General features: G+C 31.8%; 3 protein-coding genes, 3 long non-coding RNA genes and 1 pseudogene across 9 annotated transcripts; 3 read left to right on the forward strand and 4 right to left on the reverse strand.

Annotated features, from left to right (window-relative positions):
- Nucleotides 1-9,725: 9,725 nt before the first annotated feature.
- On the reverse strand, nt 9,726-12,261 carry LOC146923910 (putative F-box/LRR-repeat protein At1g56400). Its single transcript, XM_085710915.1, has 3 exons — nt 11,341-12,261; nt 10,895-10,972; nt 9,726-10,137 (listed from the first exon to the last, which is right to left on the reverse strand). Exons 1-3 carry the CDS (start codon nt 12,259-12,261, stop codon nt 9,832-9,834), a joined length of 1,305 nt encoding a protein of 434 aa, XP_085567041.1. The 3' UTR covers nt 9,726-9,831.
- Nucleotides 12,262-17,572: 5,311 nt separating this feature from the next.
- On the reverse strand, nt 17,573-20,333 carry LOC146923911 (F-box protein At3g62230-like). The gene is made up of 3 exons (XM_085710916.1): nt 19,410-20,333; nt 18,682-18,759; nt 17,573-17,943 (listed from the first exon to the last, which is right to left on the reverse strand). The coding sequence occupies exons 1-3, from the start codon at nt 20,331-20,333 to the stop codon at nt 17,638-17,640; spliced, it is 1,308 nt and encodes a 435-aa protein (XP_085567042.1). The 3' UTR covers nt 17,573-17,637.
- A 6,645-nt stretch (nt 20,334-26,978) lies between these two features.
- LOC146923912 (uncharacterized) lies at nt 26,979-29,452 on the forward strand. The gene is made up of 2 exons (XR_015010938.1): nt 26,979-27,525; nt 27,615-29,452. It is a non-coding gene; the product is annotated as an uncharacterized LOC146923912 (long non-coding RNA).
- A 2,886-nt stretch (nt 29,453-32,338) lies between these two features.
- Nucleotides 32,339-36,769, forward strand: LOC146923913 (uncharacterized). 4 transcript variants are annotated; one of them, XR_015009926.1, is made up of 7 exons: nt 32,353-32,857; nt 33,079-33,569; nt 33,651-33,713; nt 34,225-34,353; nt 34,461-34,502; nt 34,970-35,137; nt 35,999-36,769. It is a non-coding gene; the product is annotated as an uncharacterized LOC146923913 (long non-coding RNA). The 4 variants fall into 4 exon arrangements; XR_015009927.1 differs by having other exon boundaries at nt 32,339-32,857; nt 33,386-33,569; nt 34,970-36,063; XR_015009928.1 differs by having other exon boundaries at nt 32,339-32,857; nt 33,389-33,569; nt 34,970-36,063.
- Nucleotides 36,770-36,980: 211 nt separating this feature from the next.
- LOC146923914 (putative F-box protein At3g29830) lies at nt 36,981-39,774 on the reverse strand (annotated as a pseudogene).
- Nucleotides 39,775-44,847: 5,073 nt separating this feature from the next.
- On the forward strand, nt 44,848-46,110 carry LOC146923915 (uncharacterized). Its single transcript, XR_015010939.1, has 2 exons — nt 44,848-45,399; nt 45,783-46,110. It is a non-coding gene; the product is annotated as an uncharacterized LOC146923915 (long non-coding RNA).
- A 4,464-nt stretch (nt 46,111-50,574) lies between these two features.
- Nucleotides 50,575-53,207, reverse strand: LOC146923916 (putative F-box protein At3g29830). Its single transcript, XM_085711794.1, has 3 exons — nt 52,284-53,207; nt 51,401-51,484; nt 50,575-50,646 (listed from the first exon to the last, which is right to left on the reverse strand). The coding sequence occupies exons 1-3, from the start codon at nt 53,205-53,207 to the stop codon at nt 50,575-50,577; spliced, it is 1,080 nt and encodes a 359-aa protein (XP_085567920.1).
- Between the last annotated feature and the right edge of the window lie 18,882 nt (nt 53,208-72,089).

The raw sequence follows: 72,089 nt of genomic DNA on the forward strand, positions 1-72,089 counted from the left end.
AAATCATTTAAAAAAAAAATTGTAATACTTACATTCATATATTTTTCCTCGACAATTTCAATTGTGAGATACAAGTTAGGGCAACTCTTTAGCATGAATGTGATTCCCTCAAACTCAAACTGGTGCAAAAGGGTCTTCATTATCAAATGTTTCACCTTCATATTACGACACGTACGTTTTGATCCTCGAGTATAAATATTCTTTTCATATCATACACAAACCTTTAATAACGATAATAAAAAAATTATCATCTATCCTAAAAAAATATAAGTTGAGCACTATGTATCTACCAAAAGAGTGGTGGTCGAATAAGTGGTAGATACATAGTTCTCACAAAAGAGTTCTTTAATTACAAAATTACGATATAAACTAAGCACTATGTATCTACCACTTATAAACATTTTGTTAAACTATATTTCACTTATTCTTTTTGATACAATATCTCACTATTGTTAGACTCTTTACAATTAAACTAGTTTTATAAATAATAAACATATCAATTAAGTTAGGTTTCTAGAATAGATATCAACAAAAAACACTTATCATCATCTCCAATTCATTGCAATGTTAAATTTCCACATGCATACTTATAACAATTAGCAACACGCTATACGTAACTAAAAATTAAATGCTATTACTTGTTAATTTTGACTAAAGTTTACTTATGATAAATAAATCCAAAATATTTGAAAATGGAGCACATTATTAATGGTGAATTCATTTATTCTAATATTCAACCAATGTTAATATTAACAAGTAATTAAGAAAGAATATATTCAACCCTGAGCCATTCCCTCTCTATTAAAATTTCATGAGAAGTTGAAATGAAACTGTGGTAAGTGCCGCTAGAGTGAGCTACAGTCTCTGATCTTGGCAATCTTGAACTAATATGAATGTATTGATTAGTTTGTGCAACAATAGTAAATCCCGATCCAGGAGAAGATGGAGAAGGGTTTAGCTGGTAATTACTTGACGAAGGGTTCGAAGTCGTTATTGGTTGTCGTGGTGGTACAAAACTACAAGGCCACACAGGAACAGTAGTTGGAGAAGGAATTCGATTCACACGTCCTTCTGTCAATAACCTAACATGCATGTTGTTGAACATTTATTGTGCTTTCAACATAAGTACCATCAATTCCTTGTTGAATAGAGGTATCAAAGAAGTCCAGGTTGTTGTTATTATCACCATTTTGGCTAAAACCTGTGCCTTGATAAGAAGAACTTGATGCTCTTGTTGCTGTAGAGGGATATATAAATGATGCAGAGGTAAGAGAAGGATCATGTCTTCCTCTAAGTAAGTTTGTCCAAGGATCTTCTTGACGACGTAATCTACTAAGACTTTCGAGCGACCTAGTGGGAGAGTTTTCAGAGATCATGATTCATCTCATTATCACTTTCCCAATAGGTCGCTCGATAGTCTTAGTAGATTACGTCGTCAAGAAGATCCTTGTACGAACTTACTTAGAGGAAGACATGATCCTTCTCCTACCTTTGCATCATTTCTATATTCCTCTGCAGCAACAAGAGGAGCAACAAGTTCTTCTTCTCAAGGCACAGGTTTAAGCCAGAATGGTGATAATAACAACAACATGGACTTCTTTAATACCTCTATTCAACATGGAATGGAAGATGCTTATGGTGAAAGCACAACAAATGTTCAACAACATGTTAGGTCATTGACAAAAGGCCGTGTGAATCAAATTCCTTCTCCGACTATATTTCGTGTGTGGCCTATTAGTTTTGTACCACCACGACAACCAATAACGACTTCAGACCCTCCATCGAGTAATTATTAGCTAAACCCTTCTCCATCTCTTCCTGGATTGGGATTTACTATTGATGTACAAACTATTCAGTACATTCAGACTGGTTCAGGATCACCAAGATCAGAGACTATAGTTCGCTCTAGCGGTAGTTACCACAATTTCATTTCAACTTCTCATGAACTTTCGATAGAGAGGGAAATGCTAAGGGTTGAGGTATATATACTTTCTTAATTACTTGTTAATATTAACTTTGGTGGAAGATTAGAATAAATGAATTCACCGTTAATAATGTGTTTCATTTTCAAATATTTTGGATTTATTTACCATCAAGTAAACTTTAGTCAAAATTAATAAGTGATAGTATTTAATTTGTGGTTATATATTATGTGTTACTATAAGTATGCATGTGGAAATTTAATATTTTAATGATATGGAAATGATGATAAGTGTGTTTTGTTGATATAATGTTGTTGGAAATCTATTCTAGAAACCTAACTTAATTGACATGTTTATCATTTATAAAAATAATTTAATTGTTAAGAGTAGTCAGATATTGTGTCAAAAAGAATAAGCGAAATATAGTTTAACAAAATAATTATAAATCGTAGATACATAGTGCTAAGCTTATATCCTAATTTTGTAAAGAACTCTTTTGTGACCACTATGTATCTGCCACTTATTCGACCACCACTATTGTACTGCCCATGTCACATCCAGGGGTTGGAGTTTGAACAACAAACATCCTACTTATTCACCTTAAAAATATAAATTTCTAATCATTATACTATTTGACAAAAAAATTCAATAATCTTTTTAAAGGTAAAAACAAATGTCTTAGAGAAAGTGCACGAGATAATCATTCTCTCTTCATTATCATTTATCAGTTTTGGAATACCCTCTCTTAGATGCATAGTGCAAGTACATCATAAGTAATATTGTTAAATATCTTAAGAGAGAGTTTTGTGATCCATTACAGTACTATCATCTTGAAGGGTTTAATTTCAGCATTTTCCTGCAGATGATGTCATTTCAAACAAGACTAGATAGTTAAATTTTGAGAAAGATTTTTTTTTATTCTTTGAATTTAACCGTCCTTACAACCACTATATCCAAACACATCAATTTATTGGTTTTTTTTAAAGGTAGATGCATCGTACTACGACGCTAAAATTGCAAAATCTAAATAAAAGTACACCTTTTACTCCCTGACCAAGAAGATACACTCTAAAATAAAGTAGAACAAAGATTTAGACATTCCAACTTTCCTATCACTTTATAATATTTATCACTTCATTCTCTCTTATCCCTATCTTTCTCAATATGTATACACACCTATGAGGTGTCTAACAAATATTTTCTAAAATACGTACCCAACCATTAAACGCCACGATGAATACAATTATAACAACAAGACATAGATTCCCTAAAAAAAGGGCATAGATCTTGCTATAAATCATTTCAACGACTATACTTTATTATGCTATAAAATTAATATAGCATGCAATCATAATAATAATAATTAAATTTAAGAAAAAAGATAAAAGGTAAAGATAATTAAAGTACCTGGAGCAAGTAAGTGCAAACAGACATAACTCTTGGTCTTGCAGAAGCGACCTCCTTCAATAATTTGTAAATTTGATAAAGGGAGAGAGGAGACAATGATTGATAGCAATGAATCATGCAACAAACTAAACCTGTCAATGCTCACTTCCATGACAAGATTGTTGAAAATCGTGTGTGTATGTGTTTTTCTCGTGATTTTTTTTTCTCGTATATGATATTGTACTAGCTAGGAATGAAGGTATTTATAATGCCAATGGCTGAAATCCAATTAATGCTATATAAAATTTTTTGTTTTATTTTATTTTGTATCGATGATATATAATCTTATTATAATGTTTTTCCTTATTGTGTTTTTCTATTTAAAAAAAATAGTGTGTATAGTATTTTTTGGTCAAAAATAATGTATTTTTATTACAGTCAATTACTTTTTAAGTTAACTAGTAATGATTTTTCTTAAACATTTTTTTAATGGAATTTTTCTTAAACAATTATTACCTAATGTATAATTATAATAGTTAATATTTAGTCAAAAAAATTATAATAGTTAATATGTTTGACTAATATCCTTCAAAAAAAAATGTTTGACTAATAATAATAATAATAATAATAATAATAATAATAATAACTATAATTATAATAATTAATATGTTTGACTAACAGTTTTTCCTCTCAATAAATTTTTCAAAAAATTATAATTATAATAATTAATATGTTTGCTTATATTATATTGTCGCATAAGGAGTAATTATATTGTATAAGAACTAATTATTATCTTGTAAAAAAAACTAATTATTATTTTTTATATGAAAATAACTAATTATTAGTATACTCCCTCCGGTCTCATAAAAAAAACGCACATCCTTTAAAAAGTAGCCTAAGGTTTTGTTTGGATTGATGGATGAGAGCGGAACGAAATAGAACGGAGTAGAATGAAACTAAAATTTCATTCCATTGTTTGAATATCTTACGTTGTGACAAACTAATGTTTCTATTCTGTAACAAAAAAAAAGACTATTGTTTATATTTCATTGTTTAAAAAATGAACGAAATGGAACAACTAAAAAAAATTAATTTCATTTTTACCCTTATTTTATAAACAATATTATTATGTAACTTGTATTATTACCAAAATATAGCAGTGTGTGAGTGTTAAGAATAATCACCAAGACTTCATTATACTGATAATATTAATCACCAAGACTCAAAAATAAATCTACGTTGTTTGATGGATCATTGAAACATTTTGAATTGAAAATCACGATGGTGGAATGAATAACAAATACGCACAGCCATTATACATGCACATAAATATAGCGGAATAAGAAATACATGCACTGATTAGAAGAAATAATGTATATGAGAGGAAAGGAAGATGAAAATGTAGTGATTAAATAAATATAGGGATAAAAGGATAATATTAAAATTATTAGAAGAAATAACGTATATGAGAGGAAAGGAAGATGAAAATGTAGTGATTAAATAAATATAGGGATAAATTAAAGGGTAATATTAAAATTATGAATCTTCATTCTATTGCATACATTCTAAATTGGGGTGAAAGCAAAATTGAAAGATTTGATAGTATGGATGTGATGGAACGGGTTCCATTGTAATTTACTAGACTCCATTCACCTTTTACAAATCTAAACAATAGAATCTAATAAGTTACCACTTCATTTCATACTATTCTATCACAGACCATCAATTCAAACATTGTTGTGTATTAAGTCATTATATAAAAGCACACACTTTACGATATAAAAAGCCACACATTTTATCAACGAGACACTGCATGATAAAATGTAATTGCAAATAACATATCAACAATATAAAAAATATGAGTCATGCTTTCATATCATGAATGATAAACGATGACTATATATAGACACATATGTGCTCTATCATTCAAACATATACATATGTGAATATATAAAACAATTTTGTACATTTGGTCATGGTCATAAATAAATTAGCTTACGCGTGGTCATCTCTTTCATAGTTACATTACAACCATTAATTAAGCATAAATAATAAATCATAAATCAAATCTAAACATTATTAGAACATGTTTTAGGGGTTCACTGCAATAACTTGGCCAATATGATTATGATGAAAACCATGATGAAGAGTGCACAACAATTTCAAAGCGTGTGTGGGACACACTAACCTTTATGTTTGATTCGTTCCAACCAGTTACGTAAACCATATGCAAAAGGGTATCTAGCAAATCTCCTTTAGGAAACTATGAAATCCTTGATGTGACTTGCATATTCACACCAAATGTATTGATCAATCATAATTTAGAGAATAAAGTTCTGTCAATTTCTCTTGTGCACTAGAGAAAATAAAGAATATGATTCAGTATTATTTTTGGCTGAATTTTGTCTCACAAAAAATGTGATGTTCTGTCTTTTTATCAATTATTTTCTGCCTCCAAAGTGTCTTTATTTAAATTGAGAAACTTATGTCCTTTGCTGAATTGAAACATCTATTTGAAAGAGTTTGTTCATGAATGGTTGCATTGCTTCAATGATAAAGTATTACACTTTTTCCCTAAAATGTCTCTATTTTTTTATTACATAGAAGACCAAAACCCGAAAAAAAAAAAAGGACTGACTACAAAGGAACTAAACACATGACAATATATCTTCTAACACTAGCATCAACCAAAAGAGATAATTGAGCTAGATAAGTCTAGTAATAAACAAGCATTCAGGCATCCAAAGTTTGCCAAGACATCAACACACTGATTGGCTTCACGGTAAGAGTGATGCACCACTACCTATCACTCCAACTCAAGCAATTGACGAATCATCACAACCAAAGGTCTACCAATCGGGCTTCCATTCTCATTATTAGAAAGGACATTAGAAACCACTAGAGAATCCGCATTCAATTCAACTGATATGAATCCTAAACTTCTTGCATACTTCAAACCTTCGAACGCTCTCCAAAGCTCTTCCATAATGAATGGTTACATTGCTTCAATGATCAAGTGTTACACTTTTTTGCTTGTCTATATTTAACCGTTGCAACTTTTTAAATATATTTTAGAAATTTCTCTCACATTTTGTAAGTGTGGGAGTAACATAATTGTTAGGCAACAATTACTAGCTGTGGGTATTATATATTACAATGCAAAATCGTGGTTTTTTTTAATGGGTGTTGCTATTTATAGCGAAGAAAGTTATCTCAAATGTTTCACGAACTGTTTTTTACCGTTAGATTATCACTTAATTTGAATGCATGGGTGGCCAACAAAGAAAGAAATAATTGTTTTGTTATTCATTCCAACATCGTGATATTATTGTGATCAGTTTTTTCGAGATACATATATATCATTTTTCTTTTTTAATTGAATGTATTCAGCCTAGACCCCTTTTGTTATAGATGAATAGATTATCACTTAATTTCTTTTTCGAGATACATATATATCATTTTTCTATATAGGCAACATGTAAAGAGTGTAGCCTAGACCCCTTTTGTTAATTTGAATCTCATTAAGTATTCAGACGACCGAGTTGTCAAAGAAGAATGGATAACCGAGAAAATAAATAGGAATAGGAAAAAAAGAAATCTATTCATCTATAACAAAAAACTAAGAGAAGGGATTTGTTGGGCATGGTCTCATGGAAGAAGGTTGTTAGGTGAAGGTTGCAGGTATGTAGAAGAAGAGGTGTGCGTGGTTAATTAGAAACGTTGAGGCACATGCTTTTTTTGATTGAGCATTTTAATCCCATGCATATATTATTTATAATCAAAGGCTGAAAATTCATTTTCATATGATACATCCTCTCTCTCTCTCTCTCTCTCTCTCTCTCTCTCTCTCTCTATATATATATATATATATATATATATATATATATATATATATATATATATATATATCCTTACAAAAGATGAAAATTGAGAATCAAAATGTATACATGTGCATCAAAATTGAGCAAAGAAAATAATGTTAAAAAATTGACTGACACTTGTATGAGTTTTCCGAAACATATCAAGCAAGTGTCATACGAGTGTTAGTCAATATGTATGATATAGACTTTATAAGTACTGATACATCATAGATTGAGTATCCTTATTAGTCAATATGTATGATATAAACTTTATAAGTAGTGAACAAAACAACTTGAAATAAAAAGAAAACAACTATGTCCAACAAGGTAATTCAACAACATACTATTGATATTTGATAATGTAAATTTAAAACTTGGAACACTCATCATAAATTGACCATTCATACCTCCAAGTAAATTTACTTCCTCTTTTCATTTGACCCGTTTTAGGGTTTGGTTTTAAACAACTATTTTAGATCTGATATTAAATATAACAATTTTCACATGATGAGGAGCAAACAATTATGCATGCTCATTTAATCTTTAGTTGATAAGTATATAGATTTCATTCCTAATTTGACATTACAATTATTGTTTTCCATGGTTAAATAAGCTTCTGATTCATTGAAATGACATAAAACTGCTTTTATACAATGCAATGAGCTAACTGACTTCTATTTGTCTAACTACATTTTAACTGGATATAAATGTTGTAGTGGTTAGAAAAGTGCTTCTAACCACGATTTGTGTTGTCGCTTAAAATGAAAAAAATGTTGTAGTGGTGGGACTTGACCCACCTCTCATTTGTCACAACAATCCCCCCAAGTGGGAACCATCAATTCATCCCTCCTCAAGCGAAAGCTTTATCATTCACTTACACTTGTACCATTGTTGCATGCTCTCAGAGGGACACGTCGTGTGATATCAATTCCAAGAAAAATCTCTACACAATCGAGAAACGGAGAACGTTTGCAGAACACATTTCTGTCATGCAAACCACTCTTTCTTCTTCCCTTGAAGTCCCCTCAAGCGAAATCTTTTTCATTCACTTACACTTGCATGCTCTCAACGAGATCGTCACATCCAGGAAAAATCTCTACACAATCGAGAAACGGAAAATGTTTGCAGAACGCATTTCTGTCATGTTCCAAACTACTCTTGACTTGAAACCATGAAATGTGTGTCCTCTCAAGGTCTCAAGTTCGATTCTCCCCTGATGTCAATTTTGATGGGCTGGTTTGGTTTTTTCTTCCTGAAAAATGTACAAAAATATTTCGAAACTTCGTCAAGTATAAAAAAAAAATTTCTAAAATTAAAACATTTCAATAGCCAAAGTCTCATGTCAAATTTTTTTTTTAAAAAAATGGTGCAACCAAGTCTAGCATACCGATTGTACCTTCAAAGGTAAAATATTAAAACTTTCATAACAAAAGCACTTACAAATGTGTTGTCATTTCTCGGTCTCTTTTTTTTGTCACTTTGAGAACGAAAAAAGAACTCTAGCTAAGCATGTTTATATTATAGTTTGCCTTGAATCAATATTTGCAGGTATATAATAGGCTTAATATTAATGACAAATGGAACATGTGTGACCGGATTGGACACGCAGGTGGTCGAGTAAGAACCTTGAAATTTAGTGTTCAAACTGAACATGATCGAGTTTGAACAGTTTGTTTCTGTTTTGTTTTGTTTTTGATATAGAAAGTTGTCCAATCCAAAACTTCGGATTGGTTTAGATAGCAATTTGGTTTGGTTTTACCCAAACATATGAACACGCCCAGAATGGACAAACACATCACGCATAAACACACACAATTCTTATTTTGTTTTTTTATAATTATTTTCTTTTTTTTTCTTCCTTTTATTTTTGTACACTTGAGAAGGGATCCACCCAACATATCTTCATGGGAGTACTCGTTCTCATTGTCAATAAGAAATAAGCAACAAAGAGACTATGTTTAAACTATCGTCGGTTGAATAAAGTGAACATCAATAATTATTATTATTATTATTATTATTAGTTGAAAAGAGCATGTTTGTCATAAAAAAATGATTTGAATTTAGAATATCATAAAATGTTATAGTAAGTGATATTGAAAATACCTCTTTCAGAATTCTATGTGGTCCCTATGTGTATCAAGTGACCTTAAGCTGGATAATTTGTTGCGGAAGACGACAACGAGTGTTATAGATATAAAAAAAAAAAAAAAAAACTTATGTTTGTAGGGTTATCAACATTGAAGGACTCTCGAAGACCATGTTAGCTTTAAATTGTTTGATCTTAGTAACCATGTTGTTGGTGTGAAGCGGCCACCTTTAGCAGGGCCTACTCTCCAAATCACATTTTTTCCATCCGCAAAGTTCAAACTTAAGACTTTTCTTAAGAGATTCAAGCTTGTTACACTCAAACCAATGCAATGCTGGCACTTTAATATAATTTTTTTCTTATATAAAAATATAAATACCAATGCATAAATAAATCTTAGTAAAAATCAAATTAAAGGGTCATTAGTATTATTGATAAACACTAAAATCAATTCCAAATAAATGTCTTACAGAAGTAAACTTCAACTAAAAAACCAAAGTTTTAGCAATTAAGCAAATGTAATGGTAATATAAAATAAAACCTTATTTCAAACAAACACAACACTTTCAAAGGTTCACTAACATATCAATAACTCCAAATTAGTTGAAGCTTTTGGAATTGTCAACAAAGATCTAGCTATTTCACGACGGGCAGTGACATTCGGACCAACCTCTTCTTTCACGTCATCTTTAAGTAAATTGATGCTCATCTTTCTTAAGGCCTCCCCACGAAGGAGGAAGTAAGTAAGGACACTAAGCTCATTTCTAGTTCCCTTGAAGCCCTTAATCTCAACCTTCTTTAGATGTGATTTCACACATTTGTAAGCTTCTATAGTATCAATCCAATATTTCTCTGGGATAATAGGGAACACTGGTTCAAAAAACTGCAATATAAACAACAATACAATTCAATGTCTTAATTTTTTTCAAAAGGCAGATGAAATATAGAATTTAATTGATATTCAATGAGTAAACAAAATTAGATTGTCAGTCAATCATAACCTTCGAATTATAAAAAAATGTTTGATTTTTATTTTATCTACTTTGAAATTTAGATATAAGCATTGTTGTGATGAATAATGCTAAGAAGACACCCTCTACCACACGTCCACACACATTTCAACACACTCTCTTTACTGCTTGAAATTCCTTTAAGTCCCACCAAGTTACGTATGTTCCATATAAATTTAGTGGAACTCATATGAATTTTAACAAAAAAAAAGAGTGTGTTTTAAACAGAGTGATGCTAGAATTCCTTATGTTGTCATTTTTTACAATATTTTTTTTTTACATTGACTTGTCAGAATGAAAATCAAAATCAAATTATACACCTAAGTTAATTTATATATTTTGACTATGTAAATAAAAAAAAAAGTTGACCAAAATTAAACAATGTAACTTTTTAATGCACATATAATCAATTAATTAAATTATACTATGATATCACTTTATCATGTGAATTTCTCACGTCTACAACATCTATATGTTGAAATATAATCAGATACATGTATAAAAATAGCTTATGCCGACATTAATGAATTCAAATTAAATTCTTCTAACATATACCCTCTAAAAAAAATTAAATCTATATAACATATACGGCAAATCAGTTAAAGAAAATTAAATTTTTGTAATACTTACATTCATATATTTTTCCTCAACAATTTCAATTGTGAGATGCTCTAGGTTAGGGCAGCTGTTTAGCATGAATGTAATTCCCTCAAACTCAAACTGGTGCAAAGAGCTCTTCATTATCAAATGTTTCACCTTCATGTTACGACGTGTACGTTTTGATCCTCGAGTATAAATTTTCTTTTCATATCATACACAAACCGTTATTAAAGATAATAAAAAAAATTATCATTTATCCGAAAAAAATAATTTATCATTTACAAAGTTAAACTAACTATTGAAATATTAACATAAGCTTTTTTTGTGTTCTATATTCAAATATACTTAAAGTCGAAGCTGGTCATATTAAAGGGTCAGTCTTACATGACTAGACTTAAAGACAATTCTTAAGTTAAGGAAAACAAAAATACATAACAATTAATTGGACTAATTTGTAAAAGAAAAAAGAAAAGTACCTGAAGCCAATAACTACAAACGGTCATTACTCTAGGTGAAGGGAGATCTTTCAATAATTTGTGAAGATAGTAAGAACCATGTCTTTGACATCCATGCTCAAGGAAAAATTCAAGATTAACCTCATCCAAGGCAGGTGATTGAATATCGATTTCAAAAAGTGACCCGTTATAATCGAAAACCTTTAAATTTGGGGTATTAATTCTGAAAGTACTCGACTTAAAATGACACCTATTGATAACCAATTTTTTCAACCCCAAATATTCTCCTTTAAGGATAAAACCATTCAAACTCCAGCACTTATAAAAATTTAAACTCTCCAACATTTCACAATTGGTTAAAAGTGCCTCAATAGCACTTATATTTACTCTCATAAAACCCAAAGAAATTTCTTTGAGTGAATGAAAATTAACCATTTCACTAGCAGAAAAACCGCATGAATACAATTTCAAAGATTCAAGTCCACTATACTCATAAACATAACTATCCAAATCATCGGAAGCCACAAAATCATAGAAAGAAAACTTATCTTTGATCCATGATGGAGAAGTGAAATCTAACTCCAAATCTTTCACTCCATTTCTTATAGCGAATGTAATACATCGATCAATGTCCTCACAAAATACTTTAGGAGCTGACATTGTTAAAGAGAATTTGTCAATTGCATTTTCTCCATGATTTTCTATCCATTTTTTCATGAAATCCAAAAATGTCATTCTTTGAGCATGAACAATTTCATGAGGTTGATCAAATTTAACAAAGAAGAGTTCATTGAACTCTATGTTTCTTGTTAATTTGCATACCTTCTCCCAATCTTTAGAAAGGATTGAAGTTCTCACAGCTTCCTTAAAAGGGAGATAGGAGACAATGATTGATAGCAATAAATCATGCAACAAACTAAACCAGTCAATGTTAACTCCCATGACAAGATTGTTGAAAATCGTGTGTGTATCTGTTTTTCTCGTGTATGTTTTTTTCTTTCTCGTGTATGTTACTTGATAGAAAATGAAGATATTAATAATGCTAATGGCTGAAATCCAATCAATGTTATATTGTCGTTTGGTTTTTAAGGAATGCCTCTAAATAAAATGACAAATAAATAAAAATAATTTCTTTTCCAAAAGTAACGAATGGAAATATATTTTTTGACAGGACGAATGGAGATATCTGTTCACAATTCTTTTTAATGCAGTCAATATCTTTTTATGTTAACTTATTTTTTTCTTAAACAGTCGTTACCTATTGTCGGATAATTACAATGATTCTTATTTAGTTTGTTTGGTCAATATAATGATTGGTATTATTATGATCAAATAATGTATATATAGTGGCATAAGGAATAATTCATATGTATACAATTTTTTTTACTAGTTTTTTATACGTACAATTAATAAGTACATTTTTTAAATAGTTATATTTATTTCATTACGTGTTTATTTTTCATTTCTTTTGATAAGATTTCATGGCTCTTTTATTGGAAGTAAATACATTCTAGTATTTATACATAGTTCGTTAGAAAAACAAATAGTTAGATATTTTTTTTGACAGATATTAGATATATTGTAAATAAATAATTGAGAAAGATGCTAAAAAAAAAATTAAAATTTAATCATTACTATATATAAATTGAATACATAGTATTTGAGTGACTTTTTAACTTACAATTATATCCTTAAATAAATTTGTCTATAAGAATTCTAAAGTATTGGTATCATTAAAAAAGATAAGGATTAATATTTTCTATTTTGTCGGTGTCATTGAAAAAGATAAATATTGTTTGTTACAATATGAAAGTGCAAAATATCTATTCCTATAATTTTAATTAAAACTAAAATTTTATAAAAGTATTGTTCGGAATTTATAATTTTTTTTTTTGGAATGTTCGTGATTTATACTTATTATCATAATAAAAAGAAATAGAACGGGCAGACGAGCACAAGGTGCCCCGTCTGAATGCTAGTATAATGTATAACGAACATATCTGTTCTCAAAAGTTAATTTGAATTTAGGATATCATAAGATAAGAGCAAGCGATATTGCAAAAAGACCTCTTTTAGAATTCAATATATTGGGAGTATCATGTGATATTATTTGGAGTAATAAATGTATCTGCAATATTAATGAACAATATGATTATATGAACATGATAATTTGTTGTTTTCTATATTCATTGATTATCGAAGTGTGAACTTTTGTTCGAAGATGTGAGTTTTCTTGGACATATGATTTCAAAAAGAGGAATCATAGTCGATAGGTTGAAGGAAAAACTTTTTTATCAATGGAATACACCAAAGATTTGTTACAAAAATGAAAAGTTTCTTAGGTTTGAAGGGTTATTGTTAGAGATTCAAGTTTCTTAGGTTTGATGGGTTATTGTTGGAAAGATCAAGTTCCAGGTTTAAAGTGTGATGAGGAAAGATCAATTAGTTCTAGTGTGGAATACAAAATGTGAAGTTTGTTTTCAAATGCTGAAGGAGAAGTTAACCATAAGGCAATGGTTGATCTTTCCAGATCCAACTAATCCTTTTTTGATTTATTGTGGCGCTTCTAAATAAGCTTTGAGAGATGTTTTGATGTAAGATGGTAAGTTAGTTGATTATGCAATGAGCTAGTGGAAGATACATGAGAAAAATTACCTCATCCATGATTTGGAGCTAGTAGATGTAGTATTTAAACTCAATTTATGGAGACATCCCTATGGAGTAAGAATTTAATTGTTCATGCTAGCTTTTTCAACAAATATACTAAATCGTTAGATCATTAAATTGTATAAAAGGTTCTTGTATGAATTTTGCAAGATCCATGAATTTGATCCTAAATATTACTTAATAGCATTGACTTTAGAATACCACAAAAAAAAGCATCGACTTTAGGAAAAGTGCCCAAATTTATTTTATTATGGTTTACTACGTGGTAAATGATTTTATGATGAAAAATAATTTTGTGTGATAACATTTTTAACTTTCATTTCATAATTTACTAATGAATTAAAAATAATGAGTTTCTATTACATAAAAAGCATACAATTGAATTGTGATCAGGAACGCTTTCTCCTTACTCCCTCTACGAGACCTCTCTCCACAAATCAACAGCCGCCGCCCCCTCCCTCCCTCATTAATCCAGAGCTATTCTGTAACGATGTAGTGGTAGTGTGTTCGTGCAGTGGTGCGACGAGGCTCTCCGAATCACCCCTCCGCCAAATCTTTCGGTGGTGGCATCTCCGGTAGGTTTGGTTGCGTTTCTACTCGGTTAACTCTTACCCTACGATGGTCCACGCTTCAACTCACCTCCCAACCTTCTCCGGTTGTCCTTGTGTCGTCGCCAATCTAGGGTCCGTAAAGGGACGTGTTGTGTACTGTATCCAGGTTTCTGGATGGGTTGGTGGTGTTTCTCTCCAGATTTGCCCCTCCACGTCGGAGGTTTGGAGGTGTCGATATCCATCTCAGTTAGAAAAACGAACAATCAATAATAGTTGTCTTCTTTCTTAACCCAGGGTTGGAGGCCTTTTATAAATTATGCGTGACGATTATTCCATTACTTGGATCCTAGCGTAAGTCACGTAGCGCCGATGGTTATGATTGATATAAGGATTAATCTTGTGTATCGTTGAACATGAAGTAGCTTACACAGCTTGATCATGGATCTTTCGTGGATTAGGTCTTGACAATCCAAAACACCAATTATGATAGAACATGCACATACAAAATTGAGAGAAAACTTAGAATGATCTCTACACACTCACACTTTAGAGATGAAACTACAAATAAATGATAAAAACTCTTTATTATTGAATATGAAAGATATCATTACACTTTACATAACTCCTATTTATAGGACATTGGGACTATATACTAGTTAGTTAATAACTAACCGACCACTAACCATGCATACCCATGGTTGGGTCAACACCTTAACTAACTAAACTAACTCATACTAACTAACATTAGAATATGAATTATACTTCAACAAATTACACATTTTAGGACTATCGATAGATTAACTATGATCATTGATCAACTAAGAAATTATTGGACACAATATTTCTCTACCTAATCTCACGGCATTTAGTAAGCGGTCACGTCTTGTTTATTCTTGGTTTAACTTATTCTGGATGGGGAGTTCGGAGAGTGCTGGGAGCGGCAATGAGTTAAACATCCAGAACCACCAAGAGGCTTAAACGTCACATCTCCACCCAAAACCTTAAGGCATTAGGTATATGAGTCGCCTCTCTTATATATCTAACATTTTCTCCGTTTCTAGTCGATGTGCAACTAATCATTCAATTGATACGCAGAACTAATTAAGATGGCATGATACAATGAGGAAAATTAACTATCTTTAAATTCATCATTTAACTTTGAATTGACTCCCAATTTTTTTTTCTGTTACATAATTCATCAACATATTTGAGTAAAAAATAAAATAATCTGATGATAAATGTCTCTGTATATTGTCAACGTATATTTAGGCACTGCCGTACTAAAACAAGATGGCTTGTTCTTAATTTGTCTCGGCCTGGACGAGGTTTGTTTCTCCTTTGTTTTCTACAGTCTCCTTAAATAAAAGTATTGTCACCGAAACAATTGAGCATGGGTTGCCAACTCCAATAATATTGCTACTTATATTTTTAAATAAAAAAAATACTAGGTGATAATCTATGTCTTCAAATCTAGGTCATTGCCAATACTATTTGTCATTTGAGGTTGTTCGAGCTTTTTTATTTTATTTTTGAATGGGAGGTACTTCGAGCTTAATTTGTTTCTTCTAGCATTGGTGATGTTATTTTGTTAAGAAAAGGGTTTGTGCTATGATGAAATCCATTTAAAAAAAGAGTTAGGACTATCATCAAATCCATTATAAATCAAGGTGATTGTTCTGTGCGCCCCTTAGATTGATCAACTTCAAAAATAAGTCGATCGAAAGCTGCAACCCTATGAAAAAAAATAAATCGAAAGTTACGATTAGATAAATCAGTGGTTTTTGAGTAAAGCCTAGAGTCTCGTAAAGCAATTACCATAACATAATCAAAGGAGTTTGTTTCTATCAATTAAACCTCCACCCGAACAAACCCATTGCTAAGAGAACATCTAATGGTGTGTAAACCATCATGAGTAGTTTAAGTGGGCTCCATAATTCTACATAAATTTGAAACAATTTATTCACTTTTTAATTTTAATACAATAGTACAACTCTTAAAAATTCACGATGGTCTCCACAAGATATCCCGTATAGTTTTATTTTATTTTAAAATATTGTACTATCCAATTCCAAAGAAATAAAAAAAAACATTGCATCATAAAATAACTGTCAGCTTATGAGTTTGTCACCTAGATTGTGTCAAATGATGAAACTATTCAAGGACACATTTTTTGGTATCACAAGCTTGGAAGAAACAATCATTAGAGATACTCTACAAGCATCCAAAAGCCAAGATTTGATCATGCAGTTATAGATATTCTTCAGATTCTTTTTCTTCAGGAGCAGCCTTTTTTCTAGAGATGAAGCCCCATTTTTTTCTGACTCTGATTTTGTTCTTTATATTTAGGGACCATTCGACGTAGTTGTTACCATCAAGACGTTCAAGGGCAAGTAACGATGAAAACTCCTGCATATCAATGATAGACGACAAGTTCTCCTTTACTGGTACATCATCATTGTTTTTGGTTGTGGACATCAGGAAGGATCACTCTCTAATTCCTAGAGTAAAGAAGAGGTAATCAGAGATAGCTCTCATACCATGTAAAAGTAGCAGGTTTTATATGAATATATTGATATATCTTTTATTGGATAATATAGGGTCTATTTATACATATATGGACCCTGTAATTAAGCTACAATATCTCCCTATCTCTTGAGATTCTGTAAGTCAAAAGAATAATTACATGAGGGATTTGAAGGAGAATTAATATGCTAAAAGACCCCTTAGTTACAGACCTTAATTATAACACTAACTTAATTCAACACCTACTCTCCAAACCATATTTTCACCATCCGCAAGATTCGAAACTTAAGACTTTTCATAAGAAATTCAAGTTTGTTACACTCAAACCAATGCAATGTTGGCACTTTAATATAATTTTTTCTTATATAAAAATATAAATACCAATGCATTAAATCTTAGCAAAAATCAAATTGAGGGGTCATTAGTATTATTGATAAAACACTAAAATCAATTCCAAATAAAAGTCTTTCAGAAGTAAACTTCAACTAAAAATCCAAAGTCTTAGCAATTAAGAAAATGAAATGGAAAAATAAAATAAAACCTTGTTTCAAACAAACACAACATTTTCAAAGGTTCATTAACATATCAATAACTCCAAATTAGTTGAAGCTTTTGGAATTGTCAGCAAAGATCTAGCTGCTTCACGACGGGCAGTGACATTCGGGCCAGCCTCTTCTTTCACGTCATCTTTAAGTAAATTGATGCTCATCTTTCTTAAGGCCTCTCCACGAAGGAGGAAGTAAGTAATCACACTAATCTCATTTCTAGTTCCCTTGAAGCCCTTAATCTCAACCTTCTTTAGATGTGATTTCATACATTTGTAAACTTCTATAGTATCAATCCAATATTTCTCTGGGATAATAGGGAACACTGGTTCAAAAAACTGCAATATAAACAACAATAAAGTTCAATGTCGTAATTTTTTTCAAAAGCCAGATGAAATATAGAATTTAATTGATATCCAATGAGTAAAAAAATTAGATTGCCAGTCAATCATAACCTTCGAATTATTAAAAATGTTTGATTTTTATTTTATCTACTTTGAAATTAGATATAAGCATTGTTGTGATGAATAATGCTAAGAAGACACCCTCTACCATATACATTCCAACTCACTCTCTTTATTGCTTGAAATTCAAATAAGTCCCACCAACGTGGTATAAATTAGTGGAACTCGTATGAATTTAAAAAAAAAAAGAGTGTGTTTAAAGAAAGTAATGCTAGAACTCCTTGTGTTGTCATTTTTTACGATATCAATTTTTTTTACATTGTCTTGTCAAAATGAAAATCAAATTATAAACCCAAGTTAATTTCTATATTTTAACTATGTAAAAAAAAAAAAAAAAAGGTCCCAAAAGTTATACAATGTAACTTTATTATGCACATATATTCAATTAATTAAATTAAACTATGATATCACTTTATCATGTTAATTTCTCATATCTACAACATCTATATGTAATATGTTAGAACTATAATCAGATACATGTATAAAAATAGTTTATGCCAACATTAATGCATACAAATTAAATTCTTATAATATATACCCTCTAAAAAAGTTAAATCTATATAACATATACAGCAAATCGTTTAAAAAAAAAAAAAAATTTGTAATACTTACATTCATATATCTTTTCTCAACAATTTCAATTGTGAGATGCTCTAGATTAGGACAACTGTTTAGCATGAATGTGATTCCCTCAAACTCAAATTGGTGCAAAGAAGTCTTCATTATCAAATGTTTCACCTTCAAGTTACGACGCGTACGTTTTGATCCTCGATTGTAAATTTTCTTTTCATATCATACACAAACCATTAATAAAGATAATAAAAAAATTTCAATTATCCGAAGAAAATAATTTATCATTTACGAAGTTAAACTAACTATTAAAATATTAACATAAGCTTTTTGTGTATTCTATATTCAAATATAATTCAAGTCGAACCTGGTCATATTAAAGGGTCAATCTTACATGACTAGACTTAAAGACAATTCTTAAGTTAAGGAAAACAAAAATACATAACAATTAATTGGACTAATTTGTAAAAGAAAAAATACATTTTCCACCAACCACGAAAACACACTTTCTCAGCAAAAAAAAAAGAAGAAAAAAAAAACAAAACAAAACGCGGATCTAAAGAATACATTTTCAAAACAATTCAATGAAAAAGGAGGACATAGGTCTCGCCATAAATCATTTTAACAGCTACTTAAACATAGGTCTCGCAATAAAAGTAATATATCATGCAATTCTTCTTAAAAAAATCATGTAATAATAATTTGTACAAAAAAAATAAGAATAATAATAATAAAACTTAAGAATAACGACAAAAGGTAAAGAAAAGTACCTGAAGCCAATAACTACAAACAGTCATTACTCTAGGTGAAGGGAGATCTTTCAATAATTTGTGAAGATAATAAGAACCATGACTTTGACATCCATGCTCAAGGGGAAAGTCAAGATTAACTTCATCCAATACAGGTGATTGAATATCAATGTCAAAAAGTGACCCGTGATAATCGAAAACCTTCAAATTTGGGGCATTAATTCTGAAAGTACTCGATTTAAAATGACATCTATTCATAACCAATTTTTTCAACCCCAAATATTCTCCCTTCAGAATAAAATCTTCATCCAAACTCCAACACTTATAAAAATTTAAACTCTCCAACATTTCACAATTGGTTAAAAGTGCCTCAATAGCACATATACTTATTCTCATAAAACCCAAAGAAATTTCCTTGAGTGAATGAAAATTAACCATTTCACTAGCTGAAAAATCACACGAGTACAATTTCAAAGATTTAAGTCCGCTATACTCATAAACATAACTACTCAAATCAACGCAAGCCACAAAATTATCATAATAAAACTCATCTTTGTTCCATGTTGGAGAAGTGAAATCTAATTCCAAATCTTTCACTCCATTTCTTATAGCGAATGTAATACATCGATCAATGTCCTCGCTAAATAATTTGGGAGCTGACATTGTTAAAGAGAATTTGTCAATGGCATTTTCTCCATGATTTTCTATCCATTTTTTCATGAAATCCAAAAATGCCATTCTTTGAGCATAAACAATTTCATGAGGTTGATCAAATTTAACAAAGAAGAGTTCATTGAACTCTATGTTTGTTGTTAATTTGCATACCTTTTCCCAATCTTTCGAAAGGATTGAAGTTCTCACAGCATCCTTAAAAGGGAGAGAGGAAACAATAATTGATAGCAATGAACCATGCAACAAACTAAACCTGTCAATGTTCGCTCCCATGATCGACAAGATTGTTGAAAATCGTGTGTGTATGTGTTTTTCTCGTGTATGTTTTTTTCTTTCTTGTGTATGTTACTAGCTAGAGAATGAAGGTATTTATAATGCCAATGGCTGATATCCAATTAATGTTATAGTGTCGTTTGGTTTTTAAGGAATGCCTCTAAATCAAATGACAAATAAATAAAAATAATTTCTTTTCCAAAAGCAACGAATGGAAATAATTTTTTTTTAGAGGACGAATGGAGATATCGGTTCACAATTCTTTTTAATGCTGTCAATATCCTTTTATGTTAACTTGTAATTTTTTTTCTTAAACTGTCGTACCTATTGTCAGACAATTATAATGATTTTTATTATTATGATAGACTAATAATATATATTGTGGCATAAGGAATATTTCTTATAGATACAATTTTTTTGACTAGTTTTTATACGCACAATTAATATGTACATTTTTTAATTAGTTCTATTTATTTCATCGCGTGTTTATTTTTTATTTCTTTTGATAAGATTTCATGGCTCTTTTATTGGAAGTAAATACATTCTAGCTTATATACATAGTTTAAGTGACCGTAGTCACATACATGAACTTCCAATTGACCCATCTTGCATTAAATCAGATTCTCTCGAAGATGCTAAAAGACAACGCTAATAAAAAAATGTGATGACAAAATACTAGCAGGTACGTACACTAGTGTTTTAATTAGTAATGTTTACAAAACATGAGAGAGCGAGGATGTCAGATTTCCTTTCCTATCTTGCATCCAAAACAGTTGTATTGATTACTTGATTTTAATACCTTTGAGTAAAATAGATATTGCACCCTAATGTTAAGCCAAGAATCCTTACAGGTTTAAGAATGTCAACGTAAAGTAACAATTATCATTAATTTATGTCTAAGTATAACCAATAATTGAATGGTTCATTTTTTATTGTTCAATTTTTTTTTTTTGAATGGTTCAAACAGGTCAAGCCAACAAAGTTAGGGTTAATAATCTTTGTAACCTAAATCAGTTTATAAACATTCATAAACATATAAAATGCATTAAAAATAATATTAACCGAATAAAATAATAAAGTAACCGATTGAAACTCATAGAATCATTTAAAGTTACATAATAATTAAACAATTACAGGAAAGTTCCTATTTCATGACCTAACCTAGAGAGGATTAGCTACTCATAGCTTCTAAACATATACAATTAGATATAAATATAAAGCCTGAGAAAACGATCACCAGATTATGATTCCTTGGCTCATGAATGACTCTGGTCGCTCTAATCCTTCCAAATTTGCATTACATATACAATTAGATATAAATATAAAGCCTGAGAAAACGATCACCAGATTATGATTCCTTGGCTCATGAATGACTCTGGTCGCTCTAATCCTTCCAAATTTGCATTTCTGTCTTCGCCTGCTCGTCAAAAGGTGTTTTTCCATCAACCTAGGGGTCCAGTATTTATAGGCGCTAGATTCCCTAAATATTAGGGAAAGTTGGCTCACGATGCGAGAGCCACATAATTGATCCCTTTGGTTTGTCGTTCTATTCTCGCGATGCGAGCTCATAGCTTACGATGTGAGATAGAAAGTTGCCAACACCATGACTAAGTACCCCTACATGATTTCTTGTTATCAACATGATCCTTGATTTCAATGATATTGGTTTTAAATTTAGGGTCGCTTCACTTTTCCAACCTTCGGTCTTGCACTTTAAATGATGAATAATTTGTTAGGCAATAACTAGTTGTCAATAATGGATCTTCCTGCAACGAACCTAAATTTCTCAACTGGGATTTTTTTATCCAATTTTTTTTTGTAGTTTGTTAGATAATGTCTTGGATAGTATTTTATACATCTTACTGTAAAGAGCTATTGGCCTAATATTTCATAGTCTTAGGTTGATCAAATTTTGCAATCAAAATAATATTTGTATCACCAATAAGAACATGAGGAAAGTTACCTTCTTCAAGCCACGACCTACATGCCACAATCACTTTCCCACCACAAAGAGACCAAAACCTTTTGTGAAATGCGGGATTCAAGACATTCATACCAAGACTTATTATATAGTGCATTTGAAAAGCAAGTACACCGAACTCTTCATCTTGAAAAGGAGCAATGAGGACCTGATTGTCCTCAAGCTATAATCACGACTGAATTGCTTGTAAAACTGACTCTTGATCATAATTTGCGACTGTAAATAATTTTTCAATGTATTCCACGCCTAGCTCGCAAACACTACAAGAAATTTGGTTTTTATTGGGGGAAATAAACCCTCAGTAATGTAAATATCCCTCAATAACACACATTAGTGGCAGATTTGTATTCCTCAGTAATACTGGCGTCAGTAATATTACTGGCAGGATTTTCCCTTAGTAAATAATGAGATGGTTTTGACAAAGCATTACTAAGGGATTATTCCCTCAGTAATTACTGGAAGAACAATCTGTCAGTAATTACTGAGGAATAATCCCCTTAGTAATGCTTTGTCAAAACCACATCCACACCACATTACCGAGGGAAAAATCCGCCAGTAATGGTTATGCAGATTGCTTTATTGACAGAAATTTCCACAGTAATGTACTTTACCCTTCTTTTTTTTTATCCATTCCCACTTTTTATTTTAATTAAAGAAATAAATTAAATAAACACAAATAAATTAAGGAAATAAAATCTAATAACACATAAATTAATTAAGCGGCATATCATCATAATTTCATATAATTTATAAAGAGTTTTCGTACAAAATCATAAATATTTCAATAATATTCATACAATCCAGAAAACTAACAAAATAAACTATTTTTGCTTAAATCAACAAATTTATTATATACCAAGCCTTCACAAGACTTGCAAAAGCTAGCAGCGAGAACAATACAAAAGCGCCGCCCATACGCATAACGCCCAAGACCAAACAGAAATCTAAGAACACAGCCAGCAGAAGATCCCATAAAAACTCCACACAGCGAACACATTTACCTCTTAAAACAATCCTATGGGAACCAAATATTCATGTAACCATAGTTGATGCACAAAGTAAAATCTTACATTAGTAATTATTGAGGGTATTCCGCCAGTAATTACTGAGGGTATAAATCCGTCAGTAATGCAGTTTTGAATTGGTTAGTAATTAGAGGAATTCTTGTAATGAAACCTTCATGATAATTCACCTTCAAATTCTTATCATTCATCAATTTTGTGACCATATTCCTAATTTGTTTTCAAGATGTAGCAAGAACATGAAAAAACTTCGATCTTTCAAAAAAAAAAAGAAGCATGAAAAAAGTTTTCCAAGAGTTTTCAATTTTATTGTTCTAATTTTTTTAATATAATTTTTTTGTTTGGGTGTTACCTTTTGTTTTCTTCCCTGAAAAAAAAACCTTATATTTTTTTTTACATGTAAATTTGTATGCTTTTTTCATCTTTGTAACTTTATATTTTATTTTAGCTAATTAAGTATTTTATTTAATTATTTCATGTTATATTTTTCAATTTAAAGTTTTATTTTTCTTTATAATTTTTTATCTAAAGAATAATATTGCATTACACTAGTTTCCGTCTAAAAAAAAATATTGCATTGTCCCCGGAAGCATAGCCCAGTTGGCAGGTACATGCATTGTTATATGCAGGGGTCGGGGTTCGAAGCTCGGACACCCCACTTATTCACCTTGAAAAATGTGAATTCTGACCACTAAGCTACTTGACAAAAAAAAATTAAAAAAAATATTGCATTACACTAGTTGTCAATATAAAAAGACAAATAGAGATGTAAGTCAGTATTTTTTAACTAATAATAATCATTTTTTAAAAGAACTAATAATAATAACATTATGCTGGTAGGTTACAACTTATCAAATCAATGTTGTTTGGTGTTCAAACTTATTGGAGTCAGGTTTTTGTATTTCCTCAGAAGGTTCTAAAGCTCATTCAAACAGCTTGTACGGTATTTTTCTAGACTGGAAAATATGGCACCTCTAAAAGAGCTCTTATTGCTTGGGAGCATATATGTCTGCCTAAGACATCTGGTGGTTAGAATGTAATTGATTTGAAAATTTGGAATCAAGCTGCAATTTGTAAACTTCTTTGGAACTTGGCAAACAAGAAGGATGTTATATGAGTGAAATGGGTTCATGAATGTTACACTAAGGGAAGGAATGTGCTTGATATAAGATTTTTACATCTCATAAGACTATTTACACGTGAGTATATATAGGATCGTATCCACAGGGAGTTGCGTATATCTTAAGCATTTTCACAATATTTATCATATTAAGTGTTTGGGTATAAAATGTTTGTTTGTGTAAAACTATTTTCCTATTCGACATAAAAGTAAAACGAGAAGAGATAGGGCTATTTCGCTTGGGGTCAGAGATATCAACCAAGCGTAACAGTTGCAATCTCTCGATCGATTAACGGATTCTAGCTTTTTAAACGATATTATCACAATCACTCGACAATATCATTCATGTCCAAATGATATCGTTATTTCTAAGGGATCGTTTAAACATCGATTTCCCAAACATTTAAACGATCACAAAGTCGATTGGATAGTTTAATCGACGATTTTCCAACCGATTAAATTACCCAAAAGCATTAAGTTCTAGATTAAAAGTGATTATCAAATATTAACATCTATGTCTAGAGTGATAACTTAAGATAGATTGTTATTCTATTTCTAGATTCAAAAGCATGTGTCCATATCATTTTAAATCTCAATAAAACATTAAATGCAAGAATAACAACAATATTGAATAAATAGCTAGAACCATATATTAAATGATTAAAAGATTACATAATAGCTTGTTTGAATACCTCAAAACCTCAAGAGTAGATGTGGCTACATATGTCTATGATAGCCTTGCAAAGGATGAAGAAGAGATGAAGATTCAATGACAAGATCCATGATGTCTCAACAAATCTTGGTTTGAATCTACTCCTAACTACCTTGCTTTGTGTTTCTCTCTAGAAAATGCCCTGACCTCTCTCTAAAAACCAGAAAAGATGAATAAAACAGTAAGAGAATGGCTGGAAAGAGAAGAGAAAGCTATTTATACGGGCTGAATTCGTGCCTGCACGCTTAAGCGTGTAAGGGTCGCTTAAGCGTGCCTCCTGGAAATCTTCCGTTGGCTAATGGGAAGCAGCCACGTGTGCCTTATCACTTGCAACCTGAAGCAGTTCGCTCAAGCGTGCTGGGAGCGTGCTGTTAGCGTGCAAAGCTGAGCTCTCGACATTTTGTACGCTTAAGCGAGCTGAGGTCGCTTAAGCGTGCTAGCTAACTCTTTGACAAACGTACCACAAGCGTGCTGACAGCGTACATGAAGGTTGGCTACTGGAACTTGCACGCTTAAGCGAGCTGAGGTCGCTTAATCGTGCTGCTTGAATCCTAGAAGCGTGCTGGAAGCGTACCAATAGCGTGCAATAAGTTGCTCTCGGCATTTTGGACGCTTAAGCGTGCTGAGGACGCTTAAGCGTGCTGACTTTGGTTTTTGAGCTTCTTTCTTGTTCCTTGCTTGTCATTTCCTGCATAAGAGGGATGGAATTAGGCATATAAAGCATAAATGGTGAAATTACAACAAATGATTGCTTTTCCTTAGATAACTTGCAGAACAAGTCACTAAAATGCCTATTTTAACACATGAATTATAATACTTTTAAGCATTTATCAGTGCTACTCGTGGATGTGCATGCACAAGCTTCATGGGTAATAAAAAAAATCTTTGGTGCAGCAAAGACTATTTCAAGTGTTAATGACAGTGTATTTCAACAAGCTAATTTCTCTATTAAGAGAATGTATAATGCATTAGGAGGTGAGTTTGCAAAGGTTGGGTGGAGGAAAATGATATGTAATAATCCAACCCATCCAAAATGCTTGTTTGTTACTTGGTTAATTATTCATGCTAGATTTCCAGTTGTGATAGGATGCTTAAAGTACGTATGCAATGTGATTAGGTTTGCATTTTGTGTACCAAGGAGAATGAAACTCATTCTCATCTATTTTTTTCTTGTGAATATGTTGATGTTGTGTGGAAAGGTGTTATGAGATTGATGAATATGAGCGTCAATACTAGCAATTGGCAATCTATTTACAATATGTCTAGTCTCATTGTAATAGGAACAATGGTATGCATCAAGCTTGTAGAATGATGTTGAATGTGACCCTGTATATGATCTGAAAGGAGAGGAATGGTAGAAGATTTCAGAATTGTTACCGATCTGTTCAACAACTCCTTAACCAAATCAAAATGGTTGTTTACATTAAAGGATTGCAATTCAAGAAGGTGCAAACTCTGATGACTTGGTTGTGAGGCTAATGGTTTATTGTTTGTTTGAGGTTGGCTCTTGTTTCTTTGTTTAGTTGATTCCTGATTCCATGTAGTTTGTAATAATTGTGTTGGTTAATGAAAGTTATCTCTATTTACCCAAAAAAAAATATTAATAACATTAATTTCCCCAAAATATATAATTAAATAATAATCATAAATCAAAGTAAAACAAGTGATTAAAACTTAAGTGGTTAATGAGCTCAACAAAAGTACAAAATCGTCTTTGAGAATTCAACTTCGAGGAAAAATTCTTGGTCAAACTATAATTATCTCAAGTCTGAACTCACTGACTACCAAGATCTTCTCCAAGAATGAGAGGGTTAACAAAATAAAAATAAAGAATGCAGTAACCAATCAAAATACATTGTAGTTGGGAGTTGAAACCCTAGTTGGATGGTGCAGGTCATGTCTGTCTGTCAGTTCCCTTTGAAACCGCTTACTGAAAATGCAATACATATTCTCCGCCAACCCGTTCCTCTAAATAGGTAATCTTGTTTTCTTTTCCAAATCTCGTACATCAAATTGTACTATTATTCTCCTTCCATTAGGATCTCTCTCTCTCTCTCTCCCTCTCTCCCTCTCTCTCTCTCTCCAGATCTCTAAGCACCAACCAATATATAAACCCTTCAACGTTCTTCACTTAATTAATCTCAACCCCTTCTTCTCTCTGATTTATGATTTTCTCTTCATTAATGTTTTAGGTTAAAGCTTCTTTGTTAGATTTGAATTAAATTTTGGACTCATAGGGTTAGGGTTCCTCTACCGTACCTTACCTTACCTCCTTACCTGATAATCACGGAGAGATCTGATGAAACCAGTCGTTGCTTGCCGGTGGAGCATCATCAGGATTCACAAGCTTTTGAGAGGTATGATTGATTCAAATCCATTAGCCCTTTGATGATATGTGAATCCTGATGATGCTGCAGCTGCAATTAATGACTAACACTGCCATCAGTTTCTTGATCTGAAGGATTTCCAGTACACTATGCTAGCTTTGGAGCAAAATATTGGTAATCTGGTAATTATGCTAATTTTTGTGTTTTGTTATTTATTTTTTTCATCATATATATAAGAATTTGCAATGCTTTATTATACGATGATTGTGGTAACAAAAATATTGTGGAAAATTGTGATAAAATACAATCTTAATCATGGTTGTACTGGGATCATTAGATACTTAAAAAAACTTTGATAATTTGATTAATTTGCTTCTCAGACCAAGCTTGCGTGCAGACCTTTTTGTTAAAACATTTTGCACATAGTCTAGTAATCAAATAATTTTTTTGCAATACCTTTATTATCTATGAAACACAATCATGAATGTTCTCTAGTTAGTATACATGATGTCAATTTCATATCTGTAATCCTTAATCTTGTGGCATTTTGAGTTGTGATATTCAGTAATGATGGAGTTTGATCCTTTCACTCGTGGCATATATGTACTGAAAGAAGACACACCCTGTGAAGCTATTCAGGTATGTCTGTACCATGGTGCCACAAGATTTTATAAGTCAATCAAAACAATTTATCGGTCACTCAAAAATAATAAGGGTTATTTTGAGTGTGTGTGTTTAAGCTCAATTATAAGTCAATCAAAACAAACCCTTATTATTTTTGTTATATTCATAATTGGATACCAATTAAGGCAATGAGATCAAACAAAAATGAATAAAATTACGATATTATTATTTGGATATATTGTGATGAAATGAAGCTTCCATTTGATTATTTTTTATAAAAAAGTCTAAGGAATAAAATAAAGAACGAACACACACACACACATATATAGGGAGATCAAGTGAGAATAATGTTTTTATGTGAGAATGATAGGAATGATTTTGAGCCATTAGATTAAAATTTTGAAGATATTTGTTAGATGGAAATATGTCCATTCTTTGGATGAGGGCATGTATTTTTTGTGGAAATATGTCCATTCCTGTTATTGGAAGTGCCACAAAGGAAATTAGTGTTCAAAGGGGTCTTAAGCAATGAGATATGTTTGCCCTGTTCTTGTTTTTACTTGTGGCGAAGGGTATAGTGGGGTCATGGCTAATGCGGTGTAAAGAAACTTGTTTAAAGGTTTTGAGGTGAAAAGAGGGGGAACTTTAATCTCTCATCTACAATACGCGGATGACAGGCTTTGTATAGGAGAAACATCGATTCGAAAACTTTGGACCTTTGCTAAGAGGTTTTGAAATGAAATCGGGTCTAAAGGTTAATTTTTATAAGAGTTTGTTGATTGGAGTGAATGTTTCATTGAGATTTGTGAAGATGGCGTGTGGGTTCTTGAATTTTAGACAAGAGGTGATGTATAACTTTTCTCTCTAAATAAAAATACAAGTGAAAGTAAAAGAGAGGTGTGCAAATATACAAATTACAAATAATAGTGTACGGATAACATAATTGAAATGCATAAAATGTACGGTTAACATTATTGGAATGCTAAAGTTTTCCCCTTTTTTTTGCTTCTGTATTACCCATCATAATGTTTTCATACAGGAGCACCATTCAATAATTTCGTACACACAAGAAAGGAATCTATCCGATAGGAACAATAACTTCATATGTTGGTTATAATTTTATGTTGGTTATAATTTTTTATGTTCAAATGTTGAGCTTATAGTAACATATATATAGATTGCATCGCTCTTATTCATAAAAAGCCATGATAAGCTTATGTTTATGCATTGGTGAAAGTGAATATCCATTTTTCTTTGTTATATGTGTTCTTGGTGGAATATGATCTGATCTCTTTTAGTAAAATTCATAACACGGTCCATTTTGGATCAAAAAGTCTCCCTTCTTTTTTTTTACAGGCAAAAACCTGTTAAATGTGTTGTGTTATTATTTTCATGCGACAATTGCTCTATGTGACTCTCAGTTTGCTTTAAAATCCTTCGGATGTATCGGATTCATAACTCTTAATCATATAGATCTATTGTGAGTTACAACTCAATCGTTATTTTTTGAATCGAATCGCAACTCTTGATCAGATTATTTCAAAGGTTGAGTAATATAAGGGGTCTATGGAGCAATTTTCTTTATATTTTCTTTCAATCTTTTTCTTCTTCTTTTGTGTTTTTTCTCCAAAGAGATATTATTAACAACCCTTAGATACAAGAGGTGTATATATTGGCGAAAATTGCTTATTTGACAACAATGTTTTCCTAAACACACAAAATTGGATTGTCTTGGTTTGAAACTTTTTTGGGTGATGACGGTCTCTCTCACCTCTTTCAATTTTCATGAGTGTTTGGAAGCGATCACATTGATCCAAAAATTCAAATTCTCATGCTGCCGCCTCTTCGCTCTTGTGTATCTTCCGCCCAATGGTAGTGAACCGCTGCGCTACATGTCAGGAAACTTTTAAAAAAATGGCAAAAAAATGCACAAATTTAAACGGGTTAAAATATGCATTGCATGTTCTTGACGTCAAATGTGTGTAGAAATCTTCTAGCAATCCTTCTCCAATGATTTGAGTGAAAATTTTTGGAATTTGGGGATTTTTTGAGGTTGTGTGATGGAAGGTGATGGTTGAATAGTAGGAGGTAGGGTGGGCTGTACTGCAAGCATGGGAATGACTATAACAGTAGTTAACTACCGCTGAGCAACTACTGTTGAGGGTAAGTAAGTCTTTTTTATGTGTGTTTAGGAAAAAATAGTTGTCAAAAAAGCAATTTTCTATTTTGGCTGAGGAAGATTTTAGACATTTAAGGTCCAACTTAGATAGAACTGGGGTTTTGTTTTAGACGTTCCAAAACCCAAGCCTTCAAAGCCTCCAATTAAACAAGGTTTGAGGAAAATCCCAAATATTCTTTTGACCGTTTGACACGAACTAAGTTGGTCAAAAGATTTGAATCCTTATAATCGTGAAAAAAATTGAGAAGGTTATGTCATATGATCTCATCATTGAAATGAATTAAATTCCAGTTATAATTTTTGAAGTTGCAGAAACCAATGCATTTTAATAGTAAGATCATCCACAGAACTCTCTTAAGTTCTTTTTACATTAGAGGATCCAAATCCTTTAAAAAACAATGGAAAGTATTTGTGCATTTGTTTCATTATTCGTGAATCGTACATGAAAAACTGGCCCTTGAGAAATAAACAAGAAAATATAATTAACTACAATGTTTCTCACAATGCAGCGAACTAAAGTTTGAATTCTCACTCATAGAGATACTAATATTTAATGTACGACACATCTCAAATAGAATAATCTTTAACACTCTATTTTCAATATTTTTAAATTTCATGTGGACCACAACTTTAAAAATTGGTCACGCTAAATAAGTAATGAGTCACTTGTATTTGTGAAATCCATATGAATTTTTCATAATCATAAGCAGAGTATAGGAGGAACAATGTTAGAGAATGTGTTGCTATTAGGTAAACTGTGAACCAAACTGAAATTTTAAAAATGAATGATAACTATGTTTTTATTTTCATGAGATCAGAATGGCAAAACAAACTCTTTTTTGTTGACGGGTTAGCTTGCCAATTCACTTAGAATGTAGCATTTTTAAGATAAAACAAATATATAAGGAATAGACTGTCGTAGGAACCACCATGAATTCCTAAGAGACACAAGTTGAAGTATCATTGTAATTGTGATTTTTTTTTTTTTAATGAAAGATGCCTATGCAATTTTTTTTCCCTTTTCTAAAAGGGTTTTTGTTTTGGTCAAGTGAAAGGTTTATATTTACTTAATTAATTCTTATTTCCGTTCAAATTGCAAAGTAGCAGCATGTGAACAAGTTGCCTTTCTTGTTAAATATATATTTTTTATATGAAGTTTTGTGTCAATATATTTGACTACTACAGGTTTGCGTATATATATAATTGGTTTGAATCACATTTACTATATACCCAAAATCCAACTTTCCTATCAATGTCTTGCACATTTTGTTTGCGAGAAGAAAAAAACAATATTGTTCACATGGAGGCATGTTATATTTAGCATGACCAAGAAAAGGAAAAGAATCATGCACTTTTTTTTTTAGGGAAATCATGTACGTTATTTATGGTTTTATAAACAAATTGAAGGTTATCACAAGCACAATCTTGTTAATTTTCCCTGCGATACACATGAGAAAAGAAAGAAGAAACAAAAAAAAACATACCTGGATGGCTGAAGTTTGTTAGATGCGGCGGAAGACTGCGATGCTACATGCTACTATGTGAGGGGGTGGTGTACCTACAAATGCTCCAACTTTCAAGTCAATGAGTTGAAAAAGAGTCTAGAAGCAATCAAGATGTATGTTTCACCTAGGGTTGGAGGCCTTTTATAAATAGAGAAATGATATTTGTACAACCATTTTTTAACAACTTTTGTGACAACTTTCTCTCTCATACTCACATTATAATTTCACTTTATCTCTCTATTACTTTGGTTTCTGTGTCAATTCACACTTTTCTTTGTGAAAATGTGGTTGTCCATTTGGTTGTCACATAAATTGATGTTCAAATTACACTACTCTTATAAATATCATATTGATTATACATTCAATACTATGCTATGAAACGACTGCAAAAAAACAACAAAAAAATACAAAAATTACACTAATTTAAGTTATTAACTTTATTTTCTTACCAAATATTAACAGTAGAATAAGGTTTTGAACGAAACAAAATTCAGATTAAGTTCAAAAAACATGACATTACACGACACTGTCTGAATCACTACAAGAAAAACTGCAAATTGCGACACTTCATCTGCGACCCTTACCTTGCAACTGCCTCAAAGTGCATTTTTGCAACAGTTGTTGCGGCTGTTAGGGTGAACCGTCGCAGATTTTTTTTTGTTAATTAATTAGAAGCCGCGTTGTATATTTTCATTCCCCTCTTTACCAAATTTTCGTTCCCCCCTTCTCACTTTCCCAAAACCCCACTCTCAAATCTCACTCACAAATCTCAGTCTCAAATCTCTTTCTACAGTTTGGTACTCTCAATCACTCTCACTTAGAATCTCCATCTCCATCTCCATCTCACTCTCACTCTCAATCAATCGGAACCCAAAACCTAATCGCCAAAATCGGAACTCATGACAAAACCTAACCTCCTACTTGAACCTCAACACTTCTCTCTCGTCATCAGTTCTGTCTCCCACCGTACGCCGGAATCTTTCGTCGTCGTCTCCCATCATCGTGAGGCAAGTTCTCCCATCATCGCCTCCCCCATCGTTGCTGAAAAACGCAGGTTTGTCCTATAATTTAATTCTTTCACTAGCTTCAAAAACCCTAAAAAAAATTGTTCCCTTATCCTCCCCAATTTTGCTTTGGTTGGGTATTAGTTTTGTGTGTGTCAAGGATTCAGTGTTGTTATAGTATAATTTTTTGTGTGTGTCAAGGATTCAATGTTCTATGCTTAACATGCAGTACTATCAATTCTTAATTTATTTTTAATTTATTTTTGTTCAGTGAAAAACGAAGACAACAAAACAGAGAGAACCATTTACCGTCATGCCTTTATGTGTGATATATTTGCCTTTTAAATGGTTTGTTGAGATTCCAGGAGTAAAATTTGTAAAGTTTTGAGAATGGATTTATATATTGTTATGTTATGCATATATACATTTAGAGCATTCATACTTTCTTTAACATTGGAAATTTGTTCATACCAGTTCCAATTTATATTGGTCTCTTAATATTGTTACCATGAGGGGCTTATTATATCTATCTGGTTAAAAGTTCATGATGATATGCATTAACAAGATATTTGTTTTAGAAGATGGATTCTGCAACTTTGCAGCATCAACAACACCTCAAATATACTCTGATGATTGTGAATAGAGATGGCACATGGAACTCTCGCATATTTGGCTTCAGGAAGTATGGATAGGAACATACTTCAACATGACATGACAGTTTCAGGTCACCCTATTGGCAAGCCTGTTAGCCATAAGTTTGAGGTAAAAAAATAATTTTTTGAATACACATTAAACTAGCACTAATTCCTGTTTGATGGCAATTTTTATACTTCAACTTGATAGGTATGTGGATAGGAATGGTCTTGTGATGACAGATAACTTGCTTCTGGTAGTAATGATAATTAGGTATGCCAACTCACATAAAATTACTTTTTGTTTAGTTATATAATATATTCCTCTTTGAATTTGCCCCTTTTTCCTTTCAAAACATGAGTTTTTTTTTCCTATCTGTGAATGAAATGAATATATGATGTGTGAAATGGGCACGGGTTATCGATAAATTGGTTGTTCTCAGGGTCCCAGATTGAGTGAGTGGCCAATGATATCTTGATTATCAATGTTTTGAATAGCTTGAATGAATCTTTTTATAGCCAACTGAGATGTACAGTATATGATTTTGATTGATTTAATTGTAGTTAATTATTTGTCTGAAATGTCGTGAACTCATTAATAACGAAGTTTTAATGATTGACGAGTTTTAGTTAATGTTTTATTATTTGTTGACATGTGCTATAGTGATAGATAGCTGCATCATATCAATGTCAATTCATATTATGTAACTTTTATTTGTTTTAGTTTAGCTGCTTAGTAGAATTTGGCATTTCTTAGATGGTAGCTTAACTAGTCTTTGGTGCAGGGTGCTTAGTTGGTACATCCACCTATCCAATAGATGTCTTTCGAATGCATGATCCATTTCCTTGCCTCCTCGGTTCGATGCATGTCTCTGCAGGTTTAGAGATTGATTTTAAAGAATGACAGCCTGATGGTACCTTTGTCTTTGTGTTGTCCAGCTTGATATGCTTCTAAATTTGTTTTTACCACATGATGCTTAATATTGGCTTCTTTCTGTTTATCTGTTTGTGTTTGTTGCAGATGTTTATCATGAACATAAAGAGGTTTTTGAGCGTGAAGCAGGTCAGTGTATTACATCATGCCTTTGCTTTATTTTTATTATGTTTAATTGTTGTATAAGTATTCACACCTTTACTTTTATGTTTTGTGACTCACAAAACATTGTGATATGAGTTACTTTATTAACACGATGGAATATGCTGGTTAATTTATAACTTAGCCATGTATTTTAATGACATAATTCTATTCCACTTGTGTTGGTATTATGGTCGGGATGTGAAATGAAATATTTTGCCGTACCATCAGTGTTATAATAAGAAAGTTATTTTTTGGACCATCACATTAAGCTTTAAACTTAGGGGAAGTTGGTCCTGGGCATTAGTTAATCTCAATATTTTTCTTGTCTCATCTTCCATGAATAACGATATCAACGTATAGATTTACAAGGACTGAAAAGCAAGGAATGCTACATGTTTTTGTAGGAGCACCAATTACTAATGCTTATGCGTTTTACAATCTCTCTCTTTCAGATGGATATGAGAAATTGGTCAGGGCAAGAGAAGAAGGAATATCTGGGAACACGGATGATTTTGATATGTTTGCCGTTGATGACGGACAAGCTGCCACTAAGCCATCTACAGATGAAAATAATGCAGTTAGTGAACCGTTATCAGATGCCATTAATTCTTCTACAGAGGGTAAAAACATTGCCTCTATAACTTTGGCATCTGATTAGTTGCATCATTATATAAGACATTTGTGTAATTTCTCCACTTTCTGATTTTGGTTAATTTTTTGCTGTTTCACTTTTTTTTTTCAACTCTTTAGTTTATGTTCTTACTAAGATGCCAAAGCACTTGAATTTGGTTCCCGCGAATTGGGTTGTGGTTATCTTCCTAGTGCAGCGAATTATGTTACTGGATTCTTTTTGAAGTTCAATGCCTATTACCTATTGAATCTCTTGGATTGTTTGATGAAAATGGATTAAATCTTTTACTCCTATGATTTTTTTTTTCTTCAGATTTTGATTTGAGTCTCTGTTTTGAGGTGAGCATAATGAAAATTGAATTTTGATGTTGTTTGCTTTGGGCCCTGTTTGGCTAAACAGGTGTTTATAACATAAATGCTCCTTCTATGCTTATGTATAAATGCACATTATATGCATAAATTTGTCAGTCGTCAAATCTGCACTTACACAATTCATCCTTGATTTGGCCTGATCATAATGAACTTTATGTGGTCTACTTAATATTAGTTGTCAATACTTTGTATATTATATAGTGTATAGTAAAGCAGAAATCTGTTGAGCTGAATTATGTTCTTCAATGGAATAAGTTAACCTATTAATAAACTCGTGCAATTAACTAGTTCTATGAAACCGTTCATTGTTCTTCAGATTAAAAGCTTCAGCTTTTGGGAGTATTGTTTATTGATAGATACATTTGTTTGTAATATTTTTAGAAACTAAGGAATCATGGAGTTATCTTAAGGATAGTTTATTGATAGATACATTTGTTTATTGATAGATACATTTGTCTGCATTTGATGTCTAATTACAGGATTTGTTTTGGCATTGATGTTTGATGTGTGAAACATCAGTTTTAAAGCAAATTCAGTTTCGCTAAATTTCTGATGTTGATGCTATCTGTATGCAACTTCTACTTCACTCAATTCAGTTCAGAACATTTAAAATGCCTAAGGAGAGAAAAGATAGGTCTTTGTCACATGAGTGTAGCAGAACATCACCTTATCCGAGCAGCTCAAGTCGTGTCAGAAGATCTACATCTAAAAGTCCTTTAGGAGGCATGTCACATTCAGATGGCACTAGGTTAGGTTCACATGTGAGTGTGTGTGTGTGGCTGCTATCTAATGCTTAAGCTGTGAATAATGTCATTTGTCAAGAAGATTGTGATGACCAAATATATAGCTTTCTTCTCAAGAGGCGGGTAATGACATAAGGATTTTGGTTATTTATTGGTTCCCTAGTTTTACATAGGCTGAGAGTGCTGTGAATTTGTCAAATCAAGGTATAAAAACTTGATAAAAATAGTGTTACATAGATTTCTGTTTGCTGCATCCAAATATCAACCAATATTTCTATAGCCTAAGTTGTTAAATCTAACACTTCTCCTCACCCAAGTGCCTTCTGGGATTGAAGCATGGATGACGTAGAGGCTTAGCCTACCTTGTGTTAAAACTTAAACTTTTATTTAGTTGAACGGGAAAACAATTATTAAGGATGTTAGTTAAGGCACATTTTATGTGATGGTCTTGCTATTTTTAGTTATATATTTTTGTATTTTATGTATTTATTAATATATTTATTTAAATTGGCAACAAAAACTGCCCCATTCATTTTTTATTTTTTTTTTAAAAAAAAATTAACATTTGCGACTGTTTTGAAGGGTCGCAAGCCTTTATTTTTTTTAAAAAAAACTTAACATCTGCGACTGTTTTGAAGGGTCGTAAGCCTTTATTTTTTTTAAAAAAAACTTAACATCTGCGACTGTTTTGAAGGGTCGCAAGCCCTTTTAAATTAAATTAAAACGCTCCTTTGCGACGGTTGGCAACTGTCGCAGCACCTGTTGCGGCAGTTGGAGTGGCTGTTCTAGGAAGGGTCGCAAATGACTGTTGCGACCCCAACAAATGTGACTGTTGGGGAACAGTCGCAAATGTGCATTTGCGACCCTTTTAACAGTCGCAATCAGCATTTTTAAAAGTCGCAAAATGCAGTTTTTCTTGTAGTGAATCCTTAGATAATAGACAAAGAAATTGCGACAAAACTAAATAGGAAGACTGCCAAAATTGGTGTAAACATCTCAAACTAAAAACAAAAAACGCAAAAACGATAGTTCAATTCTCAAAAATATGCATATCGATAAAATGCATGTTAAATTAGAATACCAGTTAAGTAGTGGTATGAGAGGAAGGTTGTAAGGACACGTCCTTCCATTTGCAAAAATCAAAATATATGATTCTTCTACTGTCTGTGTAATTTACCACGGTTTAGTTTTTTTTTTATTTTAGAGAAACACGGTTTAGTGTTTGCTATATATAGCCGAGTTTGCATGGAAATTAGGGTGGCCGAATTTGCATGGAAATTAGGGTATTCTGTTTGTAAACATATTAAATAAGTGTACAACAACTTGTCAAAAAAAATCTAGTGTGTTTGAATGGTTAAAGAGAGTAATGCTAGAATTCCTTGTGTTATCATTATTTACAATATCATTTTTTTTACGTTGACTTGTCAAAATGAAAATCGAATTATAAACATAAGTTAATTTATATATTTTGACTATGTAAACAAAAAAAAAGTTCACCAAAATTAAACAATGTAACTTTTTTATGCACATATAATCAATTAATTAAATTAAACTATGATATCCCTTTATTATGTTAATGTCTCATATCTACAATATCTATATGTTGAAATATTATCAGATACATGTATAAAAATAGTTTATGCCGACATTAATGTATACAAATAAAATTCTTATAATATATACCCTCTAAAAATATTAAATTTATATAACATATACAACAAATCATTTAAAACAAATTGAACTTTTGTAATACTTACATTCATATATCTTTTCTCAACAATATCAATTGTGAGATGCTTTAGGTTAGGGCAGCTGTTTAGCATGAATGTAATTCCTTCAAACTCAAGTTGGTGCAATGAGGTCTTCACTATCAAATGTTTCACCTTCATGTTACGACACGTACGTTTTGATCCTAGTTTATAAATATTCTTTTCATACCATACACAAACCATTAATAAACATAATAAAAAATTCTCATTTATTCAAAAAACATTATTTACCATTTACAAAGTTAAACTAACTATTGAAATATTAACATAAGCGCTTTTTCAAGTTCTATATTCAAATATAATTCAAGTCAAACCTTGTCATATTATAGGGTCAATCTTACATGACCAGACATGAATACAATTCTTAAGTTAAGGAAAACAAAACTACATAACAATTAATTGGACTAATTTGTAAAAGAAAAAATACATTTTCCACCAACCACGAAAACACACTTTCTCAGCAGCAAAAACAAAAGAGAAAGAAAGAAAATGACACTCAACCAATGAAGAGAAGAAAAAAAATATAAAACAAAATGCGGGTCTAAAGAATACATTTTCAAAACAATTCATTGAAAAGGACATAGATCTCGCCATAAATCACTTTAACAACAAAACTTATACAATAAAAGTAATATATCATGCAAGTCTTCTTTAAAAAAATCATGTAATAATAATAATAATAATAATAATAATAATAATAATAATAATAATAATAATAATAATAATAATAATAATAATAATAATAAATTGTACGAAAAAAATAAGAATAATAATAATAATAGAACTTAAGAATAACGCCAAAAGGTAAAGAAAAGTACCTGAAGCCAATAACTACAAACTGTCATTACTCTAGGTGAAGGGAGATCTTTCAATAATTTGTGAAGATAGTAAGAACCATTTGCTTTGACATCCATGCATAAGGGGAAAGTCAAGATTAACCTCATCCAATGCAGGTGATTGAATATCAATGTCAAAAAGTGACCCGTGATAGTCGAAAACCTTCAAATTTGGGGCATTAATTCTGAAAATACTCAACTTAAAATGACACCTATTGATAACCAATTTTTTCAACCTCAAATATTCTCCCTTCAGAATAAAATCTTCATCCAAACTCCAGCACTTATAAAAATTTAAACTCTCCAACATTTCACAATTGGTTAAAAGTGCCTCAATAGCACATATACTTACATTCATAAAACCCAAAGAAATTTCTTTGAGTGAATGAAAATTAACCATTTCACTAGCAGAAAAATCACAGGAGTACAATTTCAGAGATTGAAGTCCACTATACTTATAAACATAACTACTCAAATCAATGGAAGCCACAAAATTATTATAATAAAACTTATCTTTGTTCCATGTTGGAGAAGTGAAATCTAATTCCAAATCTTTCACTCCATTTCTTATAGCGAATGTAATACATCGATCAATGTCCTCACTAAATAATTTGGGAGCTGACATTGTCATAGAGAATTTGTCAATGGCATTTTCTCCATGATTTTCTATCCATTTTTTCATGAAATCCAAAAATGCCATTCTTTGAGCATAAACAATTTCTTGAGGATGATCAAATTTAACAAAGAAGAGTTCATTGAACTCTATGTTTCTTGTTAATTTGCATACCTTCTTCCAATCTTTAGAAAGGATTGAAGTTCTCACAGCATCCTTAAAAGGGAGAGAGGAGGCAATAATTGATAGCAATGAATCATGCAACAAACTAAACCTGTCAATGTTCGCTCCCATGATTGACAAGATTGTTGAAAATCATGTGTGTATGTGTTTTTGTCGTGTATGTTTTTTTCTTTCTCGTGTATGTTACTAGCTAGAGAATGAAGGTATTTATAATGGCAATGGCTGATATCCAATTAATGTTATAGTGTCGTTTGGTTTTTAAGGAATGCCTCTAAATCAAATGACAAATAAATAAAAATAATTTCTTTTCCAAAAGTAACGAATGGAAATATATTTTTTTTAGAGGACGAATGGAGATATCCGTTCACAATTCTTTTTAATGCAGTCAATATCCTTTTATGTTAACTTGTAATTTTTTTCTTAAACTGTCGTTACCTATTGTCGGACAATTATAATGATAGACTAATAATATATATATTGTGGCATAAGGAATATTTCTTATAGATACAATTTTTTTTTACTAGTTTTTATACGCACAATTAATTTGTACATTTTTAATTAGTTCCCTATTTTTATTTATTTCATTGCGTGTTTATTTTTCATTTCTTTTGATAAGATTTCATGGCTCTTTTATTGGAAGAAAATACGTTTTAGGTTGTATACGTAGTTTAAGTGACCGTAGTCACATACATGAACTTCCAATTGACCCATCTTGCAGTAAATCAGATTCTCTCGAAGATGGTAAAAGATAACTCTAATCGAAACATGTGATGACAAAATACTAGCAGGTACACTAGTGTTTTGATAAGTAGTAATATTTATAAAAAAATTGGTCTCAACGGAAATTGTCTAGTATCAACTTCACTATTGCGATTATGATTAGTGTTTTTGTAATGAATGTTGGGGGGGGGGGGGGGGTGGTGTGGGTGTCAAATTTTCTTTCCTAAATTGTTTGGGCAACTATAAACCATGAATACAGTTGTATTGATTATTTGATTTTAATACCTTTGAATAGTTATTGCACCCTAATGTTAAGCCAAGAATCCTTACGGGTTTAAGAATGCCGATGTAAGTAACAATTATCATTAATTAATGTCTAAGTATAACCAATAATTGAATGGTTCATTTTTTATTGTTCAAATTTTTTTTTTGAAAGGTTCAAACAACCTAACCTAGAGAGCATTAACTACTCGTAGCTTCTAAATATATATACAATTAGATATAAATAAAAAGCCTGAGAAAACAATCTCCCGATTATGATTTCTTGGCTCATGAATGACTCTGGCCGCTCCAATCCTTCCAAATTTGCATTTCTGCCTTCGTCTCCTCGTCAAAAGGTGTTTTTCCATTAACCTAAGGGTCCAGTATTTATAGTCGCTAGATTCCCTAAATATTAGGGAATGTTGGCTCACGATGTGAGAGCCACATAATTGATCCCCTTGGTTTGTCGTTCTATTCTCGTGATGCGAGCTCATAGCTTGTGATGTGAGATAGAAAGTTGCCAACACCATGACTAAGTACCCCTACATGATTTCTTGTTATCAACATGATCCTTGATTTCAATGATATTAGTTTTTAGGGTCGCTTCACCTTTCCAACCTTCAGTCTTGCACTTTAAATGATGGATAATTTGTGAGGAAATAACTGGCTCTCAATAATGGATCTTCCTGCAACAAACCCAGATTTCTCAACTGGGATTTTTTTATCTACTTTTTTTTGTAATTTGTTAGATAATGTCTAGGATAGTATTTTATACATCTGACTGTAACGAGCTATTGGCCTAATATTTCATAGTCTTAGGTTGATCAAATTTTGGAATCAAAATAATATTTGTATCACCAATAAGAACATGAGGAAAGTTACCTTCTTCAAGCCACGACCTACATGCCACAATCACTTTCCCACCACAAAGAGACTAAAACCTTTTGTGAAATGCGGGATTTACCAAGACTTATTATATAGTGCATTTGAAAAACAACTACACATAACTCTTCATCTTGAAAAGGAGCAATGAGGACTTGATTGTCCTCAAGCGATAAACACGACTGAATTGCTTGTAAAACTGACTCTTGATCATAATTTGCGAATGTAAATAATTTTTCAATGTATTCCACGCCTAGCTCGCAAACACTACAAGAAATTTGGTTTTTATTGGGGGAAATAAACCCTCAGTAATGTAAATATCCCTCAGTAACACACATTAGTGGCAGATTTGTATTCCTTAGTAATACTGGCGTCAGTAATATTACTGGCGGAATTTTCCCTTAGTAAATAATGAGATGGTTTTGACAAAGCATTACTGAGGGATTATTCCCTCAGTAATTACTGGAAGAACAATCCGTCAGTAATTACTGAGGAATAATCCCCTTAGTAATGCTTTGTCAAAACCACATCCACACCGCATTACCGAGGGAAAAATCCGCCAGTAATGATTATGCAGATTTGCTTTATTGACAGAAATTTCCATAGTAATGTACTTTACCCTTCTTTTTTTTTTTTTTTTATCCATTCCCACTTTTTATTTTAATTAAAGAAATAAATTAAATAAACACAAATAAATTAAGGAAATAAAATTTAATAACACATAAATTAATTAAGGGACATATCATCATAATTTCATATAATTTATAAAGAGTTTTCGTACAAAATCATAAATATTTCAATAATATTCATACAATCCAGAAAACTAACAAAATAAACTATTTTTGCGTAAATCAACAAATTTATTATATACCAAGCCTTCACAAGACTTGCAAAAGCTAGCAGCGGGAACAATACAAAAGCGCCGGCTATACGCATAACGCCCAAGACCAAACAGAAATCTAAGAACACAGCCAGCAGGAGATCCCGTAAAAACTCCACACAGCGAACACATTTACCTCTTAAAACAATCCTATGGGAACCAAATATTCATGTAACCATAGTTGATGCACAAGGTAAAATCTTACATTAGTAATTACTGAGGGTATTCCGCCAGTAATTACTGAGGGTATAAATTCGTCAGTAATACAGTTTTTAATTGGTTAGTAATTAGAGGAATTCTTGTAGTGAAACCTTCACGATAATTCACCTTCAAATTCTTATCATTCATCAATTTTGTGACCATATTCCTAATTTGTTTTCTAGATGTAGCAAGAACATGAAAAAACTTCGATCTTTCAAAAAAAAAAAAAGAAGCATGAAAAAAGTTTTCCAAGAGTTTTCAATTTTATTATTCTAATTTTTTTAATATAATTTTTTTGTTTGGGTGTTACCTTTTGTTTTCTTCCCTGAAAAAAAACCTTATATTTTTTTTTTACATGTAAATTTGTATGCTTTTTTCATCTTTGTAACTTTATATTTTATTTTAGCTAATTAAGTATTTTATTTAATTATTTCATGTTATATTTTCAATTTAAAGTTTTATTTTTCTTTATAATTTTTTATCTAAAGAATAATATTGCATTACACTAGTTTCCCTCTAAAAAAAATATTGCATTGTCCCCGGGAACATAGCCCAGTTGGCAAGTACATGCATTGTTATATGCAGGGGTCGGGGTTCGAACCTCGGACACCCCACTTATTTACCTTGAAAAATGTGAATTTTAACCACTAAGCTACTTGACAAAAAAAAATTCAAAAAAAATATTGCATTACACTAGTTGTCAATATAAAAATGCAAATAGAGATGTAAGTCAGTAATTTTTTAACTAATAATAATCATTTTTTAAAAGAATTAATAATAATAACATTATGCTGGTAGGTTACAACTTATCAAATCAATGTTGTTTGGTGTTCAAACTTATTGGAGTCAGCTTTTTGAATTTCCTCAGAAGGTTCTAAAGCTCATTCAAACAGCTTGTAGGGTATTTTTCTGGACTGGAAAATATGGCACCTCTAAAAGAGCTCTTATTGCTTGGGAGCATATATGTCTGCCTAAGACAGCTGGTGGTTGGAATGTAATTGATTTGAAAATTTGGAATCAAGCTGTAATTTGTAAACTTCTTTGGAACTTGGCAAACAAGAAGGACGTTATATGAGTGAAATGGGTTCATGAATGTTACACTAAGGGGAGGAATGTGCTACTCGTGGATGTGCCTGCACAAGCTTCATGGGTAATAAAAAAAATCTTTGGTGCAGCAAAGACTATTTCAAGTGTTAATGACAGTGTATTTCAACAAGCTAATTTCGCTATTAAGAGAATGTATAATGCATTTGGAGGTGAGTTTGCAAAGGTTGGGTGGAGGAAAATGATATGTAATAATCCAACCCATCCAAAATGTTTGTTTGTTACTTGGTTAATTATTCATGCTAGATTGCCAGTTGTGATAGGATGCTTAAAGTACGTATCCAATGTGATTAGGTTTGCATTTTGTGTACCAAGGAGAATGAAACTCATTCTCATCTATTTTTTTCTTGTGAATATGTTGATGTTGTGTGGAAAGGTGCTATGAGATGGATGAATATGAGCGTCAATACTAGCAATTGGCAATCTATTTACAATATGTCTAGTCTCATTGTAATAGGAACAATGGTATGCATCAAGCCCGTAGAATGATGTTGAATGTGACCTTGTATATGATCTGAAAGGAGAGGAATGGTAGAAGATTTCAGAATTGTTACCGATCTGTTCAACAGCTCCTTAACCAAATCAAAATGGTTGTTTACATTAGAGGATTGCAATTCAAGAAGGTGCAAACTCTGATGACTCGGTTGTGAGGCTAATGGTTTATTGTTTGTTTGAGGTTGGCTCTTGTTTCTTTGTTTAGTTGATTCCTGATTCCATGTAGTTTGTAATAATTGTGTTGGTTAATGAAAGTTATCTCTATTTACCCAAAAAAAAATATTAATATAATTAATTTCCCCAAAAATATATAATTAAGTAATAATCATAAATCAAAGTAAAACAAGTGATTAAAACTTAAGTGGTTAATGAGTTCAACAAAAATACAAAATCGTCTTTGAGAATCCAACTTCGAGGAAAAATTCTTGGTCAGACTATAATTATCTCAAGTCTGAACTCATTGACTACCAAGATCTTCTCGAAGAATGAGAGGGTTAACAAAATAAAAATAAAGAATGCAGTAACCAATCAAAATACATTGTAGTTGGGAGTTGAAACCCTAGTTGGATGGTGCAGGTCATGTCTGTCTGTCAGTTCCCTTTGAAACCGCTTATTGAAAATGCAATACATATTCTCCGCCAACCCGTTCCTCTAAATAGGTAATCTTGTTTTCTTTTCCAAATCTCGTACATCAAATTGTACTATTATTCTCCTTCCATTAGGATCTCTCTCTCTCTCTCTCTCTCTCTCTCTCTCTCTCTCTCTCTCTCTCCAGATCTTTAAGCACCAACCAATATATAAACCCTTAAACCTTCTTCACTTAATTAATCTCAACCCCTTCTTCTCTCTGATTTATGATTTTCTCTTAATTAATGTTTTAGGTTAAAGCTTCTTTGTTAGATTTGAATTAAATTTTGGACTCATAGGGTTAGGGTTCCTCTACCTTACCTTACCTCCTTACCTGATAATCACGGAGAGATCTGATGAAACCAGTCGTTGCTTGCCGGTGGAGCATCATCAGGATTCACAAGCTTTTGAGAGGTATGATTGATTCAAATCCATTAGCCCTTTGATGATATGTGAATCCTGATGATGCTGCAGCTGCAATTAATGACTAACACTGCCATCAGTTTCTTGATCTGAAGGATTTCCAGTACACTATGCTAGCTTTGGAGCAAAATATTGGTAATCTGGTAATTATGCTAATTTTTGTGTTTTGTTATTTATTTTTTTCATCATATATATAAGAATTTGCAATGCTTTATTATACGATGATTGTGGTAACAAAAATATTGTGGAAAATTGTGATAAAATACAATCTTAATCATGGTTGTACTGGGATCATTAGATACTTAAAAAAACTTTGATAATTTGATTAATTTGCTTCTCAGACCAAGCTTGCGTGCAGACCTTTTTGTTAAAACATTTTGCACATAGTCTAGTAATCAAATAATTTTTTTGCAATACCTTTATTATCTATGAAACACAATCATGAATGTTCTCTAGTTAGTATACATGATGTCAATTTCATATCTGTAATCCTTAATCTTGTGGCATTTTGAGTTGTGATATTCAGTAATGATGGAGTTTGATCCTTTCACTCGTGGCATATATGTACTGAAAGAAGACACACCCTGTGAAGCTATTCAGGTATGTCTGTACCATGGTGAAACTTTTGTGTGCTATAATAAATCATTCAATGCTTTAATTTACTTCTTAGATATTTGAGTTGGGGTCACATTATTATTTCTCCTTTATCTTTTTTCTCTATATGTACCTCTTTATATATTATTTAGATCTTCATTTTACTATCAGATCCATTTGGACATGACCCGTTTTAACTTTTACATGATGTATGTATGTATGTCTTCTGTCTTATGTATGCAACATATCATTCACTTTGATACTTCTGTGCTGGAAAATCTATCAGAACACATGAAATCTATCATTCCTCAGGTTTATGGCTAATTATTAATAAAAAAATGAATTCACTGGGACTCTCTCATAAGTCATAAACATCTCAATTTACCAATTGACTATACCTTTTGCAACTTAGGACCCATTTACAATGACTTACTTTTGAGTTTATGTAAAATTGTTTACGTAAATAAATAAGATTTTTTTTATATTATAAATAAGCTTTTATGTTAATTCATGAGTTTTTTACTACCAAAAATTGTATTTTCATAATTAGATTTTGTATAAACTATCTTGATAAACTTTTGAATAACACATAAAAATTTATTTATTTGTATAAGCTCAATTATAAGTCAATCAAAACAAACCCTTATTATTTTTGTTATATTCATAATTGGATACCAATTAAGGCAATGAGATCAAACAAAAATGAATAAAATTACGATATTATTATTTGGATATATTGTGATGAAATGAAGCTTCCATTTGATTATTTTTTATAAAAAAGTCTAAGGAATAAAATAAAGAACGAACACACACACACACATATATAGGGAGATCAAGTGAGAATAATGTTTTTATGTGAGAATGATAGGAATGATTTTGAGCCATTAGATTAAAATTTTGAAGATATTTGTTAGATGGAAATATGTCCATTCTTTGGATGAGGGCATGTATTTTTTGTGGAAATATGTCCATTCCTGTTATTGGAAGTGCCACAAAGGAAATTAGTGTTCAAAGGGGTCTTAAGCAATGAGATATGTTTGCCCTGTTCTTGTTTTTACTTGTGGCGAAGGGTATAGTGGGGTCATGGCTAATGCGGTATAAAGAAACTTGTTTAAAGGTTTTGAGGTGAAAAGAGGGGGAACTTTAATCTCTCATCTACAATACGCGGATGACAGGCTTTGTATAGGAGAAACATCGATTCGAAAACTTTGGACCTTTGCTAAGAGGTTTTGAAATGAAATCGGGTCTGAAGGTTAATTTTTATAAGAGTTTGTTGATTGGAGTGAATGTTTCATTGAGATTTGTGAAGATGGCGTGTGGGTTCTTGAATTTTAGACAAGAGGTGATGTATAACTTTTCTCTCTAAATAAAAATACAAGTGAAGGTAAAAGAGAGGTGTGCAAATATACAAATTACAAATAATAGTGTACGGATAACATAATTGAAATGCATAAAATGTACGGTTAACATTATTGGAATGCTAAAGTTTTCCCCTTTTTTTGGCTTCTGTATTACCCATCATAATGTCTTCATACAGGAGCACCATTCAATAATTTCGTACACACAAGAAAGGAATCTATCCGATAGGAACAATAACTTCATATGTTGGTTATAATTTTATGTTGGTTATAATTTTTTATGTTCAAATGTTGAGCTTATAGTAACATATATATAGATTGCATCGCTCTTATTCATAAAAAGCCATGATAAGCTTATGTTTATGCATTGGTGAAAGTGAATATCCATTTTTCTTTGTTATATGTGTTCTTGGTGGAATATGATCTGATCTCTTTTAGTAAAATTCATAACACGGTCCATTTTGGATCAAAAAGTCTCCCTTCTTTTTTTTTACAGGCAAAAACCTGTTAAATGTGTTGTGTTATTATTTTCATGCGACAATTGCTCTATGTGACTCTCAGTTTGCTTTAAAATCCTTCGGATATATCGGATTCATAACTCTTAATCATATAGATCTATTGTGAGTTACAACTCAATCGTTATTTTTTGAATCGAATCGCAGCTCTTGATCAGATTATTTCAAAGGTTGAGTAATATAAGGGGTCTATGGAGCAATTTTCTTTATATTTTCTTTCAATCTTTTTCTTCTTCTTTTGTGTTTTTTCTCCAAAGAGATATTATTAACAACCCTTAGATACAAGAGGTGTATATATTGGCGAAAATTGCTTATTTGACAACAATGTTTTCCTAAACACACAAAATTGGATTGTCTTGGTTTGAAACTTTTTTGGGTGATGACGGTCTCTCTCACCTCTTTCAATTTTCATGAGTGTTCGGAAGCGATCACATTGATCCAAAAATTCAAATTCTCATGCTGCCGCCTCTTCGCTCTTGTGTATCTTCCGCCCAATGGTAGTGAACCGCTGCACTACATGTCAGGAAACTTTTAAAAAAATGGCAAAAAAATGCACAAATTTAAACGGGTTAAAATATGCATTGCATGTTCTTGACGTCAAATGTGTGTAGAAATCTTCTAGCAATCCTTCTCCAATGATTTGAGTGAAAATTTTTGGAATTTGGGGATTTTTTGAGGTTGTGTGATGGAAGGTGATGGTAGAATAGTAGGAGGTAGGGTGGGCTGTACTGCAAGCATGGGAATGACTATAACAGTAGTTAACTACCGCTGAGCAACTACTGTTGAGGGTAAGTAAGTCTTTTTTATGTGTGTTTAGGAAAAAATAGTTGTCAAAAAAGCAATTTTCTATTTTGGCTGAGGAAGATTTTAGACATTTAAGGTCCAACTTAGATAGAACTGGGGTTTTGTTTTAGACGTTCCAAAACCCAAGCCTTCAAAGCCTCCAATTAAACAAGGTTTGAGGAAAATCCCAAATATTCTTTTGACCGTTTGACACGAACTAAGTTGGTCAAAAGATTTGAATCCTTATAATCGTGAAAAAAATTGAGAAGGTTATGTCATATGATCTCATCATTGAAATGAATTAAATTCCAGTTATAATTTTTGAAGTTGCAGAAACCAATGCATTTTAATAGTAAGATCATCCACAGAACTCTCTTAAGTTCTTTTTACATTAGAGGATCCAAATCCTTTAAAAAACAATGGAAAGTATGTGTGCATTTGTTTCATTATTCGTGAATCGTACATGAAAAACTGGCCCTTGAGAAATAAACAAGAAAATATAATTAACTACAATGTTTCTCACAATGCAGCGAACTAAAGTTTGAATTCTCACTCATAGAGATACTAATATTTAATGTACGACACATCTCAAATAGAATAATCTTTAACACTCTATTTTCAATATTTTTAAATTTCATGTGGACCACAACTTTAAAAATTGGTCACGCTAAATAAGTAATGAGTCACTTGTATTTGTGAAATCCATATGAATTTTTCATAATCATAAGCAGAGTATAGGAGGAACAATGTTAGAGAATGTGTTGCTATTAGGTAAACTGTGAACCAAACTGAAATTTTAAAAATGAATGATAACTATGTTTTTATTTTCATGAGATCAGAATGGCAAAACAAACTCTTTTTTGTTGACGGGTTAGCTTGCCAATTCACTTAGAATGTAGCATTTTTAAGATAAAACAAATATATAAGGAATAGACTGTCGTAGGAACCACCAAGAATTCCTAAGAGACACAAGTTGAAGTATCATTGTAATTGTGATTTTTTTTTTTTTAATGAAAGATGCCTATGCAATTTTTTTTCCCTTTTCTAAAAGGGTTTTTGTTTTGGTCAAGTGAAAGGTTTATATTTACTTAATTAATTCTTATTTCCGTTCAAATTGCAAAGTAGCAGCATGTGAACAAGTTGCCTTTCTTGTTAAATATATATTTTTTATATGAAGTTTTGTGTCAATATATTTGACTACTACAGGTTTGCGTATATATATAATTGGTTTGAATCACATTTACTATATACCCAAAATCCAACTTTCCTATCAATGTCTTGCACATTTTGTTTGCGAGAAGAAAAAAACAATATTGTTCACATGGAGGCATGTTATATTTAGCATGACCAAGAAAAGGAAAAGAATCATGCACTTTTTTTTTTTAGGGAAATCATGTACGTTATTTATGGTTTTATAAACAAATTGAAGGTTATCACAAGCACAATCTTGTTAATTTTCCCTGCGATACACATGAGAAAAGAAAGAAGAAACAAAAAAAAAAAACATACCTGGATGGCTGAAGTTTGTTAGATGCGGCGGAAGACTGCGATGCTACATGCTACTATGTGAGGGGGTGGTGTACCTACAAATACTCCAACTTTCAAGTCAATGAGTTGAAAAAGAGTCTAGAAGCAATCAAGATGTATGTTTCACCTAGGGTTGGAGGCCTTTTATAAATAGAGAAATGATATTTGTACAACCATTTTTTAACAACTTTTGTGACAACTTTCTCTCTCATACTCACATTATAATTTCACTTTATCTCTCTATTACTTTGGTTTCTGTGTCAATTCACACTTTTCTTTGTGAAAATGTGGTTGTCCATTTGGTTGTCACATAAATTGATGTTCAAATTACACTACTCTTATAAATATCATATTGATTATACATTCAATACTATGCTATGAAACGACTGCAAAAAACAACAAAAAAAATACAAAAATTACACTAATTTAAGTTATTAACTTTATTTTCTTACCAAATATTAACAGTAGAATAAGGTTTTGAACGAAACAAAATTCAGATTAAGTTCAAAAAACATGACATTACACGACACAGTCTGAATCCTTAGATAATAGACAAAGAAATTGCGACAAAACTAAATAGGAAGACTGCCAAAATTGGTGTAAACATCTCAAACTAAAAACAAAAAACGCAAAAACGATAGTTCAATTCTCAAAAATATGCATATCGATAAAATGCATGTTAAATTAGAATACCAGTTAAGTAGTGGTATGAGAGGAAGGTTGTAAGGACACGTCCTTCCATTTGCAAAAATCAAAATATATGATTCTTCTACTGTCTGTGTAATTTACCACGGTTTAGTTTTTTTTATTTTAGAGAAACACGGTTTAGTGTTTGCTATATATAGCCGAGTTTGCATGGAAATTAGGGTGGCCGAATTTGCATGGAAATTAGGGTATTCTGTTTGTAAACGTATTAAATAAGTGTACAACAACTTGTCAAAAAAAATCTAGTGTGTTTGAATGGTTAAAGAGAGTAATGCTAGAATTCCTTGTGTTATCATTATTTACAATATCATTTTTTTTACGTTGACTTGTCAAAATGAAAATCGAATTATAAACATAAGTTAATTTATATATTTTGACTATGTAAACAAAAAAAAAGTTCACCAAAATTAAACAATGTAACTTTTTTATGCACATATAATCAATTAATTAAATTAAACTATGATATCCCTTTATTATGTTAATGTCTCATATCTACAATATCTATATGTTGAAATATTATCAGATACATGTATAAAAATAGTTTATGCCGACATTAATGTATACAAATAAAATTCTTATAATATATACCCTCTAAAAATATTAAATTTATATAACATATACAACAAATCATTTAAAACAAATTGAACTTTTGTAATACTTACATTCATATATCTTTTCTCAACAATATCAATTGTGAGATGCTTTAGGTTAGGGCAGCTGTTTAGCATGAATGTAATTCCTTCAAACTCAAGTTGGTGCAATGAGGTCTTCATTATCAAATGTTTCACCTTCATGTTACGACACGTACGTTTTGATCCTAGTTTATAAATATTCTTTTCATACCATACACAAACCATTAATAAACATAATAAAAAATTCTCATTTATTCTAAAAACATTATTTACCATTTACAAAGTTAAACTAACTATTGAAATATTAACATAAGCGCTTTTTCAAGTTCTATATTCAAATATAATTCAAGTCAAACCTTGTCATATTATAGGGTCAATCTTACAAGACCAGACATGAATACAATTCTTAAGTTAAGGAAAACAAAACTACGTAACAATTAATTGGACTAATTTGTAAAAGAAAAAATACATTTTCCACCAACCACGAAAACACACTTTCTCAGCAGCAAAAACAAAAGAGAAAGAAAGAAAATGACACTAAACCAATGAAGAGAAGAAAAAAAATATAAAACAAAATGCGGGTCTAAAGAATACATTTTCAAAACAATTCATTGAAAAGGACATAGATCTCGCCATAAATCACTTTAACAACAAAACTTATACAATAAAAGTAATATATCATGCAATTCTTCTTTAAAAAAATCATGTAATAATAATAATAATAATAATAATAATAATAATAATAATAATAATAATAATAATAATAATAATAATAATAATAATAATAATAATAATAATAATAATAATAATAATAATAATAATAATAATAATAATAATAATAAATTGCACGAAAAAAATAAGAATAATAATAATAATAGAACTTAAGAATAACGCCAAAAGTAAAGAAAAGTACCTGAAGCCAATAACTACAAACTGTCATTACTCTAGGTGAAGGGAGATCTTTCAATAATTTGTGAAGATAGTAAGAACCATTGCTTTGACATCCATGCATAAGGGGAAAGTCAAGATTAACCTCATCCAATGCAGGTGATTGAATATCAATGTCAAAAAGTGACCCGTGATAGTCGAAAACCTTCAAATTTGGGGCATTAATTCTGAAAATACTCAACTTAAAATGACACCTATTGATAACCAATTTTTTCAACCTCAAATATTCTCCCTTCAGAATAAAATCTTCATCCAAACTCCAGCACTTATAAAAATTTAAACTCTCCAACATTTCACAATTGGTTAAAAGTGCCTCAATAGCACATATACTTACATTCATAAAACCCAAAGAAATTTCTTTGAGTGAATGAAAATTAACCATTTCACTAGCAGAAAAATCACAGGAGTACAATTTCAGAGATTGAAGTCCACTATACTTATAAACATAACTACTCAAATCAATGGAAGCCACAAAATTATTATAATAAAACTTATCTTTGTTCCATGTTGGAGAAGTGAAATCTAATTCCAAATCTTTCACTCCATTTCTTATAGCGAATGTAATACATCGATCAATGTCCTCACTAAATAATTTGGGAGCTGACATTGTCAAAGAGAATTTGTCAATGGCATTTTCTCCATGATTTTCTATCCATTTTTTCATGAAATCCAAAAATGCCATTCTTTGAGCATAAACAATGTCTTGAGGTTGATCAAATTTAACAAAGAAGAGTTCATTGAACTCTATGTTTCTTGTTAATTTGCATACCTTCTTCCAATCTTTAGAAAGGATTGAAGTTCTCACAGCATCCTTAAAAGGGAGAGAGGAGGCAATAATTGATAGCAATGAATCATGCAACAAACTAAACCTGTCAATGTTCGCTCCCATGATTGACAAGATTGTTGAAAATCATGTGTGTATGTGTTTTTCTCGTGTATGTTTTTTTCTTTCTCGTGTATGTTACTAGCTAGAGAATGAAGGTATTTATAATGGCAATGGCTGATATCCAATTAATGTTATAGTGTCGTTTGGTTTTTAAGGAATGCCTCTAAATCAAATGACAAATAAATAAAAATAATTTCTTTTCCAAAAGTAACGAATGGAAATATATTTTTTTTAGAGGACGAATGGAGATATCCGTTCACAATTCTTTTTAATGCAGTCAATATCCTTTTATGTTAACTTGTAATTTTTTTCTTAAACTGTCGTTACCTATTGTCGGACAATTATAATGATAGACTAATAATATATATATTGTGGCATAAGGAATATTTCTTATAGATACAATTTTTTTTTTTACAAGTTTTTATACGCACAATTAATTTGTACATTTTTAATTAGTTCCCTATTTTTATTTATTTCATTGCGTGTTTATTTTTCATTTCTTTTGATAAGATTTCATGGCTCTTTTATTGGAAGAAAATACATTCTAGCTTGTATACGTAGTTTAAGTGACCGTAGTCACATACATGAACTTCCAATTGACCCATCTTGCAGTAAATCAGATTCTCTCGAAGATGGTAAAAGATAACTCTAATCGAAACATGTGATGACAAAATACTAGCAGGTACACTAGTGTTTTGATAAGTAGTAATATTTATAAAAAAATTGGTCTCAACGGAAATTGTCTAGTATCAACTTCACTATTGCGATTATGATTAGTGTTTTTGTAATGAATGTTGGGGGGGGGGGGGGGGGGGGGGGGGGGGGGTGGATGTCAAATTTTCTTTCCTAAATTGTTTGGGTAACTATAAACCATGAATACAATTGTATTGATTATTTGATTTTAATACCTTTGAATAGTTATTGCACCCTAATGTTAAGCCAAGAATCCTTACGGGTTTAAGAATGCCGATGTAAGTAACAATTATCATTAATTAATGTCTAAGTATAACCAATAATTGAATGGTTCATTTTTTATTGTTCAAATTTTTTTTTTTGAAAGGTTCAAACAACCTAACCTAGAGAGCATTAACTACTCATAGCTTCTAAATATATACAATTAGATATAAATAAAAAGCCTGAGAAAACAATCTCCCGATTATGATTTCTTGGCTCATGAATGACTCTGGCCGCTCCAATCCTTCCAAATTTGCATTTCTGCCTTCGTCTCCTCGTCAAAAGGTGTTTTTCCATTAACCTAAGGGTCCAGTATTTATAGTCGCTAGATTCCCTAAATATTAGGGAATGTTGGCTCACGATGTGAGAGCCACATAATTGATCCCCTTGGTTTGTCGTTCTATTCTCGTGATGCGAGCTCATAGCTTGTGATGTGAGATAGAAAGTTGCCAACACCATGACTAAGTACCCCTACATGATTTCTTGTTATCAACATGATCCTTGATTTCAATGATATTAGTTTTTAGGGTCGCTTCACCTTTCCAACCTTCAGTCTTGCACTTTAAATGATGGATAATTTGTGAGGAAATAACTGGCTCTCAATAATGGATCTTCCTGCAACAAACCCAGATTTCTCAACTGGGATTTTTTTATCTACTTTTTTTTGTAATTTGTTAGATAATGTCTAGGATAGTATTTTATACATCTGACTGTAACGAGCTATTGGCCTAATATTTCATAGTCTTAGGTTGATCAAATTTTGGAATCAAAATAATATTTGTATCACCAATAAGAACATGAGGAAAGTTACCTTCTTCAAGCCACGACCTACATGCCACAATCACTTTCCCACCACAAAGAGACCAAAACCTTTTGTGAAATGCGGGATTTACCAAGACTTATTATATAGTGCATTTGAAAAACAACTACACATAACTCTTCATCTTGAAAAGGAGCAATGAGGACCTGATTGTCCTCAAGCTATAAACACGACTGAATTGCTTGTAAAACTGACTCTTGATCATAATTTGCGAATGTAAATAATTTTTCAATGTATTCCACGCAGCTCGCAAACACTACAAGAAATTTGGTTTTTATTGGGGGAAATAAACCCTCAGTAATGTAAATATCCCTCAGTAACACACATTAGTGGCAGATTTGTATTCCTTAGTAATACTGGCGTCAGTAATATTACTGGCGGAATTTTCCCTTAGTAAATAATGAGATGGTTTTGACAAAGCATTACTGAGGGATTATTCCCTCAGTAATTACTGGAAGAACAATCCGTCAGTAATTACTGAGGAATAATCCCCTTAGTAATGCTTTGTCAAAACCACATCCACACCGCATTACCGAGGGAAAAATCCGCCAGTAATGATTATGCAGATTTGCTTTATTGACAGAAATTTCCATAGTAATGTACTTTACCCTTCTTTTTTTTTTTATCCATTCCCACTTTTTATTTTAATTAAAGAAATAAATTAAATAAACACAAATAAATTAAGGAAATAAAATTTAATAACACATAAATTAATTAAGCGACATATCATCATAATTTCATATAATTTATAAAGAGTTTTCGTACAAAATCATAAATATTTCAATAATATTCATACAATCCAGAAAACTAACAAAATAAACTATTTTTGCGTAAATCAACAAATTTATTATATACCAAAGCCTTCACAAGACTTGCAAAAGCTAGCAGCGAGAACAATACAAAAGCGCCGGCTATACGCATAACGCCCAAGACCAAACAGAAATCTAAGAACACAGCCAGCAGGAGATCCCGTAAAAACTCCACACAGCGAACACATTTACCTCTTAAAACAATCCTATGGGAACCAAATATTCATGTAACCATAGTTGATGCACAAGGTAAAATCTTACATTAGTAATTACTGAGGGTATTCCGCCAGTAATTACTGAGGGTATAAATTCGTCAGTAATACAATTTTGAATTGGTTAGTAATTAGAGGAATTCTTGTAGTGAAACCTTCACGATAATTCACCTTCAAATTCTTATCATTCATCAATTTTGTGACCATATTCCTAATTTGTTTTCTAGATGTAGCAAGAACATGAAAAAACTTCGATCTTTCAAAAAAAAAAAAGCATGAAAAAAGTTTTCCAAGAGTTTTCAATTTTATTATTCTAATTTTTTTAATATAATTTTTTTGTTTGGGTGTTACCTTTTGTTTTCTTCCCTGAAAAAAAACCTTATATTTTTTTTTTACATGTAAATTTGTATGCTTTTTTCATCTTTGTAACTTTATATTTTATTTTAGCTAATTAAGTATTTTATTTAATTATTTCATGTTATATTTTCAATTTAAAGTTTTATTTTTCTTTATAATTTTTTATCTAAAGAATAATATTGCATTACACTAGTTTCCCTCTAAAAAAAATATTGCATTGTCCACGGGAGCATAGCCCAGTTGGCAAGTACATGCATTGTTATATGCAGGGGTCGGGGTTCGAACCTCGGACACCCCACTTATTTACCTTGAAAAATGTGAATTTTAACCACTAAGCTACTTGACAAAAAAAAATTAAAAAAAAAATATTGCATTACACTAGTTGTCAATATAAAAATGCAAATAGAGATGTAAGTCAGTAATTTTTTAACTAATAATAATCATTTTTTAAAAGAACTAATAATAATAACATTATGCTGGTAGGTTACAACTTATCAAATCAATGTTGTTTGGTGTTCAAACTTATTGGAGTCAGCTTTTTGAATTTCCTCAGAAGGTTCTAAATCTCATTCAAACAGCTTGTAGGGTATTTTTCTGGACTGGAAAATATGGCACCTCTAAAAGAGCTCTTATTGCTTGGGAGCATATATGTCTGCCTAAGACAGCTGGTGGTTGGAATGTAATTGATTTGAAAATTTGGAATCAAGCTGTAATTTGTAAACTTCTTTGGAACTTGGCAAACAAGAAGGACGTTATATGAGTGAAATGGGTTCATGAATGTTACACTAAGGGGAGGAATGTGCTACTCGTGGATGTGCCTGCACAAGCTTCATGGGTAATAAAAAAAATCTTTGGTGCAGCAAAGACTATTTCAAGTGTTAATGACAGTGTATTTCAACAAGCTAATTTCGCTATTAAGAGAATGTATAATGCATTAGGAGGTGAGTTTGCAAAGGTTGGGTGGAGGAAAATGATATGTAATAATCCAACCCATCCAAAATGTTTGTTTGTTACTTGGTTAATTATTCATGCTAGATTGCCAGTTGTGATAGGATGCTTAAAGTACGTATCCAATGTGATTAGGTTTGCATTTTGTGTACCAAGGAGAATGAAACTCATTCTCATCTATTTTTTTCTTGTGAATATGTTGATGTTGTGTGGAAAGGTGCTATGCGATGGATGAATATGAGCGTCAATACTAGCAATTGGCAATCTATTTACAATATGTCTAGTCTCATTGTAATAGGAACAATGGTATGCATCAAGCCCGTAGAATGATGTTGAATGTGACCTTGTATATGATCTGAAAGGAGAGGAATGGTAGAAGATTTCAGAATTGTTACCGATCTGTTCAACAGCTCCTTAACCAAATCAAAATGGTTGTTTACATTAGAGGATTGCAATTCAAGAAGGTGCAAACTCTGATGACTCGGTTGTGAGGCTAATGGTTTATTGTTTGTTTGAGGTTGGCTCTTGTTTCTTTGTTTAGTTGATTCCTGATTCCATGTAGTTTGTAATAATTGTGTTGGTTAATGAAAGTTATCTCTATTTACCCAAAAAAAAATATTAATATAATTAATTTCCCCAAAAATATATAATTAAGTAATAATCATAAATCAAAGTAAAACAAGTGATTAAAACTTAAGTGGTTAATGAGTTCAACAAAAATACAAAATCGTCTTTGAGAATCCAACTTTGAGGAAAAATTCTTGGTCAGACTATAATTATCTCAAGTCTGAACTCACTGACTACCAAGATCTTCTCGAAGAATGAGAGGGTTAACAAAATAAAAATAAAGAATCCAGTAACCAATCAAAATACATTGTAGTTGGGAGTTGAAACCCTAGTTGGATGGTGCAGGTCATGTCTGTCTGTCAGTTCCCTTTGAAACCGCTTACTGAAAATGCAATACATATTCTCCGCCAACCCGTTCCTCTAAATAGGTAATCTTGTTTTCTTTTCCAAATCTCGTACATCAAATTGTACTATTATTCTCCTTCCATTAGGATCTCTCTCTCTCTCTCTCTCTCTCTCTCTCTCTCTCTCTCTCTCTCTCTCTCTCTCTCTCCAGATCTCTAAGCACCAACCAATATATAAACCCTTCAACGTTCTTCACTTAATTAATCTCAACCCCTTCTTCTCTCTGATTTATGATTTTCTCTTCATTAATGTCTTAGGTTAAAGCTTCTTTGTTAGATTTGAATTAAATTTTGGACTCATAGGGTTAGGGTTCCTCTACCGTACCTTACCTTACCTCCTTACCTGATAATCACGGAGAGATCTGATGAAACCAGTCGTTGCTTGCCGGTGGAGCATCATCAGGATTCACAAGCTTTTGAGAGGTATGATTGATTCAAATCCATTAGCCCTTTTTGATGATATGTGAATCCTGATGATGCTGCAGCTGCAATTAATGACTAACACTGCCATCAGTTTCTTGATCTGAAGGATTTCCAGTACACTATGCTAGCTTTGGAGCAAAATATTGGTAATCTGGTAATTATGCTAATTTTTGTGTTTTGTTATTTATTTTTTTCATCATATATATAAGAATTTGCAATGCTTTATTATACGATGATTGTGGTAACAAAAATATTGTGGAAAATTGTGATAAAATACAATCTTAATCATGGTTGTACTGGGATCATTAGATACTTAAAAAAACTTTGATAATTTGATTAATTTGCTTCTCAGACCAAGCTTGCGTGCAGACCTTTTTGTTAAAACATTTTGCACATAGTCTAGTAATCAAATAATTTTTTTGCAATACCTTTATTATCTATGAAACACAATCATGAATGTTCTCTAGTTAGTATACATGATGTCAATTTCATATCTGTAATCCTTAATCTTGTGGCATATATGTACTGAAAGAAGACACACCCTGTGAAGCTATTCAGGTATGTCTGTACCATGGTGAAACTTTTGTGTGCTATAATAAATTATTCAATGCTTTAATTTACTTCTTAGTTATTTGAGTTGGGGTCACATTATTATTTCTCCTTTATCTTTTTTCTCTATATGTACCTCTTTATATATTATTTAGATCTTCATTTTACTATCAGATCCATTTGGACATGACCCGTTTTAACTTTTACATGATGTATGTATGTATGTCTTCTGTCTTATGTATGCAACATATCATTCACTTTGATACCTCTGTGCTGGAAAATCTATCAGAACACATGAAATCTATCATTCCTCATGTTTATGGCTAATTATTAATAAAAAAAATGAATTCACTGGGACTCTCTCATAAGTCATAAACATCTCAATTTACCAATTGACTATACCTTTTGCAACTTAGGACCCATTTACAATGACTTACTTTTGAGTTTATGTAAAATAGTTTACGTAAATAAATAAGATTTTTTTATATTATAAATAAACTTTTATGTTAATTCATGAGTTTTTTACTACCAAAAATTGTATTTTCATAATTAGATTTTGTATAAACTATCTTGATAAACTTTTGAATAACACATAAAAATTTATTTATTTGTATAAGCTCAATTATAAGTCAATCAAAACAAACCCTTATTATTTTTGTTATATTCATAATTGGATACCAATTAAGGCAATGAGATCAAACAAAAATGAATAAAATTACGATATTATTATTTGGATATATTGTGATGAAATGAAGCTTCCATTTGATTATTTTTTATAAAAAAAGTCTAAGGAATAAAATAAAGAACGAACACACACACACATATATAGGGAGATCAAGTGAGAATAATGTTTTTATGTGAGAATGATAGGAATGATTTTGAGCCATTAGATTAAAATTTTGAAGATATTTGTTAGATGGAAATATGTCCATTCTTTGGATGAGGGCATGTATTTTTTGTGGAAATATGTCCATACTTGTTATTGGAAGTGCCACAAAGGAAATTAGTGTTCAAAGGGGTCTTAAGCAATGAGATATGTTTGCCCTGTTCTTGTTTTTACTTGTGGCGAAGGGTATAGTGGGGTCATGGCTAATGCGGTGTAAAGAAACTTGTTTAAAGGTTTTGAGGTGAAAAGAGGGGGAACTTTAATATCTCATCTACAATACGCGGATGACACGCTTTGTATAGGAGAAACATCGATTCAAAAACTTTGGACCTTTGCTAAGAGGTTTTGAAATGAAATCGGGTCTAAAGGTTAATTTTTATAAGAGTTTGTTGATTGGAGTGAATGTTTCATTGAGATTTGTGAAGATGGCGTGTGGGTTCTTGAATTTTAGACAAGAGGTGATGTATAACTTTTCTCTCTAAATAAAAATACAAGTGAAAGTAAAAGAGAGGTGTGCAAATATACAAATAATAGTGTATGGATAACATAATTGAAATGCATAAAATGTACGGTTAACATTATTGGAATGCTAAAGTTTTCCCCTTTTTTTGGCTTCTGTATTACCCATCACAATGTTTTCATACAGGAGCACCATTCAATAATTTCGTACACACAACAAAGGAATCTATCCGATAGGAACAATAACTTCATATGTTGGTTATAATTTTTTGTTGGTTATAATTTTTTATGTTCAAATGTTGAGCTTATAGTAACATATATATAGATTGCATCGCTCTTATTCATAAAAAGCCATGATAAGCTTATGTTTATGCATTGGTGAAAGTGAATATCCATTTTTCTTTGTTATATATGTGTTCTTGGTGGAATATGATCTGATCTCTTTTAGTAAAATTCATAACACGGTCCATTTTGGATCAAAAAGTCTCCCTTCTTTTTTTTTACAGGCAAAAACCTGTTAAATGTGTTGTGTTATTATTTTCATGCGACAATTGCTCTATGTGACTCTCAGTTTGCTTTAAAATCCTTCGGATGTATCGGATTCATAACTCTTAATCATATAGATCTATTGTGAGTTACAACTCAATCGTTATTTTTTGAATCGAATCGCAGCTCTTGATCAGATTATTTCAAAGGTTGAGTAATATAAGGGGTCTATGGAGCAATTTTCTTTATATTTTCTTTCAATCTTTTTCTTCTTCTTTTGTGTTTTTCTCCAAAGAGATATTATTAACAACCCTTAGATACAAGAGGTGTATATTTTGGCGAAAATTGCTTATTTGACAACAATATTTTCCTAAACACACAAAATTGGATTGTCTTGGTTTGAAACTTTTTTGGGTGATGACGGTCTCTCTCACCTCTTTCAATTTTCATGAGTGTTCGGAAGCGATCACGTTGATCCAAAAATTCAAATTCCCATGCTGCCGCCTCTTCGCTCTTGTGTATCTTCCCCCAATGGTAGTGAACCGCTGCGCTGCATGTCAGAAAACTTTTAAAAAAAAATGGCAGAAAAATGCACAAATTTAAACGGGTTAAAATATGCATTGTATGTTTCTTGACGTCAAATGTGTGTAGAAATCTTCTAGCAATCCTTCTCCAATGATTTGAGTGAAATTTTTTGGAATTTGGGGATTTTTTGAGGTTGTGTGATGGAAGGTGATGGTTGAATAGTAGGAGGTAGGGTGGGTTGTACTGCAAGTATGGGAATGACTATAACAGTAGTTAACTACCGCTGAGCAACTACTGTTAAGGGTAAATAAGTCTTTTTCATGTGTGTTTAGGAAAAAATAGTTGTCAAAAAAGTAATTTTCTATTTTGGCTGAGGAAGATTTTAGACATTTAAGGTCCAACTTAGATAGAACTGGGGTTTTGTTTTAGACGTTCCAAAACCCAAGCCTTCAAAGCCTCCAATTAAACAAGGTTTGAGGAAAATCCCAAATACTCTTTTGACCGTTTGACACGAACTAAGTTGGTCAAAAGATTTGAATCCTTATATAATCGTGAAAAAAATTGAGAAGGTTATGATGATCTCATCATTGAAATGAATTAAATTCCACTTATAATTTTTGAAGTTGCAAAAACCAATGCATTTTAATAGTAAGATCATCCACATAACTCTCTTAAGTTCTTTTTACATTAGAGGATCCAAATCCTTTAAAAAAACAATGAAAAGTATTTGCGCATTTATTTCATTATTCGTGAATCGTAAATGAAAAACTGGCCCTTGAGACATAAACAAGAAAATATAATTAACTACTATGTTTCTCACAATGCAGCGAACTAAAGTTTGAATTCTCACTCATAGAGATACTAATATTTAATGTACGACACACCTCAAATAGAATAATCTTTAACAGTCTATTTTCAATATTTTTAAATTTCATGTGGATCACAACTTTAAAAATTGGTCACGCTAAATAAGTAATGAGTCACTTGTATTTGTGAAATCCATATGAATTTTTCATAATCATAAGCAGAGTATAGGAGGAACAATGTTAGAGAATGTGTTGCTATTAGGTAAACTGTGAACCAAACTGAAATTTTAAAAATGAATGATAACTATGTTTTTATTTTCATGAGATCAGAATGGCAAAAAAAAACTCTTTTTTGTTGACGGGTTAGCTTGCCAATTCACTTAGAATGTAGCATTTTTAAGATAAAACAAATATATAAGGAATAGACTGTCGTAGGAACCACCATAAATTCCTAAGAGACACAAGTTGAAGTATCGTTGTAATTGTGATTTTTTTTTAATGAAAGATGCCTATGCAATTTTTTTCCCTTTTCTAAAAGGGTTTTTGTTTTGGTCAAGTGAAAGGTTTATATTTACTTAATTAATTCTTATTTCCGTTCAAATTGCAAAGTAGCAGCATGTGAACAAGTTGCCTTTCTTGTTAAATATATATTTTTTATATGAAGTTTTGTGTCAATATATTTGACTACTACAGGTTTGCGTATATATATAATTGTTTTGAATCATTTACTATATACCCAAAATCCAACTTTCCTATCAATGTCTTGCACATTTTGTTTGCGAGAAGAAAAAACAATATTGTTCACATGGAGGCATGTGATATTTAGCGTGACCAAGAAAAGGAAAAGAATCACGCACTTTTTTTTTTTTTTAGGGAAATCACGTACGTTATTTATGGTTTTATCACAAGCACAATCTTGTTAATTTTCCCTGCGATACACATGAGAAAAGAAAGAAGAAACAAAAAAAACATACCTGGATGGCTTAGGTTTGTTAGATGCGGCGGAAGACTGCGTTGCTACTATGTGAGGGGGTGGCGTACCTACAAATACTCCAACTTTCAAGTCAATGAGTTGAAAAAGAGTCCAGAAGTAATCAAGATGCATGGGTTGGAGGCCTTTTATAAATTATGTGTAATGAACGCTTGGCTCCGTGACGATTATTCCATTACTTGGATCCCAGCGTAAGTCACGTAGCGCCGATGGTCATGGTTGATACGAGGATTAATTTGGTGTATTGTTGAACATGAAGTAGTTTACACAGTTGGATCATGGATCTTTCGTGGATTAAGTCTTGACCCAATCCAAAACACCACACATTTTAGGACTATCGAAAGATTAACTATGATCACTGATCAGGACTACCGTTCGACATACGGTCACGTCTAACTTAGAAATGACTCCCAGTTTTTTTTTCCTGTTACATAATTCATCAACATATTTGAGTAAAAAATAAAACAATCTGATGATGAATGTCTCTGTACATTGTTAACATACATCTAGGCACTGCCGTACTAAAACAAGATGGCTTGTTCTTAATTTGTCTCGGCCTGGACGAGGTTTTTTCTCCTTTGTTTTCTATGGTTTCCTTAAATAATCTAAATACATTGAACTAGTTTGGACACCCGTGCCAAGCACGGGCTAGAATTTCGCCATAATTGAGAGAAATAATATTGTGATGTATCAAGTGTCAATTAAAGACGAACCTTGAATAACAGAGTGAAAGTCCATCAACAAATAAGTGAAAAAATTCATATGCTCAAGCCTTAAACTTTTGGATGAAAATGTGAGGTTATCACTTGTGTGGTTTCTCTTTCTTTAATGTGTTGATCCACACCAGTGTTGGCTTCTACAAAAGGTCTAATGATGGTATCATATCCTGAGTCAACATTGTGGGGGAGCGGGAGTGGGTCTTAGTGGTGGATCATGTACATAGATAGTAGATGTTGAAGAAACATATAAATGAGATGACACATATACCTAATGTCTTAAGGCTTTGGTGGGAGATGTAATATCAATCTCACTTGGGTGGTTGTTCTTAGTCTAATGTGATGATACATCACAATGCAGGCTCCCACGAAAGTTCTAACATTATGATTATTTGTTTGTTTGTCATTTGTTTATATTTTTATCTTAAATTTTAATTTTTGAATGTCATTCGCTTTCATGTAGTTTTTTATTCGACCTTTATTATTTTAAATTTAACCTACTTTTTTTTTTGACAAAATTTCTACACTTTTGTTATTTGGTGGGATGTGAGGGTGTTCAAAACCGAACCAATCCAATAGAAAAACCGCAAACCGAACCAACCCAAACCGAAACCGCAAAAAACCGCATTTGGTTCGGATGTATTTGGATCATTTTTCTACTCAACCGTATGGTTTGGTTTGGTTTGCGGTTTTTATCTTACCAACCAAACCAATTCAAATCAAACCGCAACATATGAAAAACACTAATTAAATATATGTTACCTAAACCAATACTCAAATAAACTCAATGGACAAATTTATAAAATGACATATATTTTCTCTTGTTAAGTTAATTCTTTGCTTTTTATTTCAAAAATGTATTTATGTCCTATTTGAACTTTTAAAAAACGATAAAATCTTCGTTTTTTTTTTATTTCTTACAAAATAAGATTACTTTTGTCCACATTTTTAATTTGATTTATGCAGTTGTGAACATTGTTGAATAAAATAAAATTGTAATGTTAGATGAAATTTAAAACATTGTTGGTAACATTAACGAAAATATGTTGCGTTTTAACTTTTTAACTTGATTTTAATATCGGAAAAAAAAAATTGAATTGTCTCGAAAAAACCGCACCAGCCGATCCAACCCAAACCCCATTGATTTGGTTTGGTTTGGTTCGGATTGTATTTTAGAAGTCAACCGAACCAAACCAAACCGCATGCATTTTTATCTTGCGGTTCGGATGACTTTTAGCCTCAAAACGGAACCAAACCGCACCGTGAACACCATGTGACAATGAAATTTTTTTGATGTGTTCTGATGTGTTTATCAAATACATGTTTGTTAGACATTTTTAATTGATGTGACATTTTTATAAAATACATGTTTATAAAACACACTTATTAGTTTTTTTCCCTTATCATTTCTCTCATGCTCAAATTCCTTTTTCATCTTCTTTCTTTTTCTAATTTGTTGTCTCTCTTCTCGTGAAAGAAATGAACAAAAATGTATCTCTATGAAACCACTACTAACCCATATTTTCTACAATATTGTGTCTCTCGCCTTATTTGACTATCTCACCAGATCATACACACATAAAGTCTCACAGTTACAGAGTGATGTATGTTAATGTGCCATGTGTGAAACTACCATCAACCCATAATTTTTACTATATTGTTTCTTCGTCTCAACTTATTTGGCTATGTCACCAAATCACAGACGCAGAGTGTCTCAAATTTAAAAGAGATATGTTAATGTGTCAATTATGACTATGTTAATGTGTCAATTATGGCTTACATTTCCACATATGATCCAAGAATAGGTGTTGATAAATATGTAAGTGAAGTGACCAATATGCATAATGTTGTAGTGTTTTGGATGATGATTTGGCGTCAATTTCACTAATGAGCAATCCAACCCGTGATGATTACCTTCACGATTACTATTATCTTTTTGATATAAGAATAATAATACATAATAAAAGAGAGTAAAGATCTATTTTAGCCCATAAAAAAACTGGGCTATCCAATTTAATCCCAAACACAAAAACTTTATTCAATTATAAAAAGTAATTGGAACTTTTGTCAAAACAAAAACAAAAAATGAACAGTTAAGTCTTTAAAGTTGTGAAAATATAATTATGATTAGTTGAGTAACTAATGAAATCATAATTATATTTTTAAAAATTAATGTTACATTAATAATGAATAGTTTTCGGTCGAAACTGTTTGACAAAATAGAAAGCTTCCAATCGAAATGGAATTTTTTTTTAACATCACTAATGTAATATTATTTAAGCTATCAATATTTAAGATTCAAATTATAGAATAACAAAAAGCCAATACAATTATTGGCAAACAAATTTACTAAATCATATAGAAACTTTAGACAGGGACACCTACCACCTACCCTAAATTTTTGCTAGCAAAAAACAAAATCATATAAAAAAAAATTGATTTCACGTGAGAGAAATCAATTTCAATAATGTTAACTAATTTTATATTCACTTTTTAAAATAATATTAATATTTCAAAATTATTTTAAAGCAAATTATAATTATGAGATATTATTACCTGACAAAAAAATTGAAAAATTATTAAAATTATATAAAATAGTATATTTTTAAAGGAATGCGAATAATTATGCTAAACTTTTTTACACTTATTTAACGTCTTATTTTATCTTTATATATGTCTTTTTGTAAATCACTGTTTTATCTTGGTTTTCGGGTGTCAAACATTGATTACGTTTGAACCTTTTAAACCGGTGATATCTTATTTTTTCTTGGGAAGGGAAAAAGTAAGCAAAACCCTTGAGAATCGAGGTCCGGGAGTTGTTTTCGCTACGGGAAGGTGTTAGGCACCCATAACGACTATAGTATCCTATAGGAACCGTCTTTAATTTCTACGCGCGCGCTTTATTTTTAAATGCTATTTGAAAATGTTTATTTAAACCTAAGAGTGTTCTAAGTGAAGAATTTGAGGGAGAAGGATGTTTTTGGATTTTTATTTTAGTTGAATTGAAGGAATTTTGTTCCTTGCCTACGTACCCGATTAAGGGATCAAATCCACCGTAGTTCTCTCTCAAAAAATGTTTTTGTTTTTGTTGGTTGATTTTAAGTTTGAAAATTGGAGTTTGAAGAATAGAAAGAGGCCTCAAGGGCATGAGAATTAAGAAAAGGTGGGGTTTGATTAGTTATTTTGCAAAAGAAGTCAAAGTTTGATTATTTTTCATTGAAGTTTGATTAAGAAAATAAAAGGAAAATTCAATGGGGTTGTGACCCCAAGGTTTATTATGGAAAAAGGTTTGAGTGATATTGTTTATATCTTTTTGGAAAATTGGTTTTTCTAAGTATAAAGCCTAAACATTCATCTAAACATACAATCCTGGACATACATCTAAACATGCATATTCTAGCTATATCTAAAGTGATGTGTGTGCATGTGTCGGTGCTTGTGTCGGTGTACATTATTAGAGTCCATTGTCCTTTACATTATACCCTAGATACATTCTATGGCCTCTTTGCCAAGAAATTAAAAGCATGGAAGTAAAATACAAGAAATCCTAAATCTTTACATTCTAAACTTTGCATGAATTTGAAAATGCAGGAAAATAAAAGAATGAAGATGTGAGATGGAAGATGAAATGATGTATGAAATAATGAACAAATGGTTAGTAATATAAAGCAAGGAGTGGTAGAAAATGTAAACAAGAGAAGTATTAGGAACAAGTGCAATATTATCAAGCAAGGAAATAAAACCTAATCAAGAGAAAGTGGTAAAATGTGCCTAATATTCATCACAATGCCAAGGCAAGGCTATGTCCCATAATTCTCATGTTGTGACAAGCTTTTCAAAAGGTTTATTTCAGCCACAACATGAGAACTACAAAGCCATATCAAGCTCTTAAAGATTATGAATCATCATAAGCCTATTTCACCATTTATTCACATATTAAGGCATACACATAACTTGCACCCCAAGAAATCAATCAAATTGCATTCTCTAATCAGCAAAGAAAAGACCATTCAGAAACTAACATATTCACAAATTTTCACACCAACATCCATATCAATTTAACAAGATATTGTACGGAATTATAGCAAACAAATCACAAGAAAAATAAACAAAAACACAAGTAACAAGTATACATCTCTTTTATCAATTTTAAGATGTAAAACACTTCACAAAATATCAAGAAAACACTTTGAAAACACACGAGGATTTTAGATGCTTCTATGAAAAGATTTTTGAGTCAAAAGAGGTGTGAAAAGCAAGAACAACGTTCAAAATAGCAAGAAACAAGGAAAGGAAACAGTCTGCGCAGGAGTCCAAACCCAGGCCCAAGAGGATACGGATCCTGGATCATCCAAACGCACCAGAAGCGTTGGATTGATCCAGGTCCAACTAAACCTAGAACTGAGGGTGGATAAGGGACCTAGAGCGAACCAGAATTGAACCGGTCCGGTTCAACAGCCTTTATAAAGGATGGAAGACCGGTCCAATTCATTCTGCAACTATCCTTCTCTCTCTATGTTGTTCTAGTGAGAGAAGCTCTCACTTCTCTCTTCCTTTCCGTCGTCTTCTCCGACGGACACAACGGAGGAGGTGCGGTGGCTTGCCGGTGGCGCCGCCGCACCTGAGCACCTTTTCTGAAAAACTTTACACCGTTGTGTTCGTCTTGGCTCCCTCTCTATGATTCTGATACTGATTTTTCAAAATTAGGCATGGATTCGAACAGATCTACACTTGTATCTACATCTTTGGGTTTCGAAAATTTCTTCTGATTTCTTTGAAACTAAACCCTATCCTGGCTTATTTTACATGCTGATGATGAATTTATGCTTTAAATCGAAGAACAAACGGTGAACTTTCATGATTTTTGAAATTAGGGTTTCGTTTCCACTTTTTCGAATCCTTTCGAAGTTTTCACTTCGATTCACCGTTTAACTTCGCTTTTAATCCTTCGATGATGATTTGAAGCAAGAACGAGAAGGATTTGTATGTTTACCTGATTTTGTTTGGAGATTCGAACAATTAGATCCTGCGAAGCTTCTGGTAAGTCTTGAACTGAAAATAAATCAGTTATTCTTTCTCTTTCTGCTTCACTGGTTCAGAATTCACTTCGATCTTCTCTTCTTCTCACTCTTGATGCCTCGCTTTCTGTGATCGTTCAGGTTTGTCACCTAGGTCATGAACTTGAGCTTCGAATTGCAGAAGCAAGAGTTCGATGATGAAGATTCTTCAATGAATCTCTGAGAACTGCTTCAAATTCATCGCCATTGATAGAAATTAGGGTTTGTGTTCTTCGGTGTTCTTGAGTTTTTTGGAGGTTTTGATCGTAACCGAATAGAGAGAGAAAATTATGATTTGTTTCTGAGACTTTTTGATGAGTTGGCGTTGAATGATTGATTCCTCTTTAATTGGTGATGTGGCCTCTATTTATAGGCCAAGTGTAATATTCTGGACCAGTAGCCTTGTGACACCTGGATTTGGACTTGAACTGGCTCGGCCTTGGCTGGATTTTTGACAAAGGACCATCTTGCAATTTTGAGAATTAAAAGGACTGACCTGCAAAATGAAAAACTTAAAAAGAAATGACCTGGACAAAAAAAAAAAAAAAAAGACTATCTTGCAATATTTGGAACTTTGGGACTAAAGTGCAATTTGAACAAAAAGACTTAAACGAAATTTGACCTAAAATAAGATAAAATAACATGAAGGACCAAAGTGCAATTTTAGGAACTTCAGGACTTAGAAAAAAAACTAAAATAAAATTGGAATAAAAATGGTAATTTGACTAAACGTAAAGTGAAACGTCTAAAATTTGACAAAACGGACTAAAACGAACCAATGGCCTAAATGAGGTACTTTAAAGTAACCTCTCTCTGCCAAAATTTCGTGTGAAATGACCAAAATGCCCCTGAGGCTAAAACGACTGAAAATGACTCAGATGCAAACTTTAAAATGGATTTTTTTACAAGAAATTGAAACAAAGACTCATACAAGCAAAATTAAAAGACTCAGAGACAATTTTTAATATTTGAACAGAGTTTTGTCACTTGAAATGACTAAAATGCCCCTAGGGGCAAAACTGACTCAAAATAACCTCAAATGCAATTTTTGGAATGGATTTTGACATAGAATGAAACAGAGACTTATTCTAGCCAAATGAAAAGACTCAAACAAATTTTTAAAAGACTGAAAGAAAATTGACATAGGAAATGACTAAAATACCCTTGCATGTGAATTTTGCAAACAATATTGAAATAAAATGCAGAGATAGATGCAATTGACCAAAGACATATCAAATGACTTGAAATGCAGGAAAGGAAAAATTGATTAGTGTTTTTAGGTCCAAAATTAGGGTATAACAGCTACCCCTATTTAAGTTTCTTTGTCCGGAGAGTCAAGAGACGAAGTCTTAGAGTTGACGGGACGAAGATACTTAAATATTAACATTTGCACTGCTTTTGGACATAAAAACACGTTTTCAGATTTTCAAAAACATGAATGCCATGCAATACTTTGATTATGAATGCAAGACAAACAACTGGAGTCTATGGAATTTGTCATGTCACTGGGGATTCAGGTGGACATTGACAGGGTAGACAAACCAGGGAGTAGAAAATAGGGTACAAGTTGTTCTTTGGGTCGAACTAGCCACTTGACCAAGGAATACAAAACAAGAGATAGGTGCAAGCTGTTCTTGGGATTGAACTTGGCACTTGACTGGAAACATAGACATATAGGCAGATACAAGTTGTTCTTTGGATCGAACTTGACACTTGGTTGAAGATACAAACAGATAGGCAGACACAAACTGTTCTTTTGGATTGAACTGGCTGTTTGGCTGGAGACATAGACAAAAGGGTTGATACAAGCTGTTTCTTTGGATCGAACTTGCTTGTTGGATTATCACCACATCATGTGGGAAGGTGCAGACTGTTCTCTTAGAACGAACTTGTCGTTTGACTGATAACAAAGCATAAGCTGGGTACAAACTGTTCTTCAGATTGAACTTGCCGTCTGACTGATAACAAAGCATGAGCTGGGTACAAACTGTTCTTTTTAGATCGAACTTGTCGTTTGTCCGGAAGCACAGGTATATAAGCAGGTACAAGTGGTTCTTTTTTGGATCGAACCTTGGCACTTGACCGTTGCAAGATACAAATTGAAAGTCTGGTTTTAACAAAATACCGCTTGAGGGTAAATTGTCATTGACTTGATTTGAAAATAGACATGACCATTTTGGTTGGCCCAAGAGTGAATTGAGAGTGAATTGACATTGATTTGAGTTGAAAATTGGCATTGAAAGTTGAGATTGAACAGAGACATAGACATAGACATATACATTGGATTGAGAGTTGAAATTGACAAAGACATTGGAAATTGGAATTGGATTGAGACATAGACATTGACATTGGATTGGAGAGTTGCAATTGACATTGAAATTGGATTGAAATTGGATTGAAAATTGCTTCGAATTTGACAGTTGACATGACTGGAAATTGAGAGTTGAGATTGCATCGAATTTGACAATTGACATGGTTGGAATTGAGTTCGACAGTTGCAATTTGGATTGAATTGAAATTGGAAGTTGAGTTGAATTGAAAGTTGAAATTGGAAATGCAGCATGTATGTATGGTATAGCAAGATTATTGAATGCATGAGCACATAAAATGCATGATTATGCATGTATGAATGCTTGAAATGCATGATTGGTTTGCAATTTGGCAGAGAAGCTTCGCAGAGATAGACAAAACATTGGAAGATTGGGCACGTAGTGGCTCGTGCTGCAACATATTCACAGGGGGAAAACCTCTTTGGAGAGACCGTCGTTGAGAGACGTATCGGCTGAGGGCAATAAAACTTGTAAAGGAGGACCCTTGGAAGGTTCTTGGATACAGGTCGCCGTTGCTAGGCGTGTCAGTGCTGGGTAAACATCGGATGTTCGCATCTGTGGTCAATGCTTTTTCAATATTTCATTC

Source organism: Medicago sativa, chromosome 5 (genome assembly GCF_051527215.1).
Source record: "Medicago sativa cultivar Bolivia chromosome 5, Bolivia_mono, whole genome shotgun sequence".
NCBI classification, from domain to species: Eukaryota; Viridiplantae; Streptophyta; class Magnoliopsida; order Fabales; family Fabaceae; genus Medicago; species Medicago sativa.

Bases quoted from the DNA above. Each gene is read 5' to 3' on its own strand.
- LOC146923910 (XM_085710915.1), bottom strand. From the start codon at position 12,261: ATGGGAGTTAACATTGACTGGTTTAGTTTGTTGCATGATTTATTGCTA. The intron at 10,973-11,340 runs GTACTTTTCTTT...TTTGAGTTTGAG, and splicing joins TTTGTAGTTATTGGCTTCAG to GGAATTACATTCATGCTAAA. The intron at 10,138-10,894 runs GTAAGTATTACA...TTTATATTGCAG, and splicing joins TTGAGGAAAAATATATGAAT to TTTTTTGAACCAGTGTTCCC.
- LOC146923911 (XM_085710916.1), bottom strand. From the start codon at position 20,333: ATGGGAGCGAACATTGACAGGTTTAGTTTGTTGCATGGTTCATTGCTA. The intron at 18,760-19,409 runs GTACTTTTCTTT...TTTGAGTTTGAG, and splicing joins TTTGTAGTTATTGGCTTCAG to GGAATCACATTCATGCTAAA. The intron at 17,944-18,681 runs GTAAGTATTACA...TTTATATTGCAG, and splicing joins TTGAGAAAAGATATATGAAT to TTTTTTGAACCAGTGTTCCC.
- LOC146923916 (XM_085711794.1), bottom strand. From the start codon at position 53,207: ATGGGAGCGAACATTGACAGGTTTAGTTTGTTGCATGATTCATTGCTA. The intron at 51,485-52,283 runs GTACTTTTCTTT...CACCAACTTGAG, and splicing joins TTTGTAGTTATTGGCTTCAG to TTTGAAGGAATTACATTCAT. The intron at 50,647-51,400 runs GTAAGTATTACA...TTTTGTTTTTAG, and splicing joins TTGAGAAAAGATATATGAAT to TTTGAGATGTTTACACCAAT.